This window comes from Coregonus clupeaformis, chromosome 36 (genome assembly GCF_020615455.1).
Source record: "Coregonus clupeaformis isolate EN_2021a chromosome 36, ASM2061545v1, whole genome shotgun sequence".
NCBI lineage: Eukaryota > Metazoa > Chordata > Actinopteri > Salmoniformes > Salmonidae > Coregonus > Coregonus clupeaformis.
Genome location: NC_059227.1, coordinates 21,362,565 through 21,434,653, shown reverse-complemented (window position 1 = coordinate 21,434,653; position 72,089 = coordinate 21,362,565). Strand labels below are relative to the sequence as shown.

Here is a 72,089-nt window from a genome sequence, read left to right as displayed (position 1 = left end):
CAAAAGCAACTTTTTGAGGAGCGAGCGACAGAGAAGGGAGGGAGAGAATGAAAAAAACACTCTGTTTTTATGCTAAACAGCTGTCCAGAGAGAGAGAGTGGTGGACAGCTTGGACAATGACATGATTGGAGCTACATGTGTTAGGATGACTTTCTCTAAAGAGACTCTGATTCTCATGTCTGTCATGGCTCTGTAAGAAAACAAGCAAGCAAGAGTTCTCTTTGACCGGTAGCGAGCTATCCTGACAGTGACTGGATTACTACCTGTTTATTGGAAAGGGATGTTCAGAATGTGATGTAGGATTTTGAGTTAGAGGACAGCATGGGATATGATAGTGTGTAATTGGGGGATAAGGTTGTGTGGAGATGTAGTGTGGAGAGGAAGATCCTAGCATGTGGGGCTCAGGGTGGAGAGGAGAATAGAGTATGTAGGTGGATGAAATCAGCGAGGAAGGAGTGAGAACTTACCAAACCCCTCAAGACGGTAATCATGTAATGACCCACAAGGCCTCCTGCTCATCTGATTATAAATAACTGATTGTGTTCCCTTCACGTCTCTCTTCCCACCTCTCTGTCTTTCTCCATCTTATTTCATTTCTCTTTTCCTTCAAGAGATGCTCTGAATAGTAGTTGTACGTGTGTCTGTGTGTGTGTACGTGAATACTGTGTGTGTTACTGTCTGCCTGCGTTTGTGTGTGTGTGTGTGTGTGTATGGCGGGCCACCTTGGAGCTCAGGCGTTTATAGGTAGAGACAAATAAAAGAGACATTAAGAAGGAGAGATAGAGAGAAGAAAATATTAGCATTCGTTTGTGATGTTACGTGGCAGTGGTGGTTGATGCATCGTCGAGGTGTTATGGCGGAGGGATTATTTACCTGTCAGTTGCGGCACTGCTTGGCGAGGTCGCGGCTAGGTTGATGAAATGACATGTCCCTTTTGTGCACGGGGGATGGAGAGTTTGTCAGGTTGTTATTAAGCCTGATTCAACCAATTGGCTCGGAGTGGGAACCCTGTTCATGTGAGCAGGCACGTTGATAAGAAGTTGACAGCGGAGGGAGAAGAATGGAGTATTTCCGTCCCCTTGCTTTGTGGTGATTGCTAATTATCCCACAGCTCAAGGCCGGTGGCACAAATTCACTAATTTCATAATTTGCTCTGAGCTGTCATTGAATACTGATTTGCCTAGCACAGCGATCGCTTGGATCGTTTGATGATATACTTTCTTATTTTCTTTCTTTTTTTTTTCTGAGAATGGACGAGATGAGGATTATAGTTTGTCACGCTCGCTGACATGTATCCTGTTGACGTTTTATACTGGCTGGGAGAGCTTGAAGAAGTTTAAACTCTGCTGTACCACTTGAATAAATAAAGGACGGCAGATCAGCTAGATAAATACGATGGTTGAAACATGACAAAATGCCTTCTGCAAAACAAGTTACATTTGTGCTTACCTGCCATACTTGTATCAGCAGTAGTTTCCTGTGTCGCCCTTCTGTGTTAATGCTGTTGTCCACCTCTCATTCACTCTCTCACTCTCGCTTACACACATTGATTTTGGTGGCAAGGTTGTTTTGTAGGAATACTGCCAGCCCATGGGCTTAGACTCTGGGGTCGATTAGAGAAGACAGCAGGGAACCTCTACTATCTGTAAGTGTGTGTGTGATTGGGCCTGAGTGTGTGCATGAGTGTGTTTACTACATGTGTGTGTATACATATGTATGCTTGGATGTGTGTGCTTTCATTCACAATGTGAAAGAGGATTTATTACCCCCCTCCGTCACTCTGCACATCCATTGCCCTGTGTTGGGCAGGATGGAGGTCACACACACCCACTCGCACTAAGCCCCAGTGCCCCTCTATGGTGGTGGTTGTGTGTCCCTAACCTCTCCCCCCACGCCACTGGAGGGATCAGTGATGAGTGGAGGCTCCTCACTTTGAACACGAGAGGTTCTCATGGGCTGTCTATCCATGGAGTCACACACACACCTCCCGTTTACACAATCCCTGAGATATAACAAAGTACACAGAGTGATGGCAACTATGGTACTTGAACATCAACCTAACAAAACACACACACACACGACTCTTCTGCCAGTTTGCATGCAATATGAGAGAGGCGACAGAAGACAGAGAAGGGGAGAGACGGAGACAGAGAGAGAGACCGAGAAAGGCAGGGGGAGTTAAGAGAAGGTAAGGACAGACAGTAAGGACACTAACCTACAGTGAGAGAGAAATGGACGGATAAGGGAGTAGAGAAATACAGAATGATTAAGTTTGAGCCCTATTCTTCTCATTGCCTGTACACACACACACACACACACACACACACACACACACACACACACACACACACACACACACACACACACACACACACACACACACACACACAGACACACACACACACAGACACACACACACACACACACACACACACAGACACACATACACACACACACACATACACACACACACACACACACAGACATACACACACACAGACACACACACACACATACAGAGTATGAATAACGTTGCTCATTGCTGATCATGAGATTTGAAGTGCCTTCGTCTTTCAGTGTATGCAAATAAAACACATCGCACCCCTCTTTACCTGAACAAGAGTTAAAACACACACACACAGACTCATTCCGCCTTGCATTCACAGGCTAAGGTTTGTGTTTAGAGCCTAACATCCCATTCTTTGGAGATGGAGTGAAAAGCTAAGCCCCCCCTCCTTCCCCCTCCTCACACCCGTCGTTTGATGTGGCCATTTCAGCCTTATTAAAATTTCATATTTGAATGTCCCCCTCTTTCTCTCTCCTTTCTCTGTGTGTGTGTCTATGTGTCTCTGTGTCTCTGTGTCTGTGTGTCTCTGTGTCTGTGTGTCTCTGTGTCTGTGTGTCTCTGTGCCTGTGTGTCTCTGTGCCTGTGTGTCTCTGTGCCTATGTGTCTCTGTGTCTGTGTGTCTCTGTGTCTGTGTGTGTGTCTGTGTGTCTCTGTGTCTGTGTGTCTCTGTGTCTGTGTGTCTCTGTGTCTGTGTGTCTCTGTGCCTGTGTGTCTCTGTGCCTGTGTGTCTGTGTGTCTGTGTGTCTCTGTGTCTGTGTGTCTCTATGTCTGTGTGTCTCTGTGTCTGTTTGTCTCTGTGCCTGTGTGTCTCTGTGCCAGTGTGTCTCTGTGCCTGTGTGTCTCTGTGTCTGTGTGTCTCTGTGTCTGTGTGTCTCTATGTCTGTGTGTCTCTGTGTCTGTGTGTCTCTGTGCCTGTGTGTCTCTGTGTCTGTGTGTCTCTGTGCCTTTGTGTCTCTGTGTCTGTGTGTCTCTGTGTCTGTGTGTCTCTGTGCCAGTGTGTCTCTGTGCCTGTGTGTCTCTGTGTCTGTGTGTCTCTGTGTCTGTGTGTCTCTATGTCTGTGTGTCTCTGTGTCTGTGTGTCTCTGTGCCTGTGTGTCTCTGTGCCTGTGTGTCTCTGTGTCTGTGTGTCTCTGTGCCTGTGTGTCTCTGTGTCTGTGTGTCTCTGTGTCTGTGTGTCTCTATGTCTGTGTGTCTCTGTGTCTGTGTGTCTCTGTGCCTGTGTGTCTCTGTGTCTATGTGTATCTGTGTCTGTGTGTCTCTGTGCCTGTGTGTCTCTGTGTCTGTGTGTCTCTGTGCCTGCGTGCGTGTGTGTGTGTGTGTGCAGTACCAGAAAGCCTGATGCAGAAGCCTTCATCGATACACTATTTGACGAGCTGGCCCTGACACAAAACAATGGTAGGGTAGTTAATGTACCTGGTGAAAAAGAGAGAGGAGGATGGGGGAGGGGTTGCGGTAAGAGAGTGGGGGATGAGGGAATGAGAAAGCAAGTAAAAGGGTGAACGGGGAATGGAGTGAGTCAGGAGATAGAAAGAGACGAGGATGGACGATAATCTGTACTTGGCCATTTAGAACTTGCATTACTATAGTAAAGGAGGGTGTAGAGTAGGGGCAGTGATATTGAGGCTAAAGTAGTGGCCATTGTTATTTCTGTTTATTAAAAGCTATAACGCTATATGTTGGGTCAATTAATCAATTAAAGTGTGTGTGTGTGTGTGTGTGTGTGTGTGTGTGTGTGTGTTTCCGTAGTAACGGGTCCCAGGGTTCTGATGGTGCAGGGCAGAAAGTTGAGACTGTGGAACCATTGCTGACTGTTCCTTCAAAGAACTGTGTGACAGAGTAAGTTACTTACACAACAATCTGCTCTCTATCTTTCTTACTCTCTCTCACCGCTCTCTCTCTCTCTCTCTTTCTCCCAACTCCATTCTCTCTCCTGCTTGTTGTTGTATCTCTCTCTTTTCTTTTTGTTGACTACTCTCTACTACTTTTTCTCTTTCTAACCAGATCCCTTCATTTTTCCTTATTCTTTCTCTCTTTTTGCCCTCACTTCCCCCTTCTCTCTCTGTCCTCATCTCATCCACTCATTGTACTTTTTCTCTCTTTTTCTACCTCATTCTGTGTCCTTCCGTTTGTGCCTACCTCTTTTTTTCTCTTCCTCATTCTTCTTCCCCCTTCTCTCGTCCATGCTCCCTCCTCCAAACACTCCAATTCTATAATAATTTCTCTGTGCTCTTTTCAATGTCAATGACTACAGGCTATTGTTGACAGTTGTTGTTGAGCAGGGAATAGCATTGGCCTTTAAGTGTTTCTATATACTTGTATGCATGCGCGAGTGGGACCATTAACAACATGAATAGCTGCTCTTTCACCAAGTCATACCACAGTCTAGTGTATGAGTGTACACACATACAAAAATAATTATAATTTGTGACGATTGTGTGTGCACGCGTGTGCGTGTCAGATAGATATAATCCTCCCGTAGCATGACACACACTGGGTAGTAAAATGTATTTGTTAAGGACCGTTCCTGTCACGCCCTGACTCAGGGGACTCTTATATGTTGAGCCAGGGTGTGTATATTCTTTGTTGTGTATGTTCTATGTTGTATTATCTAGTATGTGTATTTCTATGTTGGCCGGTGTGGTTCCCAATCAGAGGCAGCTGTCGCTCGTTGTCTCTGATTGGGGACCATACTTAGGCAGCCTATTGGCACTGTGTAGTTGTGGGATCTTGTTCCGTGTAAGGTATGTTGTGTGTGCGCTACCTTGGACTTCATGTTTAATTTGTTGTTTTGTTGTGGTGTTTATCAGTAAATAAACATGTACGTATATCACGCTGCGCCTTGGTCTGACCCGTCATTAGACGAACGTGACAGTTCCAGGGCCAAGCCATCCTTTCTTGTGCCCCGTTCCCTACTCCACTCAGAGAATTTACTGGGGGGTTGCACCCCATGGTCAGGGTTAAAGCCCAATACTGGCCAAATACAACCTTCACAAAGGTTACATACATATTGTACTATACGTGTGTGAGTGTGTTTAAAGTAAACTCATGCATGCATCTGTGTGTGTTTATGCTTATTATCCCTGTCTCTGTATATTCCAGCCAGTGGGTGCCAGTGACTACCTCGAGATAGCCCAGGCGTTTGACATAGTGTTTATCCGCCACATCCCTGCTCTCCCGCAACCTGAAGCAGCCCCCGCAAGATTTTAGAGTCATAAAGCAACTGAGGAAAAACAAAATTACTACTATGTATAACACTTAAACTCTGTAAAACATCAACTCCGTCAGATTTTTGTCTAACGTCAACGTCAGAGTGCTGAAAGATATGGTAGAATGGTTATGTTTTTATTGGGGATTTTCAAATGAATAATTTTCCATATTTTACAAAAGTTTGTATTGAACTTTTATTTTTAGAGGCAAAATCTGTCTGTTTTCAGTGTCTGTTGTCACCTCCGTCAGTGGCTTGTCAACTCCGTCACTGATTGTCAATATTTGTTGGTCAATATTCTGAACAATATTTTAATCACTGTTCTGCAACATATGCTTAAACAATTGAAGTATTTTCTGTGCTAGACCTAGTGGATCATGTTTGATTTTATAAATATTGTTTTATGTTCTAAATCTAGACTTTGAGTGTTTGGAGGAGGGAGCATGGACGAGAGAAGGGGGAGAAGAATGAGGAAGAGAAAAAAGAGGTGGGCACAAACGGAAGGACACAGAATGAGGTAGAAAAAGAGAGAAAAAGTACAATGAGTGGATGAGATGAGGAGGGCGAAAATAATCGCTATAACACCATAAGCATGCATAAAAACATATTTACATGCAAAATAAATATATATATATATATTTTTTTAAATATTATTATTATTAGAAAACAATAATTTTTATTGTTAAATGTGACTATCAGTTTACACTGTTAGCCAGCTAGCTAGTGGAATGGTATCAAATACATCAAACACATGGTTTCCATGTGTTTGATGCCATTCCATTCGCTCCAATCCAGCCATTATGAGTTGTCCTCCCCTCAGCAGCCTCCTGTGGGGCTGACGTATCACCACACAAGCTACGTTTTCTACTGTGGTTGGTCAACAACGACGGCACCGCTTGAAAAATAGAACAGAATCCTATTTTCTCATCCTCAGCTGAGTGGCTTCCACTGGCTCGAGCACCGCCGACCGCTCCACCTCATAGACTTTTGCTCCCTGCCTAGGCTTCATTGAAAATTAATGGGCCATCCCGTCCACCGCACGCTCTGTCAGCGCCTTAACAGCTGAACACTCCAACTTAAAACCAATGTATGCTTGATCCAGCAATGCGGTCTGGAGGCTCCATATGGCGGGTGTGACACAGTTGCGGAATCTCTGGAGGCTTGCGGAGGCCAAATCAAGCTCCGTACTGCATCGCCGTGTGCCTCCCAAATTGTTTTACAATGAGGAGTGCTCTGTATAGCTCTGCATTGACATGATTGGTTGACGGTAGGTGGCAACGGTACGTCCTGTATAAACACAAACTCACTTCCTTCACAGTAGCTCTGCTCCGCGAAGCGCAAGAAGTATGAATGCCATGACTTCTGCAGAGGCCACATCGTCGTAAATGCTATATGGCCAATGCAGAATCCGGAATGACCATAAATGGTATTTTAAAACCTGTTCAACTCTGAGCGGTTGTACAGGGCCCGAGGAGTTTGGGGGTTACCCAAAGAAATAATCTTCAGAAAATAGAAAGTGACATAATTTGAAAGCTACAGGCCTTGTCTTTTTGGAAATTGAACTCAAATCTTACTGCTGGCAATATCATAAGAATACCCCCCCCATAAAGTCCATAAATCGTGCGATATGGACATATTCATAGAGTATGCAATGTAGGTCAAGTCACCAAAAGCGCGAATATTTAGTATGCACGGAAAGAATACACCCTGATGGTCATTGTAAAGCAATGGATTTCCTTCTCCATATACATTACCTCGTATGCATCCTCCACATGCACCATTTAGCTAGCTCATTGTTTACAATAGGAAAAGTGAATGGGAAAAGTAGTTTGAAGTTTCTTCACCTGTCTGTGTCTTATATATATTTTTTATCCATAACTTGAAAGCCCTGATTGATAAGGTAATTTTAAGATGTCAGGCTTCAAAATCCGTTTGGCCATTTTGGCACAGTGACTATCTACCCAAACCAGATGCAGCTGGTTTCAAGTGGCCAAGAGATGTCATGTGATCTCTTACTGCTGGCTAGTGGACGAACTGGGAACAGACAGAGGATATATTTACATCAATGGATAGGTAGAGACTTCAGCTTTCTCTTCATATGTATATATGATTCATGTAAGACGAAAAATGAAAAATGAATGAAACTTGCACAAGCACTGCACTTTTAAAATGTCTGTGTTCCAATAGGAATTTGCGCATGTTTAGAGCACCACCATTACATAAAATATATATATATATTTTTTGCCATTATATAAAAGAAAAATAATTTTGGAACAGTAATTGGTGACATATTTTATCTCAAACCTAGACTTTCAAATATCTTATTCCTGTCACACCTACTCCTGCTCCCTCCCTCCGGCGCTCGACGTTTCAGGTCTACTAACCACTGGTCCTGGCAACCCACATTGCGCACACCTGGCAACCATCATTGCGCACACCTGCTCCCCATCGTTAAGCACACCTGGACTTCATCACCACCCTGATTACTCTCCCTTCATATAGCCCTTACCAACCTCAGTCATCAGATAGTATTGGTTCTGTTTTCATGTCCAGACGCTTCTCTTGATTTGTAACTCGCCATGTTCGTGATTATTAAACTCGCCATCTGCACCTGCTTCCTGACTCCCTGCGTCTTCATTACAGAATACTGCCTCAGAAATTATGGAAGCTGCAGATGAATACACCATCTTCCAGACGGTCGAGGAACAGGGTCATCTACTCCACCAACACCAAAACCAGCTGGCTCTACTGGGTACGACCATGAAGGAGGTCCTCTGCATTCTCCACCGCCTTGACACCACCAGAGAGGTTCTCCATACCTCTGACGGAGGGCCTCCTACCACAGGTCATCAAAGTGAGCCAGTCCCCCAGCCTACCCAGCCGTCCGTTCAGGTCAACGATGCCGACTGTCCCTTCCAGAGAAGTATGACGGTACTCCATCGAAATGCCGTGGCTTCCTACTCCATCTATTTCGCCTATCAGACGGGAGCCCCCACCACGAGAGGTCCAAGGTTGCCACGGTAATTTCCCTGCTGCGGTTCATGGCTCTGTTCAGGGCGGTCTTCGACCACCCTCCAGAGGGCAGAGAGGGAGATGAGCGACTTTATAAACTCCAGCAGGGTGCCTGGACTGCTGCGGGGTACGCTCTCACCTTTCGGACTGTGGCAGCCTCCAGCGCATGGAATGAGCCGGCGCTCCGCACTCTATTCCGCAGTGGACTGCGTGAAGAGGTCCAGATGGAGTTGGCATGTCGGGATGACAACATATCCTTGGACGCACTCATTGTGATGGCCATCCGTCTGGATAACCTTCTTCGGGAGCATCGGTGTCCACCTCGCCACTCGCCTCCCTCCTTTGGCTGTCCTGAGGCAGAGCCTGAACCCATGGAGGTAGGGCCCACACCTCTCCGCGGCATCGCCAGACACAGCTGGGGCTCTGTCCCTATTGCGGCCAGGAGGGGCACCAGCTTCAGTGGTGTCCGGTGCGTCCTAAACCAGGGTCCACTAGAGCAGAGGGGCGGCCCTGTGACCTTCCGTCTCCCAGGGTAGGCGTGAGTATGCCATTATCAGCATTTTCCGCCAAACCCTTTCTGGTTCCCATTTCGTTGGCTGTCCCTCAAGTGTTGTCCCTACAGCTCTAGTGGACTCCGGTGCCGTGGGGAACTTTATCAACCAGGCCCTCTCCTCCTCCCTGAATTTAACATCATACCCGCTCTCATCTCCTCTTCCTGTCCAAGCCCTGGATATGCAACCATTGGGATCCGGCACAATTTGTCACGTCACAGCACCACTCACCCTCACCATGGGACCGCACCCGTACACACTCATCCTCTGCCTCCAACTCCATGACCCCACCATCTCCTGGTCAAAGATGAGAATCACCGCCTGGGGACCAGGATGCCGGAGGACCTGCTTTCCCACACCCTGTGGTTCCACATCGGTGGAGGGTCCTGTGAGTGTCTTCCAGCCCATCAAGCGGTCCTCCCGTATCGTTGGCCCCGTGTTTTAGGATGTAGATGTGGATATGCAACAGGCTCTGGACATAGTTTCCGACCGTGGTCCCCAATTCACGTTGCTGGTCTGGAAAGCCTTTATGGAGAAGCTGGGGGCTGGGGCGGTTCCTAAGGAGTCACTGCCAGGACCGGCAGGGGGATTGGACCCAGTTCCCTGGGTGGAATACACCCAGAACTCCGTCACTCCTCCACCGGGCTGACTCCCTTCCAGTGCATCCTGGGATATCAGCCAGCCCTGGCTCCGTGGACGCCAGACCGAGGCCCCTGCAGTTGACGACTGGTTCCGGCACGCAGAGGAGGTGTGGAACGGCGCCCACATGAGGCTCCAGTGTGCCGTCCGCCGTCAGAGGGATCCAGCGGACCGCCACCGCAGTGAGGCTCCCGTGTTCCATCCTGGTGATCGCGTCTGGCTCTCCACCAGGAACCTCCCGCTGCGCCTGCCCTGCTGGAAGCTGAGCCCCGGTTTGTGTAGCCCTTCAAGGTCCTCAGGAGGGTCAATGAGGTAAAACCTATCGTTTAGAACTCCCCACCAACTACCGGATCGCACCCTCCTTTCATGTTTCCCTCAGGCAACCCACGTTGCGCACACCTGGCAACAATCATTGCGCACACCTGCTCCCCATCGTTAACTGCACCTGGACTTCATCACCACCCTGATTACTCTCCCTTCATATAGCCCTCACCAACATCAGTCGTCAGGCAGTATTGGTTCTGTTTTCATGTTTTTTTTTTGTAACTCTCCATGTTTGTTATTAAACTCATCATCTGCACCTGCTTCCTGACTCCCTGCGTCTTCATTACAGAATACTGCCTCAGAAATCAGGGTCCGTCATGGTCTGGGGAGGTGTGTCACAGCATCATCAGACTGAGCTTGTTGTCATTGCAGGCAATCTTAACGCTGTGCGTTACAGGGAAGACATCCTCCTCCATCATATGGTACCCTTCCTGCTGTCACGACTTCGGCCGAGGCTGCCTCCCCTCCTTGTTCGGGCAGGCTTCGGCGTTCGTCGTCACTGGAGTACTAACCACTGCCGCCCCAATCATCATCACAATTGTCTTGTCAATCACACACACCTGGTTCTATTCTCCAAATTAGTCAGTGTATAAGTGTTCCCTCTGCCCCCTTGTCCTTGTGGGTGATTGTTTATTGTGGAGGTTAGTGAAGCTCGGTGGAGCTTGTTTATTTTGTATCGACGGGAGTATTTTCCCGTGTGCCTTGTATTTTCCAGTGCACCTGTTTTGTGCCCTGGAGTGTGTTTGACGCATTTCTGCATAAACCTGTATTTTGCGGATTAAAGCCTGTTATTCTGTGATTTACCCTCCTGCGCCTGACTCCTTCAACACATTTACATTTTTGTCATTTAGCAGATGCTCCTATCCAGAGCGACTTACAAATTGGTGCATTCACCTTATTGATAGCCAGTGGGACAACCACTTTACAATATATACCTTTTTTTTGGGGGGGGGTAGAAGGATTACTTTTATCCTATCCCAGGTATTCCTTAAAGAGGTGGAGTTTCAAGTGTCTCCGGAAGGTGGTGAGTGACTCCGCTGTCCTGGCGTCGTGAGGGAGCTTGTTCCACCATTGGGGTGCCAGAGTAGCGAAGAGTTTTGACTGGGCTGAGCGAGAACTGTGATTCCACAGAGGTAGGGGGGCCAGCAGGCCAAAGGTGGATGAACGCAATGCCCTCGTTTGGGTGTAGGGACTGATCAGAGCCTGAAGGTACGGAGGTGCCGTTCCCCTCACAGCTCTGTAGGCAAGCACCATGGTCTTGTAGCAGATGCGGGCTTCAACTGGAAGCCAGTGGAGTGTGCGGAGGAGCGGGGTGACGTGAGAGAACTTGGAAAGGTTGAACACCAGACGGGCTGCAGCGTTCTGGATGAGTTGTAGGGGTTTAATGGCACAGGCAGGGAGCCCAGCCAACAGCGAGTTGCAGTAATCCAGACAGGAGATGACAAGTGCCTGGAACACCACCTCATCACACCTGCAGGCTCATCCTGACATGACCCTCCAGCATGACAATGCCACCTGTGCGTTCTGTACGTGATTTCCTGCAAGACAGGAATGTCAGTGTTCTGCCATGGCCAGCGAAGAGCCCGGATCTCAATCACATTTAGCACGTCTGGGACCTGTTGGATCAGAGGGTGAGGGCTAGGGCATTTCCCCCCAGAAATGTCCGGGAACTTGCAGGTGCCTTGGTGGAAGAGTGGGGTAACATCTCACAGCAAGAACTGGCAAATCTGGTGCAGTCCATGAGGAGGAGATGCACTGCAGTACTTAATGCAGATGGGGACACCAGATACTGACTGTTACTTTTTATTTTGACCCCCCCCACACACACATTATTCAATTTCTGTTAGTCACATGTCTGTGGAACTTGTTCAGTTTATGTCTCAGTTGTTGAATCTTGTTATGTTCATACAAATATTTACACATGTTAAGTTTGCTGAAAATAAACACAGTTGACAGTGAGAGGATGTTTCTTTTTTTGCTGAGTTTAGTTTTGAAACCTACATTTACTTTGAGGGTAGTATACAATATTATGCGTCATTTAGAAAATGCCACCAGAGGGGGTCAGTTTAACAGATTTTAAAAGCCGATTTATGCTTGATCCGGAAATGCGGTCCGGGTGTGACACAATTGAGGAGCCTCCGGAGGCTTGGAGCTGCGAAATCAAGGTCCGTACTGCATTGCCATGCGCCTCCCAACTTTTGTAACAAAGCTCAACATGACATGATTGGTTGACGGTAGGCGTGGGCGGTACGTCCTATATAAACACAAACTCACTTCCTTGACAATTTCCTTCACAACAGCTCTGCTCCGCGAAGCGCAAGAAATATGGACGCCATGACTTCTGCAGAGGCTGCATCACAGTAAATGCTGTACGGCAAAGCAGACTCCGGAATGACCATAAATCGGCTTTTATTACTGACACCTCACCCTTACATACCTAAAAAGGAACTGAAAGGGAAACAAGAGAAACTCATTCAAGCCCAATATTAGTCTTCCTAAAACATGCATGGAGAACAGAGGGAGGTATACTTAGCTGAGCTTAGCAGGATAAGGGACAACCCACATGCTGAAGGGATGGAGAACTGAATAAGTGTCCTTAGTGGATAACTACCACCCCCTTGTGGTTGGTATTGAATTGTGCCACTGGAAAATAAACGTTGATGTACTTACTGTTGGACTTTATAGAGGTTATATCATTCGGTATACTATACCAGATCTATTTGTTGGCATGTGCAATGTGTGTGCTGATACTTTATGTAATCAGCCATCTGCCCTGTAAAAATGCTAAATGTAATTTATTTGTGCATACTGTTTAATAAACCATACAGTAGAAACTAACGGTGAAAAGAAAGGGGTCTTGTGCCTTTTCAGGGATGAAACTGCAAAGGCAAAACATATGGTATTACTTAACTCAGGGCGTAGGAATGCCCTGCCAGGCCCACCCAATCAGATTGAGCAAAAACAAAAATACATGTTATATTACTACCTCTTCAAACAGTATCTTAAATAATCCTCCTCCTCACCTCGACCCCCCACACACACACACACACACAAATACCTGAACTTGACCCCCCCCTTCTAGCTCTGACTCTACTGATAACTACTTAATTGAGAAACATTTTACTTTCTATGCCTGTGATATATGGTTGTCCCACCTAGCTATTTTAAGATGAATGCACTAACTGTAAGTCGCTCTGGATAAGAGCGTCTGCTAAATGACTAAAATGTAAAATGCAAATGTGGTTTAAAAAAAAATACATCCACATTTCTGCAGGCCCACCCACCAACACATTTCTGGCTATGCTCCTGACTAAACTTTTTATCTTAATAAGATTTGTTGGATGCCTCTGGGTTGGCTTGAACGCTGAGCTGAAGAGAGAAAACCACTGAAATGCTGGGCTGACTTTAGACGTTTCTACCACAAGATGGCAGCAAACGATGGGTAAGTGATGACAAAGATTCGTTATTATTGCTTCTAATGACGTCATCCTTTTAGTGCACCATAGCCTGTCCAGCATGGGCCAACCTACCCTGTCTTAGTGAAGCAGTATCAGTGAAGTGCCCACTGCACCTACAGAAACACTCGCCATTTTGGCTTCCTGCCCTGAAGACTTGTGGCTTCCTGCCCTGAAGACTTTTGGCTTCCTGCCCTGAAGACACGCATAAAAACGTGTGCAATCAATGTCACGGTATTAATGCAGTATAGTACATCCAGTTTTACAGTGTGTGTACTGTGTAGTGTTGGGTATGTTATGATCATATGATCATCGTATTTGTGTCAAGTATGACACATAGATTAGATATACTATCTCTTATCAGCTCCCTGGTACATACAGTGCATTTGGAAATTATTCAGACCCCTTGACTTTTTCCCCATTTTGTTACGTTACAGCCTTATTCTAAAATGGATTAAATTACTTTTTTTCCTCATCAATCTACACACAATACCCCATCATGACAAAGCAAAAACAGGGTTTTAGACATTTTTGCAAATGTATAAAAATATATAAAAAATAAACCTTATTTACATAAGTATTTAGACCCTTTGCTATGAGACTCGAAATTGAGCTCAGGTGCATCCTGTTTCCATTGATCATCCTTGAGATGTTTCTACAACTTGATTGGAGTCCACCTGTGGTATATTCAATTGATTGGACATGATTTGGAAAGGAACACACCTGTCTATATAAGGTCCCACAGTTGACAGTACTCCTTGAAGTTTGCGGGTGTCTAAAAAACACTATTTTGCTTAAAACGTATTTTGTTTTACCCTTAAGTGTGTGTACATTACTGTATTTATACTTGGGATATTGTTTTTCAACAGGAAAGATTCAAATATAGCTGGAGTGTGTCTTTAACCATCCACTGCAGCAGCTAACTGCAGGCACCAAACTGCTGTATCAGCGATTCCTCTTTATATACATAGCTGGGACAGGAGGAACAAAGAGGAGCATGATGGTGTGTTTATATGTGTGTGTACTGAACAAAAATATAAATGCAACATGCAACAATTTCAAAGATTTTACTGAGTTACAGTTCATAGAAGGAAGTCAGTCAATTGAAATAAAGTCAGTATATATACATGTGTATCTATTTCCTTTGTTATCATAATAAATGAAATAGTGCTGATGTTTTTCATGTAAAATTCAATGCCATAACACAACCAAAGCCTTGCAGGATGTGTGTGTTTTCTCTGATTTAGTATATAGGATTGTTATCCATTCCTAATCAATACCATCTGTTCCAAGAATTCATTGATGAATACTGCGCACAGGTGGAATGCGCGCATTCCTGTACAGAAATCGAGAGCGCGTGTCCCTGCAAGGTACGCGCACCTTACACAACATCTTCTCTGGAACAAAGACGTATGTAGGCTTGCTAATGCTGGTGTTTTGGTACAGTCTTGGAGGCGGGAGGTGGTAGGGGAGGGGCAACCACTCCGAAGCATCACATACAGGATAGATAACCGTAGGATTTATTCCCCTATCTCTTGATTATAAATGGAATGACGTAATGTGTTTGAAGAGGTCGATTTGGCATGTTCTGCGCGCGCTGTCGAGATTGATTGACACCCATGCTCACGGATTAAAGGGACAAGCGATCTAAACTTTTAAAGATACTGTCATTAAAATAAAATGACTCAACTTGACTTAAATACTTTATTATTTTATTATAATATTTGGTAGAATGCATGTCATGAAGGTTATGAATGAAGTATAGGCTAATACCCAACACAGTGCACCACAGCGGAAGTGGAAACAATGATACATATGTCAACCATACCTTATCAATTATTGTCATAATGTAGCCTTTGTCATTAACCTATGAATTATATTTCCAAAAGGAGCAATATAATTATTTGGAATTAACTGTAAATGTCCTCTATCCACCGTTGAATTTTCTTTGTGTTCTTATCATTGTAAAATAATATTTTGATGATCTGTCTGTCTATTTCTGGATCCCTCAACATGCCAAGACATGTCCCTTCCACACACTGCTTGCCTAGATATGCCTGTGCGCACATAGGCTACTGTACCTTGGAGGGTGTCTCTTTAAAAGGCGATCCCGTCCACGGGATCCAAGGGGTGGCCTTTTCAATGGGGGTGGTAACGTTAGTCTATCTAGCCACCACTATCGCTGCTGTTGCTGTATAACTTTGAGCTTGTTGAGGGCTGTCACAAGACGGAATGTGCTAAGTAGATAGATTTGTGTGTATGTGTGCAGCAGAAGAGATCGGGCCTACTGTAACCTAGAGTGTGATGTGGCGTTTCGTTTTCCATACCAACTGAGCTGCGTTCGTCAGTAAAGGCGACTTTGGAGTCAGTAAAGGCGACTTTGGAGAAACGGAGATATCATTCTCATTTCCGTTCCTTTTCGTTTTTCTATCCACACTGACAACAATACGCAGCTTTCATGTATCCAGTCTAATATTAAAAAGGACTTGAGAGTGAAAGTGAATTTGGCAAGATGACAGCAATGACAGGAGGGATAGGACTATGCAGGAATTAATCGCAGCCATCACCATAGCGCGCAGTGACTGTACGCTTTTATACGTGTAAGACAGCTTCAGTGTGATGACGTTTGACCAGTTTCTCCGTGGCTATTGACGAGGAGCTTCAAATTGGTGTATTCAGTTACCTTTCATCAGTGCGGGTTTTGATCTTGAACGCGCAAGGAAGGAATGTGTAATCCGCTCATTGATGAACGAACTCGTGCTACACAGTAGATTACTCTTGAACGAACTGTAGTCACTGTACTGTTATTACTACCATTGCTCCAGACGAGGAGAAATACCACGAATATGCAGGCGAGGAGAAATACGACGAATATGCAGCAACCCGTTTTGAACTGTTGCGATTGTCAAATGTAAAGTCGCTGTGGCTTGCTTATGGAGCCAGGGAGAATAGTACTCGTTTATTAGTTATGGTGCTAAGACATTTATAATAGTCCACAAGTAATACGTTTAAAATTGATCCTGATCAGCATAGCGGTGCTCTTTTTGCTACTAGAGGATTTTCTCAATTCGCGCGGAGTTGATAGTGACCCTTGAGGACTGCTGGTCTGGAAAAGCAACAAAGGCGGGGGCGCGCATTCATGGAATGCGACTTTGACAGCTCTCCACTACTTAGCTCTCCACTACTTATCTACTGACCCTATCAGCGGGCAGCAGGGACGTGCGAGTGATTGAAGGTGAGATGGCCGAGGTTCCAGCCCCCAGCCTTCTCCCTGAGTTGGACGTGGCCATAGACCCAGACTTCGAGCCACAAAAACGGCCACGATCGTGCACCTGGCCGTTGCCGCGACCCGAGTCCAATGCTGGGAAACCAGAGAGCAACGAAACTGACATTATACCCGAGGAAGAGGATGACGAAGAGGAACAACATGCCACTTCCATGGCCATCAATGTTAATGGCACCAGCTCCAGCCTGGGAGCAGACGACCAGAACAGTAACAGCCCTACGGCCGAAGGACTGCTGTCCGAACAGGAGAACGGAGGCTCCCCGCTCCCCTCCCACTCCCCCACGGCCACCTCTGGCGCACTCAGCACCAGCAGCCCGGGGGCGCAGACCGCACGGAAGTCCTCGTCGCGCAGGAACGCGTGGGGGAATCTCTCATATGCTGACCTGATAACCAAAGCCATAGGCAGCACGCCAGACAAGAGATTGACTCTGTCTCAGATTTATGAGTGGATGGTGAGATGTGTGCCGTACTTCAAAGACAAAGGCGACAGCAACAGCTCGGCTGGGTGGAAGGTAAGCGACAAACGCTCTCCTCATCTCCTCATTCATTCCCCCCTCCTCCCTCCCCCTGTCATCAAAACAACAACATGTCTCGAGAGTTTGTGCTTTTGGATGTTCCCTGGCTTTGTTTATAAACATACACACACCACACACTCTCTCTCTCTGTCGCTCTTTCCCTATTGAGCGTGACTCAACTTCGAGTGAACTGTCACAAATATGTAACTTTGTATCAGCAAGCCAGTCTGGACTGTGTCTGTAGCCTATTTAGAGAGACTTGAATCAAATTCGTTTATGACGCACAGAGATTGATACAATTACATTTTAGTCATTTAGCAGACGCTCTTATCCAGAGCGACTTACAGGAGCAATTAGGGTTAAGTGCCTTGCTCTTGGGCTCATCGGCAGATTTTTCACCTAGTCGGCTCGGGGATTAGAACCAGCGACCTTTCGGTTACTGGCACAACGCTCTTAACCACTAAGCTACATAAATCATTAGACTGTACAGTCCTACAATTAATCCCAATTTCATAGTAAAGAACAAAACATTGCTGGTCGCCAAAAGTGGTTCAACTGTCAGTTCAGAATGATAGTTATATATTTGTTACGTAAATCTTAGGCTAATGCCTGCGATCTTCTGGGTCAGGTAGGCTACTGTAGGCCTACTGCCAAGGTTGTTAAAACTGCCATTGGGCAATTACATGACGACTTGGAATGCTGCAAGCTCGGGTGAACAGCCTGGGGTAAGACTACCTTCAATGGGGACGCTATGGTCACAAAGTGCCGAGGGATGGGACACATGGTGTCATGGATCGAAACTCACTGTGTCAGGGCCCCGTGAAACTTGTCTCGTTGGCCGAAATTGCCATACATTCTCAGGAGGGGATGAGTTACCTGTGCTCAGGGGGAAAAGGGGGCAGCTGGAGTAGGCCTATGTGCCGCTCATGGAATTTTGGGCATGGAGGGTCTGGCGGGTAGGGTGCTCATGTTTCAGTGGACATTAAAAAAACTGGAAGATGCAGGAACATAGATGTCATTACTACATGATCCCCTTTTGTAGTTCTGTCATTTTGCGTTTCGATCACACAGATTAATCAGCCGGCCAGGCCAATGCAGTTCAATTTAAAACAACCAACGACACCAGCTTTAAGGTATCAACACGGAATGGCTACTGGCATTAGGAAAACATCCAGTGAAACTAAAGACCACCTTTAGCAGGTGTTCACGCCAACCATGGTGTTTTCACCTGCTTTCAGTTTGTGATTTCACTCTCAGACTATTGGGGTTCAGGTCAGAGCGGTTAGTTTGTCAGCTTAGGTTTCATAAAGGTGAGGTGGGAGAGCTGGCTTTGCTGAGTAGATTTGCTCAGCAAATCCTAATAATCCCTGTTGGTTTCTCTCCTCTCACTGAATGACATACATCACTCAGCAGACTCTGGGTCATGTCTTATGATGAAGGATATAAATTATACATTTTTCCCATTCAATGCTCTTGACACATGCATAGGCCTATAGAGTACCAAAAAACATACTTGCATTATGTAGATCAGGGGTCTCCAACATTTTCTACCATGAGAGCTACTTAAAAATAAAAATAAAGTCACAAGCTACTAATTTTTTTTCTAGCACATTCTTCTCTTCTCCTCTCCCCTGCAACTCTTCCCCGGGTCCTTAGTGTACAATAGAAAGTAGTGCACTATGTTTTCTGTTAATATACATGGTAAAAATAATGGTTAATAAACAACTCTAAAGGGGGCCCATATCAAATCTGTGATTTCTTCCTGGTTTTAGAATTCTTTAAATATATATTTTTCACTCTAAAAATTACAATTGTTCATAGAGAAACAACGAAATAGGATGTTCTGAGTCCATGTCAATGGTTAAATCACATCAGAAGACAAATTTTTTTAGGTCTGGAAGAAAACGAACACATTTATTTTTCAGTGTAATTCACCTTTAATTATGCATCTGGCCCTTTAATTGCGTGTCTAGGGAGTGAGGAATGTGCTGGTCTAGAGATGGTTCTGTACTGCTGCTGCTCATTTCATGGCAAAGTTTGCAAATAACATATACAAATGAGATACAGTGGCTTGCGAAAGTATTCACACCCCTTTACATTTTTCCTATTTTGTTGCCTTACAACCTGGAATTAAAATTGATTTTTTGGGGGTTTGTATCATTTGATTTTCACACCATGCCTACCACTTTGAAGATGAAAAATATGTTTTATTGTGAAACAAACAAGAAATAAGTTTTTAAAAAAACAGAAAACTTGAGCGTGCATAACTATTTTGGGTATGTCTCTATAAGCTTGGCACATCTAGCCACTGGGATTTTTGCCCATTCTTCAAGGTAAAACTGCTCCAGCTCCTTCAAGTTGGATGGGTTCCGCTGGTGTACAGCAATCTTTAAGTCATACCACAAATTCTCCAGCTCAGTGCTTTCTGTGGTGGAGGGGCAGCCATCGGAAGATACAGAGCGTAGGGGTTGGTAATCTTCTCTAGTTGCGCTGTGATTGGCTTAGTGTTCTGTCAATCATGGGGACACTAAGCCGCAAAGGCTACAGGAAGAGCTTGAAAGTTCAAGCCCCCTTGGGTGCTGCCATAGATTTACATTAGAAGTGCCCATCGAAGAAGACTCAAGGTCATTGGCCACAAAATGACGTCAATTCACGTTATACCTACCGTAGCTTTGATTGGACTGATCATGTCTACATCATACTTTCAAAATCTTAGTTAGCAAGCTAGACAAGCAGTCATCATCACGTTGACAATCTACTGGCAAATCCTTTTCAATCCTTGTCATATGAAGAGTAATTCTAGATAAAACGTATCGGTGCTCATCAGCCATTGGACATAAACATTACACAACAAGTTGGAAATCGCAAATTCAACAATGAGTGGTTTGGAAGGAATCAGTGGCTAACTGCAAGCGTTGCAAAGCAATCCCTATTTTGCTTCCCCTGCTATTCAGTGGAGAGGCTGTGTGGTCCAAGTCTGGGTTTAAGGGTCTCTTTTCCAAGCTTAAAAGGATAAACATTCACACGCAACTAGGGCTGTAGCGGTCACGAAATTTCATCAGCTGGTGATTGTCAAGCAAATAGCTGTCGGTCTCACGGTAATTGACCATGAATTAACATAAACACATTTAGCATCTCCAGGGTCTCCACACATAGCCTACAAGCCATTTTTAAAAGTATAATAAATCCATGTAATATAGCCTACACCTTCACAATAAAGCCATTATTTATTTTAGACAGGTCTAAAGAAGTATGATATGAATAAAATGTAGTCTATTTCAGAAGAAAATAATAGCATAGTCTGAGTTGTCCTTATGTGGCTGTGCCAAATGGCTGTGGGCTACACTAGTTCATTTAGCAGACAAGAGTTGCTTATAATTCTGCGGCATTATTTTATATTATTTTATAGTATGAGGAATACAATTGAACAAAGTTGAATAAAATATAAATATTTTCTCCAAACGATTTGAGGGAGTGCGCACATGCGGCTATTCTGTGTTGAGCGGTTAACAAAGAAATAGGTACTCCTATATGCTTAATTTAGAGTTATTCATCTAACTTTAGTTATTCTACAAACGTTGGGCTATATGTTTAGATTTTTAATACATTGTAAGGCTGCATGATGAGACTCTAATGATGATTTGAAAAAAGTCGCATGAAAGGCATGAGCTCTGCTTTGTTTTTTTTTGTGCAGGCTGTACACAGTCCAATAGTCTCTCATTCACAATTTGACAAGCACTTGATAATGCCTCAAATTTCACGGCTGCATCCCCTTTGTGGCCGTAATGCACCCTAAAAAAATCCATGCCTTTTGCGGCCCGGAGTGCAGCGTTGTGCCCTTCTCCCTGAGTGTGCTGTGCAATCCAAAGCGTCTCTAACTCACATGGCTCTCCGACACATGATCGGGTCTTTTTCACAGGTTACAAGTTAAGACAGACACATCGGGGACGCAACTTCGTGAGTCCTTATCCAATTCCGAGGTGCATATTGAAGATTTTGAAAGAACTGTCCACATTTACTTTTTGTCAGCCAACAAGATGAGTAGGCCTAACGAACAGCAAAAGCTCTATCCTATGTCAATCTACTATCCCCCATAGTACAAAAGTTGACCTATTCTGTGCGAAAAAATTACTTTTCCAAACATAGTCTGCGACAGTTGTGGGATGCGATAGATTCCAAATTAATACAACCACTAGCATCAACATTTTTTTTAAATGCAATGTGGCTGATGCAACAGATCAGAACGTTTAGCTTAAAATGTTGATAAACTTTAGGCTATTTCTTTACATTACAGTGCCTTGCAAAAGTATTCCTCCCCCTTGGTGTATATCCTATTTGGTTGCATTACAACCTGTAATTTAAATGAAAACAGAACTTGAGCGTGCAAAACTATTCACCCCCCCAAAGTCAATACTTTTTAGAGCCACCTCTTGCAGCAATTACAGCTGCAAGTCTCTTGGGGTATGTCTCTATACGCTTGGCACATCTAGCCACTGGGATTTTTGCCCATTCTTCAAGGCAAAACTGCTCCAGCTCCTTCAAGTTGGATGGGTTCCGCTGGTGTACAGCAATCTTTAAGTCATACCACAGATTCTCAATTGGATTGAGATCTGGGCTTTGACTAGGCCATTCCAAGACATTTAAATGTTTCCCCTTAAACCACTCGGGTGTCACTTTAGCAGGATGTTTAGGGTCATTGTCCTGCTGGAAGGTGAACCTCCGTCCCAGTCTCAAATCTCTGGAAGACTGAAACAGGTTTCCCTCAAGAATTTCCCTGTATTTAGTGCCATCCATCATTCCTTCAATTCTGACCAGTTTCCCAATCCCTGCCGAGGAAAAACATCCCCACAGCATGATGCTGCCACCACCATGCTTCACTGTGGGGATGGTGTTCTCGGGGTGATGAGAGGTGTTGGGGTTGTGCCAGACATATCATTTTCCTTGATGGCCAAAAAGCTGATATGTTTGGGGAGTCTCCCACATGCCTTTTGGCGAACACCAAACGTGTTTGCTTATTTTTTTCTTTAAGCAATGTTTTTTTTCTGGCCACTCTTCCGTAAAGCCCAGCTCTGTGGAGTGTACGACTTAAAGTGGTCCTATGGACAGATACTCCAATCTCCACTGTGGAGCTTTGCAGCTCCTTCAGGGTTATCTTTGGTCTCTTTGTTGCCTCTCTGATTAATGCCCTCCTTGCCTGGTCCGTGAGATTTGGTGGGCGGCCCTCTCTTGGCAGGTTTGTTGTGGTAACATATTCTTTCCATTTTTTAATAATGGATTTAATGGTGCTCCGTGGGATGTTCAAAGTTTCAGATATTTTTTTATAACCCAACCCTGATCTGTACTTCTCCACAACTTTGTCCCTGACCTGTTTGGAGAGCTCCTTGGTCTTCATGGTGCTGCTTGCTTGGTGGTGCCCCTTGCTTAGTGGTGTTGCAGACTCTGGGGCCTTTCAGAACAGGTGTATATATACTGAGATCATGTGACACTTAGATTGCACACAGGTGGACTTTATTTAACTAATTATGTGACTTATGAAGGTAATTGGTTGTACCAGATCTTATTTAGGGGCTTCAGTATATATATTAGGGGCAGTTTTCTGTGGGAATGAGCTAGTTCGGACACTCATCGGTACAACACAAGACACACAAGACATGACCAGGTGAAAACTCACGTGACTTCCGTCTCGCTTCCGCATTGTCTCCGTGCTGCTGTGCTGTTTTTTGCTACTTGGCTACCTGCCAAACTATTCACGTTTTACTTTTAATAAACGTTTAATCAATCTCTGTGTTCAACAAATTTACCAACTTTTTAGTTTTGTCCTCACTCATCTTTTTTCGTTAAACTTTTTCACCCCGGACGTTTATCCTGAGACAGAAGAGTCATTTTCCTGTACGTTTTAGCTGCCAACTTTACGTTATTTTCCTTTTTTCCATCGCAACTTTTTTCCCTTATTCAACTTTTTCACTCCGGACGCTTTATCTGGACATGGTTCATCAACATCTTCAACAGCCGAAGCTAAGTAGTAACATTAACATGATCTCTTCTAATTGCAGTCGCTGTACTCATAATATACAGGAGAACGATCGCCTTACGGCGAGAATAGCTGTGCTACAAGCCCAGCTTCAGACGCAATCGTTAGGCAAGGGTAATTTCAGTGTAGGAAAGGAAGAAACAGCGTCTGTGCCACCAGTAAGTACAGACAGTAACGTTAGTATAAATCCCCCGCACAGTCCCCGCAGCCGGACAACTTTCTCATGGCTTCTGGAGGGAAATACTGTTGGAATGCTCAACCGGTGTCGCTCATTCAGCCGACAGAAACCTTCAACCGGTTTTCCCCATTATGTAGCGAGTCGGAGTCTGAGTCTGAGTCTTCTCTAGTCTCTACTCCTCCCGTTACGGGGTCTGAGACGCCGAAGGCTCCCACCATTAGCTCTGACAAATTGAAAACCCTAGTCATTGGCGACTCCATTACCCGCAGTATTAGACTTAAAACGAATCACCCAGCGATCATACACTGTTTACCAGGGGCAGGGCTACCGACGTTAAGGCTAATCTAAAGATGGTGCTGGCTAAAGCTAAAACTGGCGAGTGTAGAGAGTATAGAGATATTGTTATCCACGTCGGCACCAACGATGTTAGGATGAAACAGTCAGAGGTCACCAAGTGCAACATAGCTTCAGCGTGTAAATCAGCTAGAAAGATGTGTTGGCATCGAGTAATTGTCTCTGGCCCCCTCCCAGTTAGGGGAAGTGACGAGCTCTACAGCAGAGTCTCAGCACTTAATCGCTGGTTGAAAACTGTTTTCTGCCCCTCCCAAAAGATAACATTTGTGGATAATTGGCCCTCTTTCTGGGACTCACCCACAAACAGGACCAAGCCTGACCTGCTGAGGAGTGACGGACTCCATCCTAGCTGGAGGGGTGCTCTCCTCTTATCTACCAACATAGATAGGGCTCTAACTCCTCTAGCCCCACAGTGAAATAGGGTGCAGGCCAGGCAGCAGGCTGTTAGCCAACCTGCCAGCTTAGTGGAGTCTGCCAATAGCACAGTCAGTGTAGTCAGCTCAGCCATACCCATTGAGACTGTGTCTGTGCCTCGACCTAGGTTGGGCAAAACTAAACATGGCGGTGTTCACCCTAGCAATCTTATTAGGATAAAGACCTCCTCCATTCCTGCCATTATTGAAAGAGATCGTGATACCTCACATCTCAAAATAGGGTTACTTAATGTTAGATCCCTCACTTCAAAGGCAGTCATAGTCAATGAACTAATCACTGATCATAATCTTGATGTGATTGGCCTGACTGAAACATGGCTTAAGCCTGATGAATTTGCTGTGTTAAATGAGGCCTCACCTCCTGGTTACACTAGTGACCATATTCCCGTGCATCCCGCAAAGGCGGAGGTGTTGCTAACATTTACGATAGCAAATTTCAATTTACAAAAAAAAATGGCGTTTTCATCTTTTGAGCTTCTAGTCATGAAATCTATGCAGCCTACTCAATCACTTTTTATAGCTACTGTTTACAGGCCTCCTGGGCCATATACAGCGTTCCTCTCTGAGTTTCCTGAATTCCTATCAGACCTTGTAGTCATAGCAGATCATATTCTAATTTTTGGTGATTTTAATATTCACATGGAGAAGTCCACAGACCCACTCCAAAAGTATTTCGGAGCCATTATCTACTCAGTGGGTTTTGTCCAACATGTCTCTGGACCTACTCACTGCCACAGTCATACTCTGGACCTAGTTTTGTCCCATGGAATAAATGTTGTAGATCTTAATGTTTTTCCACAAAATCCTGGACTATCGGACCACCATTTTATTACGTTTGCAATCGCAACAAATAATCTGCTCAGACCCCAACCAAGGAGCATCAAAAGTCGTGCTATAAATTCTCAGACAACACAAAAATTCATTGATGCCCTTCCAGACTCCTTCTGCCTACCCAAGGACGTCAGAGGACAAAAATCAGTTAACCACTTAACTGAGGAACTCAATTTAACCTTGCGCAATACCCTAGATGCAGTTGCACCCCTAAAAACGAAAAACATTTGTCATAAGAAACTAGCTCCCTGGTATACAGAAAATACCCGAGCTTTGAAGCAAGCTTCCAGGAAATTGGAACGGAAATGGCGCCACACCAAACTGGAAGTCTTCCGACTAGCTTGGAAAGACAGTACCGTGCAGTACCGAAGAGCCCTCACTGCTGCTCGATCATCCTACTTTTCCAACTTAATCGAGGAAAATAAGAACAATCCAAAATTTCTTTTTGATACTGTTGCAAAGCTAACTAAAAAGCAGCATTCCCCAAGAGAGGATGGCTTTCACTTCAGCAGTGATAAATTCATGAACTTCTTTGAGGAAAAGATCATGACCATTAGAAAGCAAATTACGGACTCCTCTTTGAATCTGCGTATTCCTCCAGGGCTTAGCTGTCATGGATCTGCACAGCTCTGCGAGGGCCTGGGATCGGGAGAGACACTTAAGTGTTTTAGTACTATATCTCTTGACACAATGATGAAAATAATCATGGCCTCTAAACCTTCAAGCTGCATACTGGATCCTATTCCTACTAAACTGCTGAAGGAGCTGCTTCCTGTGCTTGGCCCTCCTATGTTGAACATAATAAACAGCTCTCTATCCACCGGATGTGTACCAAACTCACTAAAAGTGGCAGTGATAAAGCCTCTCTTGAAAAAGCCAAACCTTGACCCGGAAAATATAAAAAACTATCGGCCTATATCGAATCTTCCATTCCTCTCAAAAATTTTAGAAAAAGCTGTTGCGCAGCAACTCACTGCCTTTCTGAAGACAAACAATGTATACGAAATGCTTCAGTCTGGTTTTAGACCCCATCATAGCACTGAGACTGCACTTGTGAAGGTGGTAAATGACCTTTTAATGGCGTCAGACCGAGGCTCTGCATCTGTCCTCGTGCTACTAGACCTTAGTGCTGCCTTTGACACCATCGATCACCACATTCTTTTGGAGAGACTGGAAACCCAAATTGGTCTACACGGACAAGTTCTGGCCTGGTTTAGATCCTACCTGTCGGAAAGATATCAGTTTGTCTCTGTGAATGGTCTGTCCTCCGACAAATCAACTGTACATTTCGGTGTTCCTCAAGGTTCCGTTTTAGGACCACTATTGTTTTCACTATATATTTTACCTCTTGGGGATGTTATTCGAAAACATAATGTTAACTTTCACTGCTATGCGGATGACACACAGCTGTACATTTCAATGAAACATGGTGAAGCCCCAAAATTGCCCTCGCTAGAAGCCTGTGTTTCAGACATAAGGAAGTGGATGGCTGAAAACTTTTTACTTTTAAACTCGGACAAAACAGAGATGCTTGTTCTAGGTCCCAAGAAACAAAGAGATCTTCTGTTAAATCTGACAATTCATCTTGATGGTTGTAAAGTCGTCTCAAATAAAACTGTGAAGGACCTCGGCGTTACTCTTGACCCTGATCTCTCTTTTGACGAACATATCAAGACTGTTTCAAGGACAGCTTTTTTCCATCTACGTAACATTGCAAAAATCAGAAATTTTCTGTCCAAAAATGATGCAGAAAAATTAATCCATGCATTTGTTACTTCTAGGTTAGACTACTGCAATGCTCTATTTTCCGGCTACCCGGATAAAGCACTAAATAAACTTCAGTTAGTGCTAAATACGGCTGCTAGAATCCTGACTAGAACCAAGAAATTTGATCATATTACTCCCAGTGCTAGCTTCCCTACACTGGCTTCCTGTTAAGGCAAGGGCTGATTTCAAGGTTTTACTGTTAACCTATAAAGCGTTACATGGGCTTGCTCCTACCTATCTTTCCGAGTTGGTCCTGCCGTACATACCAATACGTACGCTACGGTCACAAGACGCAGGCCTCCTAATTGTCCCTAGAATTTCTAAGCAAACAGCGGGAGGCAGGGCTTTCTCCTATAGATCTCCATTTTTATGGAACAGTCTGCCTACCCATGTGAGAGACGCAGACTCGGTCTCAACCTTTAAGTCTTTACTGAAGACTTATCTCTTCAGTAGGTCATATGATTGAGTGTAGTCTGGCCCAGGAGTGTGAAGGTGAACGGAAAGGCTGGAGCAACGAACAGCCCTTGCTGTCTCTGCCAGGCCGGTTCCCCTCTCCACTGGGGTTCTCTGCCTCTAACCCTGTTGCAGGGGCTGAGTCACTGGCTTGCTGGTGCTCTTTCATGCCGTCCCTGGGAGGGGTGCGTCACTTGAGTGGGTTGAGTTACTGACGTGATCTTCCTGTCTGGGTTGGCGCCCCCCCTTGGTTTGTGCTGTGGTGGAGACCTCTGTGGGCTATACTCGGCCTTGTCTCAGGATTGTAAGTTGGTGGTTGGGGATATCCCTCTAGTGGTGCGGGGGCTGTGCTTTGGCGGAGTGGGTGGGGTTATATCCTTCCTGTTTGGCCCTGTCCGGGGTTTCTTCGGATGGGGCCACAGTGTCTCCGGACCGCTCCTGTCTCAGCCTCCAGTATTTATGCTGCAGTAGTTTATGTGTCGGGGGCTGGGGTTAGTTGGTTATACCTGGAGTACTTCTCCTGTCTTATCCAGTGTCCTGTGTGAATTTAAGTATGCTCTCTCTAATTCTCTCGTTCTCTCTTTCTCTCTGAGAACCTGAGCCCTAGGACCATACGTCAGGACTACCGGGCATGATGACACCTTGCTGTCCCCAGTCCGCCTGGCCTTGCTGCTATTCCAGTTTCAACTGTTCTGCCTGCGGCTACGAAACCCCTACCTGTCCCAGACCTGCTGTTTTCAACTCTTAATGATCGGCTATGAAAAGCCAACTGAGAGACCTGAGCCCTAGGACCATACGTCGGGACTACCGGCCGTGGTGACTCCTTGCTGTCCCCAGTCCGCCTGGCCTTGCTGCTATTCCAGTTTCAACTGTTCTGCCTGCGGTTATGGAACCCCTACCTGTCCCAGACCTGCTGTTTTCAACTCTTAATGATCGGCTATGAAAAGCCAACTGAGATTTATTCCTGATTATTATTTGACAATGCTTGTCACTTAAGAACATTTTTGAACATCTTGGCATGGTTCTGTTATAATCTCCACCCGGCACAGCCAGAAGAGGACTGGCCACCCCTCATAGCCTGGTTCCTCTCTAGGTTTCTTCCTAGGTTTTCGCCTTTCTAGGGAGTTTTTCCTAGCCACCGTGCTTCTACACCTGCATTACTAGCTGTTTGGGGTTTTAGGCTGGGTTTCTGTACAGCACTTCGAGATATTAGCTGATGTAAGAAGGGCTATATAAAATAAAATTGATTGATTGATTGATTGATCATAGCAAAGGGAGTGAATACATATGCACGCACCACTTTTTGGGATATTTCCTCTTGTGATTGTCACCTGGGGAAAAAAATACACTACCAGTCAGAAGTTTGGACACACCTACTCATTCAAGGGTTTTTCTTTATTTTTACTATGTTTTACATTGTAGAATAATAGTGAAGACATCAAAACTATGAAATAACACATGGAATCATGTAGTAACCAAAAACGTGTTAAACAAATCAAAATATATTTTATATTTGAGATTCTTCAAATAGCCACCCTTTGCCTTGATGACAGCTTTTACAGTGGCTTGTTTTCTCCTGCAATTGCATAGCTTATAGAAATGTTCCGCAACATGAGCTCATGGGCTCTCATGAAGTGTTTGATTAGATTTTCAAATACATTTGCATTGATGTCAGAGTGATTAGAGGGACAATAGAGTGCTGAGTACCAGGTAGTTAGCAAGTTTGGTAGGTTACTAATGACCAGCAGCAGCATCAGAGCTTGGAGAAGCCTAATTTCCGTGACTAAACAGTCATGTGGAATTTGACTGCCTTCATGACTCGTGACCGCCGGTGTGGCGGTAATACGGTCACCGCAACAGCCCTACACGCAATACCATGGGCCAGAAAAGGTTGAATACATTGGCCATGCTGTCAAGCCAGCGTGACTTCTGCCGCGTTCAAAACAACTGGGAACTCGGAACTGGGAATTCTCAGACTTCAGTGAGTTCAAGACCACTGGGAACTCGGGGAAAAACGAGCTCAGACTGGGAAAATACGTTTTGAACGGTCATCCAACTCGGAATTCCAAGTCGGGAACTCGGGTCTCTTTCTAGAGCTCCTACCTGAAGATCACTGACGTCATGGTTCAACCTTGTTTTTTTCTGAGTTCCCAGTTGTCTTGAAAGCCCCATAAATCCAGAGAATGCCAGTCTTTGATGACGAAGTTTCATGACAAAATTTGCCCACACAAAGGACCGCCACGCCACTTTCCTGTTCAAGTGAGTACAGCACAACTGTGAGTCCAAAAATGTATTGTATGCTGCTGCATAAATTATGTAATACTAAGTGTATGTTGTGTAGTAAGCTGTTAGTAGCCCATGTGCCTCACCCTAATAATTGGGTCCCTTTCCCCCTCATAATTTAGCCTACTGTTCTGACTTACATTTACATTTTTGTCATTTAGCAGATGCTCTTATCCAGAGCGACTTACAGTTAGTGAGTGCATACACTTTCATACTGGCCCCCCGTGGGAAACGAACCCACAACCCTGGCGTTGCAAGCGCCATGCTCTACCAACTGAGCTACAGGGGACTTGGTGGTGCACATGTAGCCTATAGCCTGTTTTAGAGAAATGTCATCATTTAATATTGTAAGAGCTTTCATTGTCTGCTTATATGCCCCCTTTATTTATCGTACGGTTCTGACTTGGTGTACAGGGAGAATACTGTAAGAATGACCCATGTTCTGAATTCTGTCGCTGTACATTTCAAAAGTGCTGAACAAATAGTTATATTGACTATGTCCATCTTAGCTCACTCATTAATGTCTTAATCGAAATTAAGGATTGCCTCTTATCCGCTCATCATTCCCTTATGCCATAGTTTGTACATCTCAATTGTCAGTAGAAATAACATTTGTTTAAGCAAGTCAGCCAGATCAGCTATGTCAGTAAATGAGGCTGAATGAACTGTTTCGCTGCCAGGCAAGGCTCTACTGATAGCCAGGTGTAGCGGTGGTAAGGATTCACTCCATGGTGCCGAAAAGAAAGCTCTGCCGTTGGGACAGCTTTATGTAGGCCCTAACAGTTTGTGGGCACCGTTTGGCACCATTTTAGTGCAATTAATGTATTGTTTAGTGTTGTGTTGTGTAGTGGCTTTGCTGGCATGCATCCCACAAATATTTTGTTTTGTTTGCCCCACCAAGATTTACATGCTAAAATCACCACTGGAAGTCAGTCTTTCTTGCAACAAATTCCATGGTAGACTCTAGTTGCTCCACAGGGAATGTAACAGCTTGACTCCTGTCTGGAGGGAGAGGTCTAGTTTGGAGTTGCCAAATACCTCAACTCCTCCATGGAGTTCAGCGCAGACTAGAGTTTTTGAAATGAACCTCTGACTCCTTCAAGTCGCTATGTTGAAATCCATACTTTTGAATAAAACGTTAATCAAATACAACCACTGACTGTTTCCTCATTGTTGTTGCTCTAAGATGGCAACTCAGCACGAATGTGCACGTGCCAATTGAATCTCAACAAGGAAACAGTTGGTGGTTGTATTTGATAAAGTCTGGATCTCAGCAAACAAAGAAAGGCACGCAACAACAGAGGACAAAGATAGGTACACAGTAAGGGTTTATGAATGTACATTTTTGATGTATCGATGCATAGCGAGTCGGAGTTTCATTTCAAAAGCTCTAGTCTCCGTTCAACTCCACGGAGGAGTTGAGGTACTTCACAAAGTTTGGAGCTGCTGTTGAAGTGTGTGCCAAGGGTAGCTATGGCAGAAGAAAGGGAGAGCGAGAGACCAAAATAGGGCCTGTAAACATGCCTGTAGTGCAGTTAAGTGTGTGTGTGTGTGTGTGTGTGTGTGTGTGTGTGTGTGTGTGTGTGTGTGTGTGTGTGTGTGTGTGTGTGTGTGTGTGTGTTTGCGTTTGTCTGTGTGTGTGCGCTTGTCTGTGTGTGTGTGTTCCTGGCGCTGCCCCAGTGAACTTTGGGCCCCTGTGTTACTTAAGCCTGATGCAACAGGCAGCTCAGAGTCCAGCCCCCCTCAACAGCTGCAGAGCAGAGGGCCAGTCTCAGGCTCAGTTATGTCACTGATGTGGAGCAGGGCTATAAATACACACACATACACACACACACACACATACACGCACACACACATATACATACACATCCACTGTTACTAAATAAACACACGTATACAAACTCACAGATACACACAAATGTAAATAAGGAAATCCACCCAATGTTCCAGTTCTCACGCGTACTGTGTAGTACATTCCAGCACACACAGACATGCACAGACACATGTTCATTATCTTGAAAACACCTCACACACACACTCACCTAGTTTCCACTTTCAAGGATAATTTTGTGTGTGTGTATGCTGTATTAAGCTGGAGGGAACATCGTTCTTGAAGTACAACCTCCATTTGGTCAGGGGGCATACAGTATATGAAAACGTACCCCTATAAACCAGCAGAGATAGATGGTGATTATCATTTTAATGGACTTCCCTTCCCTCTCCATGCTGTATGTGTAGATTCTCCAGCCCCATAATGATTAGTGCTCCTATCAAGACAGGGAGGAGGATGCCACTGGGGAGGGAGGGATCGAGGGAGGGAGAAAAATGAAAGAAGGGGATGAACAAAAGCCATTAGGCCTTTATCGGATGTCTCTCTGTGAAGACGGGACGGGAGTATGGTTTGGAGGTTGTTATGGTGCTGACAGCACCCCTCTGCTGTCAGTGTCTGTGTACAAAAGACAGGCTGATGGCTTTCAGTCTGGAGTCATAGAGACAGCCATTAACAATTAACGTCTATTCTATAGAAAGGCATTGAAATGCAATGCCACTGTGGTGATTTAGCAATGTGACAGGTTGATAGCATATTGTCATGGCTTCTGTAAGACCAGCAGCATAGAACCACCAATGATATGGGAGGCTAGTATAGGTATAATGAGATTGTAAGGAAAATGTAACCAACCACTAGTTTGGAACAATTATGATTTGCATGTGCATGCAACCTGGCTGTGGGAGCACCATCCACGAGACTCCTTAAAGACTTTACACTGCCAATCTGGAGGAATTGAAGCAAAATAAATAAAGGGGGAGGGAGAAGAGAGGGGTTGGCGCAGAGAGAGTAAATGAACAAGCTTTGCTCCAAATTGCTGTATTACAGCTGCCCTTTGGCAGTGACCCCCAATACAAGGGACTCTGGGTGTTTTGAGGGGGGTAGGGGCGCTAGGTTATGGGAACCAATTGCTCCAGGGCTTCTTTCTCCTTCTCCTCTGAATAGTGTCACACTCTCTGAACAGTGCACCTGCATCTATATTACAGTCCCACTTTCTATTTCACATTCTAATCAATGGTGCTGTTTAATTGGCTGCCCCAGGGACAAGCTGCATGTTACATTAGCATTTGACAGTTTACATCTATGTTAATTACTTTTGTTTCTGTAGCAGAGTAGGCCTATAATGTCATTGTGTTGTCGTGATGGTGTATGGCTGAAGAGGTGCGGGGACAATGATCTTACTGATGATGAGGTCATATTGACAGGTCAGGTAGTGAGAGGGCTTGACATTTACAGAGCTGACCGTTTGATGCCTCTCTCTCTCTTTCTTGCTCGGTCGCTCTCTGGGTACAGTGCATGTGAGTGTCCCCCCATTTGTTGCAATTTGAACTGACTGACAAGGGTGCATTAAAAAGGATGATTTTTACTGTTCAGTGCAGTAATGTTCCCCTTGCCTGGCAACCCAGACTCCTTTCTCCAGCCAAACGCCATGCCCTTGGACGTTAGTTTCTTCTTCGCAATGAGTCTGGATCTGAGTACCTCCCCGACCCTTCAACGAATGCGAACACATTTGGGGCCATCTGATTGGTCAAGAAACTGATGGGTTGGGCCAGAACATAAATGGGTAAAGCGGTGGTTTGAAATGTCATCATTGGCTTTGATACTTTGATTGGTTAGAGACGATCCAATCGCTGATTACTTTGTTTTGTACAACACCCCTCGTGCCCCTCGTCACCACAATGATGGCTTTAGTCTCAGACTAAAGTATGTAGCAAACGACAGAACAGCGGAAGAATTTAGTGCGAGTTGTCAGGGCAATGTTCCCCATCCTCTCTATTCTAACCCATGTCACACTGATCTGCTCTGTTCAAAGCTACTTCTCAATTATTCAATGCTCTCTGGATTAATTCAGATCACTGTATACATTTTTAAGAACGTGTTCTTGGCTGAAGGGAAGGCCTACCCTCTCACACTGTATTCTCTCTCTCTCTTTCTCTCTCTCTCTCTCTCTCTCTCTCTCTCTCTCTCTCTCTCTCTCTCTCTCTCTCTCTCTCTCTCTCTCTCTCTCTCTCTCCCCTTTTCTCATTCGCTCTTGCTCTTTCTTTCTCTCTCTCTCTCTCTCTCTCTCTCACACTCACACACTCACACACACACACACACACACACACACTGCCAGCCCCCTAATTTGGCTGGATGCAAAATGGTGAAGTGAGCAAAAACAAGTTGTCCCCCATAGCATTTCTGCTCACCACAAGCAGAACCCTTGAAGTCTACTGTAGCCTCTAATGAATGAAGATACACCTCCTACAGCTCTCTGTCTCTGCACTACTCTCCCATTGTTAGTCTCCATGACTCGATTCCATATTTTTGTTGTTGTTGCCATCAACCAAAATGAAGATTCATTCCAAAATGGATGGCAAAGGTGTGTGTGTGTTCCCTCTGTGTGCTCTGTGGAAGAGCCAAGCCTCAGATAGGATCTCACTAACAATCACTCTCATCATGTCTCACACACTGATTACACTAAAGACAGGGTTGTGGTTAGACTGATTACACTAAAGACAGGGTTGTGGTTAGACTGATTACACTAAAGACAGGGTTGTGGTTAGACTGATTACACTAAAGACAGGGTTGTGGTTAGACTGATTACACTAAAGACAGGGTTGTGGTTAGACTGATTACACTAAAGACAGGGTTGTGGTTAGACTGATTACACTAAAGACAGGGTTGTGGTTAGACTGATTACACTAAAGACAGGGTTGTGGTTAGACTGATTACACTAAAGACAGGGTTGTGGTTAGACTGATTACACTAAAGACAGGGTTGTGGTTAGACTGATTACACTAAAGACAGGGTTGTGGTTAGACTGATTACACTACAGACAGGGTTGTGGTTAGACTGATTACACTACAGACAGGGTTGTGGTTAGACTGATTACACTACAGACAGGGTTGTGGTTAGACTGATTACACTACAGACAGGGTTGTGGTTAGACTGATTACACTACAGACAGGGTTGTGGTTAGACTGATTACACTACAGACAGGGTTGTGGTTAGACTGATTACACTAAAGACAGGGTTGTGGTTAGACTGGCACGCACAGGTGGAAAACCTTACTCTGTGTGTGTGTGCCCGGTTTCTGTCACACAGAATAAGGTTTTCCACCTGTAGTGTAAACAGTGTGTGAGACAATTGTTGATGGGAGCGAATGTTAGTGAGATCCTATCTGAGGCTTGGCTCTTCCACAGAGCACACATGGGGAACACACTCACACTTTTGCCATCCATTTTGGAATGAATCTTCATTTTGTCGATGGCAACAACAACAAAAATATGGAATCGAGTCATGGAGACTAACAATGGGAGAGTAGTGCAGAGACAGAGAGCTGTAGGAGGTGTATCTTCATTCATTAGAGGCTACAGCAGACTTCAAGGGTTCTGCTTGTGGTGAGCAAAAGTGTTATGGGGGACAACTTGTTTTTGCTCACTTCACCATTTTGCATCCAGCCAAATGAGGGGGCTGGTGATGGGTGTGTCTCTTGTTGCACTCCCTCTACGCATGGCACATGGTCTTACAGTATGTCCAATCTATTCTAATTAATTAAATCATAATAACAAGCATGCTTTAACAAGCAGAGACGTTTCACTGTGCTGCCGTATTTAGGCCTATTGTAATAATGGTGCATCTCAAACAGTAGTGGCTACGAGTCCCAATTCACCCGTTTTACATATGTCTTGGAGACTATACAGTCCACCCCTCCTAGTTATAGCTGGTTTGTTTATATGAAACAGGAAATGAGCAGTGCTTAACAGGAAGTGTTGCTGGGCAGGAGCAGGATCGAGACCATGGCCAACCGTGAGAAGAAGCACAGGCTCCTTTAATGACCCTCAAGTTACTACCTTCCCCTCTGAACCTGTCACTGTGTGTGTGTGTTTGCATGCACGCTCTGGCTATGATCTCTCTCTCTCTCTCTCTCTCTCTCTCTCTCTCTCTCTCTCTCTCTCTCTCTCTCTCTCTCCCAGTCCTCTCTCCCAGTCCTCTCTCCCAGTCCTCTCTCCCAGTCCTCCCTCCCAGTCCTCCCTCCCAGTCCTCTATGTAGCGTCTGTGCACTGTGAGTCTGTGGCGCCATGGTGATGGTCTGAATAATGTGTCATTTTAAATCCCTGGTCTGGGGTGATGTAACGCTCTGCAGGGTGATGTGCACAAGTCACGCAATGCTGAGGTCGCCTCTGCTCCACTCCTCTACTTGCCTGGTAAATTCCTGTGGTGCTCCCCCTCACCCCAGTGCTTCACTTAGACATTCTCATATTTGATTAATTACACACAGACTGGTGGGTGCTGGGGTTAAAAGGGGGGTTGGGGGAGGGGGTATGGGGGTATGGGGGGTAGAATGAATGGTATGGCATGGGTATAGGGCATTGTTCATTTTGGAATTCTTTTTTTTTTAGATTTAGTCTTAGTCATTTTTACTAAAATATCATTAAGTCTTCATTTGAATAATGATTTAGTCTAGTTATTGTCAAACTAAATGCCCTTATATTTTTGTCACATCACTATTTTTAAAATAACTATACTGTATATGGAAGAAATGTTGTAGTAGTTTTTACCCTCATTTTCTCCCCAATTTCGTGATTACGATCTTGTCTCATCGCTGAAACTCCCCAATAGGCTCGGGAGAGGCGAAGGTCATGCGTCCTCTGAAACATGACCCGCCAAGCCACGCTTCTTAACATCCGCTCGCTTAACCCGAAAGCCAGCTGCACCAATGTGTCGGAGGAAACACTGTTCAACTGACAACCGAAGTCAGCCTGCAGGTGCGATGAGCCAAGTAAAGCCCCCCTGGCCAAACCCTCCCCTAACCCGGACGACACTGGGCCAATTGTGTGCCGCCCTATGGGACTCCCGGTCATGGCCGGTTGTGACACAGCCTGGGATCAAACCCCAGGCTGTAGTGATGCCGCAACACTGCGATGCAGTGCCTTAGACTGCTGTGCCACTCGGGAGGCCCTTCACATCACATAGTAAACAGAAATCATTGACTTCCATGTGCACATGTCCTACCAACATATTTTTCTGCATAACATCCTATTGCATGTTTCTCTTCCCAACAGCCAAGTTGGCTGAAGAACACATTACTCTGCAGCAGATCAAAAACCACTCCCCTTGACATACTGTAGCTATACTGTAATCAAAGTTATGTCATAAGTAGTGGTATGGTAGGTTGCAGCAAACTAACTAGCTAGCATTATCAATCTGTTATTACCTGAGCGTATAGAGTGCATTCGGAAAGTATTCAGACCCCTTGACTTTTTCCACATTTAGTGGAGTTACAGCCTTATTCTAAAATTGATTAAATTGTTTTTTTCCCCTCATCAATCTACACACAATACTCCATAATGACAAAGCAAAAACTGGTTTTTAGAAAGGTTTGCAAATTTATAAAAGAAAAAAAAACTGAAAATCACATTTACATAAGTATTCAGACCCTTTGCTATGAGACTCGAAATTGAGCTCAGGTGCATCCTGTTTCCATTGATCATCCTTGAGATGTTTCTACAACTTGATTGAAGTCCACCTGTGGTAAATTCAATTGATTGGGCATGATTTGGAAAGGCACACACCTGTGTATATAAAAAGGTCCCACAGTTGACAGTGCATGTCAGAGCAAAAACAAAGCCATGAGGTCGAAGGAATTGTCCGTAGCGCTTCGAGACAGGATTGTGTTGAGGCACCGATCTGGGGAAGGGTACCAAAACATTTCTGCAGCGTTGAAGGTCCCCAAGAACACCATTAAGACTCTTCCTAGAGCTGGCCGCCCGGCCAAACTGAGCTATCGGGGGAGAAGGGCCTGGGTCAGGGAGGTGACCAAGAACCCAATGGTCACTCTGACAGAGTTCCAGAGTTCCTCTGTAGAGATGGGAGAACCTTCCAGAAGGACAACCATCTCTGCAGCACTCCACCAATCAGGCCTTTATGGTAGAGTGGCCAGACTGAAGCCACTCCTCAGTAAAAGGCACATGACAGCCCGCTTCGAGTTTGCCAAAAGGCACCTAAAGGACTCTCAGACCATGAGAAACAAGATTCTCTGGTCTGATGAAACCAAGATTGAACTCTTTGGCCTGAATGCCAAGCGTCACGTCTAGAGGAAACCTGGCACCATCCCTACAGTGAAGCATGGTGGTGGCAGCATCATGCAGTGGGGATGTTTTTCAGCGGCAGGGACTGGGAGACTAGTCAGGATCGAGGGAAATTTGAACGGAGCAAAGTACAGAGAGATCCTTGATGAAAACCTGCTCCAGAGTGCTCAGGACCTCAGACTGGAGCGAATGTTCACCTTCCAACAGGACAATGACCCTAAGCACACAGCCAAGACAACACAGGAGTGGCGTCGGGACAAGTCTCTGAATGTCCTTGAGTGGCCCAGCCAGAGCCCGGACTTGAACCCGATCGAACATTTCCGGAGAGACCTGAAAATAGCTGTGCAGCGACGCTCCCCATCCAACCTGACAGAGCTTGAGAGGATCTGCAGAGAAGAATGGGAGAAACTCCCCAAATACAGGTGTGCCAAGCTTGTAGTGTCATACCCAAGAAGACTTGAGGCTGTAATCACTGCCAAAAGTGCTTCTACAAAGGACTGACTAAAGGATCTGAATACTTATGTAAATGTGATATTTACGTTTTATATTTTCAATACATGTGCAAAAATGTCTAAAAAAATGTTTTTGCTTTGTCATTGTGGGGTATTGTGTGTAGGTTAATGAAAACAAACAAACAATTGAATCCATTTTAGAATAAGGCTGTAACGTAGCAAAATGTGGAAAAAGTCAAGGGTTCTGAATACTTTCCGAATGCAATATATATTGGGATGATGTGCTTTCAGATGTCTCTTGAGGTTGGTAGTATTTTTCCCCGTCAACTTGTGGGTTCAAACACTGTCTTCTCCTGTGGAAATTTGCATTCGGTCTTGTTTGAATCGACACATTAAGTAAAGTGGCTCCAAACGTCACGTAGGCCCTTTTTCTACCTGGAGTTTGTACCACCGGAAGAGTAGCCGTGGTGTGTGCCTTTATTTGCATCAATGATTTGTTGCCGGCAGATTGGAGAATGGTTGCAGGGAAGAGAGGTGACTCGTGAGTGAATGACCTGGGCATGGTATTTATTTTCCACCAATACCAGCATTGCAACATTGCAATGAGAAAGCCTTACAATTCTGCTAATGTCATGCATGCTTTTGATTGGACCAAACAAATAACACTGAAAATCTCTCCAAAAATCTTGTCCAGTCCACTTACTAGTCAGATTTTAGTCACAGAGATAATTTTGTCTCGTGTCGTTTCTGTCAACCAATTTTTTTATTTTTTTTCTGGGTCTATTTAATCAGTTATCTCTTCAATTGCCAATGAAACATAGGTGTTTGATGAATAGTTTCATAACTTTTTTTGTTGGCAAAATTAACACTGGTATAGGGTGGGCTTAATATCTGGTGGGTAACCCAATAGTGGCACTTACCGTGTGGGCCCCAAATAGCCGCCTGGTACACACACACACACACACACACACACACACACACACACACACACACACACACACACACACACACACACACACACACACACACACACACACACACACAGAGAGACACATACTCACACTCCCACATTCCAGCAATCCCTAGTCTTTGAGTAAATTAAAGTTATCATTTGAGGCTGGGTTTTTAAACGTTTATTTGTTTTCTTCTGAGCCTGTCTCTCCATATTACACCACTCCACCTAGCTGCCATTACCCAGCTGAGGGAGAGAAAGGGAAGGGAGGGGGAGCTAAATTGTTTCATTGAAATTACAATAAAGCTAGCTTTCTGTATCAGAGTGTGTGAGAGAGAGACAGAGAGCGAGGGAAAAATATACTTTAATGAAAGGAGACATGGCTTTGTGCTGCCATTTAATCACAGAGGGAGAAAAAAAGTGATTGTTCAGAAAATAATTGCTTTGTCTCACTCCCTCACTCCCACCCTCCTCTCTCTCTGACAGCAGCATAGGGTTACAGTGCTGTGTGTGATCTGATGGGGGTATCTGTTGTTCCCCAATGCTGCCGTGATTCATGTGGGTCAGGAGACAAGGGTGGTGGAATGATATTGTTGCCACCTGTAACTTTGAATGCAAGGGAAGCCAGTGACTATTTGGTCTCCCTTGATACAATAATAGACAATCAGCGTTGAGCTAAACTGAGTGAGCTCAACTGTAAATGGTCCTGGCATACCAAAAAAAAGTGTCAAGGCAAGCCTGTTTGGATTTGGCTTCACACCAATCACATCACATCAAGCCAAACATCATTGACAGAAAGAAACTTGAATTGTTGCATCTCGTTGTGTTGTTGTCCTCCGGTGGCTAGCTAGCTAGCTAAAAATGGCCCTTTCCTAAATTAGACAAGTAGGGTGAGTCAACATGATTTTTTCTACTTACACACACACACACAAATCAGTACCATGGACAGCCACATAATATTTAACTTACGTTGATTGGACTAAATCGTTTTTGGAATCTTTTAGTTGTCACTATATTAGACTAAGCATAGGTGATTTAATGATGCTGACATGTTGAAATGGTGCTGGAATAGTGGAGGCAGCTGTTTTCTTTGCGACTTGCGGTTACTCTCTGGTGCTCTAAATCAATAGTTGTTTAGTAGCCGAAAATGTTGGAAACATTAACTTGGTTGAACATGCTGTAGGTCATGTAACTGTTTGTTACATGCAATATGCTTTGTGTGTCACAACTTCCGCCGAGGCTGCCTCCCCTCCTTGTTCGGGCAGGCTTCGGCGTTCGTCGTCACCGGCTTACTAACCACTGCCGCCCCAATTATCATCATCACATTTGTCTTGTCTTGTCAATCACACACACCTGGTTCTTATCCCCTCATTAGTCCGTGTATACGTGTTCCCTCTGCCCCCTTGTCCTTGGGGGTGATTGTTTGAATGTGAGAGTAGTGTAGCTTGGTGGAGCTACTCGTACTATTTTGTTGCCAGGGTAGATATTTCCCCTGTGCCTATGGATTGTATGGAGATACCGTTACAGTGTATTGCCAGGGTAGATAGTTTCCCCTGTGCCTGTTTTGTTTGTCGCTATTCCAGCGTATTTTGTGTAACGAAGGAATAAACTCTGTATTCGGTGATTACCCTCCTGCACCTGACTCCTTCCATCACACTCATCACATTGTGGACTCCACCGGACAGATGTTGCTCTCTGGTTTTGTGATGAAACAAAGGTGTGGTTGAATTTATTCTGCCACTGTGTCTTCTTATTGTCTCGGCCTTAGGCCTATATATCACGGTGGCAAGGCATATGAACTAACAGGTTACAGAGCAAACTACGCAATTATCACAACACACAGGTTATAATATGTTTTGTTTTTACTAGCTTGGCTTCCACAATGATTTTACCCATGCACTGCTACTGCATAAACCATGCTGTGTGCAGTTCTAAAACACTCGCACGTCGACGTCGTTAACCATTTGTTTACTCTTTGTTCAGTCATGTTACCTCATTGACTAGCTAGCTAACAACCTGGTAACTTTACCAGTATATGCAAACATTTGGTCGCACAGAAAGAAAGGAAACAGGATAGCTTCTTCAGGAGATCAATGATCATAGAAATGAATGAATGACAGATATCTTGCATGTTCCCATCACAAACCTGACGTTTTTTAAAGAGAGTTTCTAGGGCACAACATGTGCTTCAAAAGTAGATAGAATTCATATAGGCCCAATATAGGCTGTATCTCAATCAATTAAAACAATTATTTCTGGTGCTCCTAAATTTCATGTGGTGCTCCTAACTTTTTGAAGTTGTGAGCACTAGTGCTACCAACGATTTATTTATTTATTTAGAGCCCTGCCAGGGAGAAAGGAGAGATCTGTGTGTGGTTCATTGCTTATGGGGGCATGAAATCGCTCCAGAGCCCCAAGGCACATTGGACGTTGTTCTACCCAGACACAGAGCCTGTTGTTAGGCCAGGTTGTCTACTGTCCCGGTAATACCAAGGCTTCTCTAATGGACTCAGATGTGACCAGCTGATGCCATCTATCTATCTATCTATCTAGACTGGAACAAACTGTTTTATAGTAGTGATGTGTTTTTTATCATGATACAGAAGATGGCACTTGCAAAATGGCACTTCTACAGTAGTAGTGCAGTACAGTTGCAGAGGATTGCCCTCTTTCCCTCTCCCTCCCTCTCTCCCCTCTCTCCCTCCCTCCCTCCCTCTCTCCCTCCTCTCCCTCTCCCTCCCTCTCTCCCTCTCTCCCTCCCTCTCTCTTCTCCCTCTCTCTTCTCCCTCTCTCTTCTCCCTCTCTCCCTCCCTCTCTCCCCTCCCTCCCTTTCTCCCTCTCCCTCCCTCTCTCCCCTCCATCCCTCTCTCCCTCTCCCTCCCTCTCTCTCTCCCTCCCTCCCTCTCTCCCTCTCTCCCTCTCTCCCGCTCCCTCCCTCTCTCCCTCCCTCCCTCCCTCCCTCCCTCCGTCTCTCCTTCCCTCTCTCCCCTCCCTCCCGCTCTCTCTCTCCCTCCCTCTCTCCCCCCTCCCTCCCTCGCTCCCTCTCCCTCCTCGCTCCCCTCCCTCCCTCTCCCTCCCTCTCCCTCCCTCTCTCTCCCTCTCCCTCTCTCACCCCCACTCCCTCCCCTTCCTTCTGTTTGTTTTTCTTTCCCTTTTCTTATCCGACTTTTGTGCCTTTTTTTGCAGCCGCAGCAGAAAGATGCCTGGTTTTTCTTTGTAAATAGAAAGGGGCACAGAACAAAAATAGCGTGCCACAGGAGCCCCTGCCATGCCTAGCCAGATTAAACCTCTCCTATTCAACTAGCAGCACACTGGCTTCATCAACAAACTGTTGGTCCTGTCCGTCACTCTTTATCATTGTGACGGTTCTCTTTATTTATCTGCAATCTCATTCAGCTTCAATTACAGGATGCCTCTGCTTAAAGGGAGGTTGGTTTTAGTGTCATTAACGATTGTAATACATTAGAATGAAATATTTTGTTTGGGAAAGAGATGGAGAGTGCAAGAGAGAAACATTTGTACAATGGCAGAAAGAGGGATGGCATGGCGAAGGAAAGAGGGAAATAGCCTAGACAAAGAGAGACAGACTGAATGAAGTGATGTTATTAGGTGATAGTGCCACCACTGCCACCTCTGATGGGCCCCAGTGTGACTTTTCAGTACCGTCCATACCAGTCTGTCTTGTGGTGGTTTCACAATATTGAGGAGTGTGTGTGTGGGTACTGGGTAGAGCCAGGCCAGCATGCTGTTTGACGTGCGCTCTATGCTGACTGAGCTGTGTACAGTGTCTGTCTGCGACTCTCTCTCTATGTATGCACAGTGAAATGAGTCAGTTGTTTCTGTTGTCAGTCTCAGCTTTAGTTTGAACACCAAACACAGACAGCCATGTCATGTAACAAGCTGGCTGCATACAGTCTGCATGCACACACCCTAACCTGTTTACTGTACCCATGGACTGTACACAGACATATACAAACACTCACACACACAGTCGGTAAGGTCTAGATGCCAGGAATAGATGCGGAGAAACCAATGGATGGTATGTGTACGGACACTCATGTTGAATAGAGATTGGAACCTACCAAACCACTTTGTCATCATAGTGTAAGTCCCTAAGGCCCATGAACCCATTTAGACTAACTTGTTTTCATGAGAGCCCAAACTATTCTTGGCTCACTCTTTTAATAGTTGATATTTTTGGTCTTAAAGGCCCATGTGAAAGCTCTAAGACCCAGGGAGGGCAGGGCACAGACTGTGCTAGGCCAGAAAATGCTAACCTTAGCTTAGCCTGTGGGCAGGGAAAGGAACAGGGACAGATATAGGGTGGTAATCCACTCTTTAGCATTAGCTAGAATCATCCCTCATCTGTCTGTCTGCAGCCAGTCGCACTACTGCCGTATATCCATTTATATTTGTCTGTCTGGGTCACATTGAGCTTCCCCAATCTTTTTCTGTCTCTTTTTTTCCCTCTCTGTCCACCTCTCTCTCTCCCTCCCCTCACTCCCTTTGTTTTTCCTGCCTCTTTCATCTGTAGAGCTCTCCCTCGCACTCTCTCGCTCTCTTTCTCCGTGTGTGATTACTGAAAACTGTAAAGACTGCGGAGCTCCGGGCGGCCCACGCAATTGGCTGGCTGGCACTCCATCCCTGCCCATGATTGGCCGGAGGCCTCAGCGTAAGACTCAATCAGCTGGGTGGAAACGTATGTAGGTCAGTGTGTAGCTATGTAAGCTCTGCTGCTCTCTCGTTCCCTCTCTCTCTCCCCCTCCTCCACTCCTCTGCACAGCTCTGTGAACTGGCCTGTTGGGTTAATTGGCTGCGTTCCAGCTTCGCCGTTTTTTAAACCGAGGTAAGAGAGACTGAGGCAAAAGGAGGAAAGGGGGAAAGAAGAAGGGGTTTTAACAGAAGAGAGGAAGGAGGAGGAGAGTGAAGGAAGGGAAGGTGGGGGAGGGGAATGCCACAATGTGCTGTGCCCTGCTGTACTGCTGGGTGCAATAGGACAGAGTGTCAGTCAGTCTCAGTCACACACACAGCAATCTGAACATCACTGGAGAAAACTATAGACTGTCTACCACTATAAGAACTGCAGTGGACGTTCTCTGTCTGTCAGAGTGGGAGAGAGGTAGAGAAGGGCAGTCCTTGAAAGGGGAAAGCAGAGGGGCATAGAATGAGATACCTTTGAGAATGGAGAGAGCAGAAGGCGAGAGCACAGAGAGGGAGAGCAGCTTGTTATTTTTCCTTGAAAACCATACATCCATTCTCCCACATTCCGTACACAGGGATCTGTTTTGCCTCCTCCAATCAGCAACATCCTGATGGCCCTCATGGCGTTCTTACTCCCTGTCCCCCTTATGGCACAGCCCCTTCCTCTTGTGAAGTGCCTGAGGAGGAGTTGGTAGACTGACTGTTCATGGCTGCTGCCTTCTGTACTGCTAAGCTTTGGGAGCTGAATTATTCACACTATCCCAAATTCTCCTTCCTACCTCTACCCCTTCTACCCCAGGCACACACACACTTGCCCCCCTCAGCCCCGGTCACTAGGCAGTACCCATGGTAGTCTAACCCAGACACCCAGACAGGAAAAAGCAAACAAAATAAAGTTGAGTATACCCTTCACTTTACTAGGCCATCTGCACCCGCGCTGCCTGTCTGCATACTTTACATTAAAAGTCCCCCACAGTCATGTGCTCCACTCTTCAAGTCTGCAAATGTACACTCCCCTCACTATTTCAAATTAAAAGACCCTCATTTAGCCTAGTACATTACACTCACTTCATATTAAATGCCTCCCCCTTCCCAATGTAATACAGTACATTCCTGCCTGTCTAAGTAATTCACACACACACAAACACACACACACACACACACACACACACACACACACACACAGAGAGACACACAGAGACAGACCCCTCCCCTGGTGTGGCTGGCGTTGTATTTTTCAGTAGGCTGGCAGACACACACACACACTTAGCGCCTGTTAACTTTAACCTGACTTTACCCACTCAGTGTGTTAGTCAGCCAGAGAGGGACCCAATTTACTGTAAAATACAACAGGGCCAGACGGCAGCCTTTTACTCTGGGGCTCTATCTGTCTGACTGTAGGAAAACAAAGCAAAATAGAAAAAAAGAGATACTCCAGTCTGGACAACCAAAAGCTTACTACCATGTTGATTTAGAACTCTTCTGGTCCAGCAACAAAGTCTATGTTGAAAGGGAAAGGGGGATACCTAGTCAGTTGTACAACTGAATGCATTCAACTAAAATGTGTCTTCCGCATTTAACCCAACCCCTCTGAATCAGAGAGGTGCGGGGGGCTGCCTTAATCGACATCCACGTCATCGGCGCCCGGGGAACAGTGGGTTAACTGCCTTGCTCAGGGGCAGAACGACAGATTTTTACCTTGTCAGCTCGGGGATTCGATCCAGCAACCTTTCGGTTACTGGCTCAATGCTCCTACCTGCCAGAAGCGCTGAGGATGATGCAACGTGTTGGGCGATCTACTTCAGACAATGCAAACACACGTGTGGTGACTCACACACATAACATACAGTCAACATACATACAGTAAACAAGGAATGTCAACATCTCAACGGTAACAAACCCAGGCCATCAACTTTGCCTTGAAACTCTGTCTCTTAATTACACACACACACACACACACACACACACACACACACACACACACACACACACACACACACACACACTCCCTTCCACCTCACACAGACCCCAGGCCAGTCCTGGAGGTGGTCCTTGATGTTCTGTGAGTCCTGTGACATCTAATCAGCTCTTTCTTTCACATCTCTGCTATTTCTTTTTTTTTAAATCAGCATAGCAAATCCAGACCTCTAATCACAACCCGTTTTCTGTAAAGATGCAAACGTAAGCCAATCTTTAATAAAACATGTATTTTATTTATTTAACAGAAAATAAAAGTTGCACACCCGCAATACTCCTGCCTGCCTTGTTTGTTATGGACGATGGATGTGATGGGTGAAGATTGGGTCGTCTGCAGCAGTCCCTAGCAGTCTAGACCCAAGGGGGTGGTCTGTGATCCACTCCAAACTGTCAATGCGTAAATCATGAATTAAAATTGTGTCGATATTGCAAGAAAATATTGTCATTTCACATAACCATACCACAAGGTAGCTACTCTACCGGTTTCATTCATGACGAGAAAATTTACTGGAACAAGCTAGCTAGCCAAGTTGCTAGTTAGCTAGATAGCTAAGTGAGTTAGCTAGCTAGTTTATATTAACCAGTAATAAAAAGATAAATAAAACACAGATATGCGATGTATACAGTCAGTATTTGCCAACATAAAGAAAGGAAATAGGATGTCACATATCTCAGGATATTGAATGAGTCCATATCCGGCCATAGGAAATGTCCATGTGTGATATTCAGAGTAATCCCTCTCTCCCCCCAAAATAAAAAGAGGCCCTCTCAGTCAAAAAGCTTGTCAGCGCTTTCTTTCTGTCTTTTTTTCACTCTTTCTTTTCAGTCTTTCTTTCTTTTTTCACTCTCCGGTTTACGAGGCCTTCACATACACACTGAGGGATTACCAGACACACCTCTTTGAGACTCACTGGGCCTCAAAGCTTTTCAGCGTCACCTCTGTGTGTGTGTGTATGAGAGAGAATACGAGGGAGGCAGAGTGAGTGATTGTTCTCCACTGAGAAAAGAGGTAGAAAGAGGGGACAGAGAGCAGAGAACTTGGCCTTCTGCCAGCCAGTGCCACCAGACTGCTTTTATTATCAGAGAGAGAGAGAGAGAGCGAGAGGCACATAGAACAGAGGGAATGGGGTGATGTTGGGGGATGTCACTATGTCAGGGGCAGGTAACTCTGGGTAATTCTATCAGGCATAGCCCGGGTTAGCTGCTGAGCTGCTGTTGTGAGTCTCTTTGTCTCCAGTAAGGATCACACACACTGATACACATAGACACATCTCTCTCTCACACACACGCAGGCCACTCTTTAATAACACATATATTTTATTTCATAGAAAATAAAAGTTGCACACCCTCAATACCCCTGCCTGCCCTGTTTGTTATGGACGATGGATGTGATGGGTGCAGATTGGAGAAGCGGAAAGGAGGGGTAGTAGGGAAGCTGCCAGTGACAGTGCCTCCTTACAGTCTATTAATAGAGGGGAAATATAAAGGCAAAGACAAAGTGCTGTGTGTGGGGAAAATACCTCTACTGGAGGGAGGGGACAGCAGTGTGTGCGTGTGTGTGGGGGCCTGTGTGTTCAGGAACACAGGTGTAGCCATATGCGGTGTGTGTATGTATGGGCCGGGGTTTCTTAATAACCGTGAACAGTAAGGAGTGTGTGTGTGTTGTGTGTGTGTCTGCATCTGCATGTGTGTTTTGTCTTGTATGACGCAGAGTGTCACTAAGCTGTGAGTGCCTGAGAGAGCAGGGACAAAGAGAGGGAGGGAGGAGAGGGCCTCCCGTGTCCCCAGTTAAGCCTCTCAATCCTGGGGAACAGAGAGCCAGAATACCCCCTCATTTAGCCCTCTCTACCAGGGGGTTATTAAGTTCAGTGTGTGGGTGAAGAGGGAAAAATACAGTTCCTTTGGGATACACACACACACACACACTAACGCACACACACCCTTTCTCTCAAACAAACAAACACACACACATCAAGTTCAAGTTTGTTTATTTGTCATATACACATGATATACATGGAGTACACAGTGCAATGAAATGCAATGAAATAACAATAGAAGCTTGATGAATAAAAATAGTATATTTATATGTGCCGGGGGATTGTGCAATAGATAGTGCAACAATAAATAGACATTGTGCAGTAACAATAAATAGACATTGTGCAGTAACAATAAATAGGCAGTCCAGTAGCATCTGTATGGGCTGGAGCGGTAGAGTGATATAACAAGAGAGAGTACAGGAGAGCGGGATAGATGGATGAAGGGAGGGACGTGCAGATATAAGCTGACTTGCAGAGTGTCGCGACAACAGGAACACATGGCTTTCTCTGCCGTCATGTTGCAGTGATTAATTCGCTTAGCTAAGACTCTCACACACATACAAACACAGACATATGCTCACATGCACATGGATCCTTATAGCCTACACACATACGCATACGCACACACACACACACACATACACACCGTAGTGGGTCATGCAGTCATGGAACAATAGCTTTACTTCTAAGACTGGGCCTCAGAGAGAGAATCTTGTCTTTCATCTCCTACTGACTCAGTCACATAGCCACAGGAGAGAGGGAAGGAGGATAAGAGAGGATTTAGGATGAAGGGGAGTGAATGAATCGAACAGAGGGTGAAGGAAGAGAGTGATAGGAAGATAGGTGGGAGAGAGGAGAAAAGAGAGAGGTAGGATGGAGAGAGATGGACAAAAAGGGGGTGAGGAATTGGGAAAATAATAGAGTATCAACAGTCACCGCACCTCGCTGCACTCGGTCACAGTAGAACAGGAAATCATGTGACCCTCCCCAGAAGGGTGTAGCCTAGGAACTAAGGAAAAGGCCCACTGTTGCTGGGACAGCAACGGGATGTGTGTGTGTGTGTGTGTGTGTGTGTGTGTGTGTGTGTGTGTGTGTGTGTGTGTGTGTGTGTGTGTGTGTGTGTGTGTGCAATGCTGTGTGTGTGTGTGTGCAATGCTGTGTGTGTGCGTGGGTGTTGCTGATAAAGGCTCGCTGTTGCACATTTTTCCATCTCCCCCGCAGCTGCTCAGCTTGTGTGGGGGAGGAATGGAACTGACAGGCTTGAAAGTGCTGAGCTCAGCACACATTGAGCCTATGCAGACACACACACACACACACACACACACTCACTCCCTTCTACCTCACACAGACCCCAGGCCAGTCCTGGAGGTGGTCTTTGATGTTCTGTGAGTCCTGTGACATCGCGTGAGGCTAAGTTACCTCAGCTCTTTCTTTCACAGCACTCATGACCCAAGCCACCGACTGACTGACTGCAACTACCTGTCTGTGAATAAATACATGACCACTTCCCTTTTGCTGTGGGTATTTCAGCTGCTGGCTGTGTGTGAGGCTGGTGGTTGCTGGCTGCACGTGCTATGTACTGGCTTGGCCTAGCTAGTGGCTGGCTGGGCCTGGTTGACCTGCCTAATGGAAATAGGAATGCATGAGGTCACACTGAGGCCAATAGGCATCTGTCTGAGGATGTGAGACCACACACTGGGCAAACAGGGTCAATATCAGGGGATATCTATATCTATATATTTTATTAGATATAAGGAGTAGACATGCTCCAGATACGCATGTCCTTAATTTCATTTACGGAGCTAGGGAGTCCAGGGAGATATCTGTGGTGAGGTACATTCAAGACACGCACCTGATGCGCCTGCATCCGCTTACATATTTGTAGAACATTCTAACTCTGGAAAGGGTATGTGTCAACATGCTGACTAATCTAAGCCGTTATACTTAGGCATGAACGAATCCACATATTTTCAGAAATGTATCATATCTGTAGTCATTACCTGATCCGTATCGGTGTATATATATATATCAATATATATATATATATATATATATATATACAGTGAGGGAAAAAAGTATTTGATCCCCTGCTGATTTTGTAAGTTTGCCCACTGACAAAGAAATGATCAGTCTATAATTTTAATGGTAGGTTTATTTGAACACTGAGAGACAGAATAACAACAAAAAAATCCAGAAAAACGCATGTCAAAAATGTTATAAATAGATTTGCATTTTAATGAGGAAAATAAGTATTTGACCCCTCTGCAAAACATGACTTAGTACTTGGTGGCAAAACCCTTGTTGACAATCACAGAAGTCAGACGTTTCTTGTAGTTGGCCATCAGGTTTGCACACATCTACAGTAAACAAGGAATGTCAACATCTCAACGGTAACAAACCCAGGCCATCAACTTTGCCTTGAAACTCTGTCTCTCAATTACACGCACGCACACACACGCGCGCGCACGCACGCACGCACGCACGCACGCACGCACGCACGCACGCACGCACGCACGCACGCACGCACGCACGCACGCACGCACGCACGCACACACACACACACACACACACACACACACACACACACACACACACACACACACACACACACACACACACACACACACACACACACACACACACACACACACACACACACACACACACACACACACACACACACACTCCCTTCCACCTCACACAGACCCCAGGCCAGTCCTGGAGGTGGTCTTTGATGTTCTGTGAGTCCTGTGACATCTAATGAGGCCGAGCTACCTCAGCTCTTTCTTTCACATCTCTGCTATTTCTGTTTTAAAAAATCAGCATAGCAAATCCAGAGCTCTAATCACAACACGTTTTCTATAAAGATGCAAATGTAGGACAATCTTTAATAAAACATTTATTTTATTTATTTGACACCCTCAATACTCCTGCCTGCCCTGTTTGTTATGGACGATGGATGTGATGGGTGAAGATTGGGTCGTCAGCAGCACACACACACACACACACACACACACACACACACACACACACACACACACTGAAACGGAGCAGAAAGTTATTGTGCAGGGGGTGAATGTAGGTCAGGGTCAGGCATGTTTGAGATAAACTGAACCAGAGTCAGCCATTTTTTAAAATGTTTTTTTGTTTTATTATTTTTTTATTTTTTTAACCAGGTAGGCCAGTTGAGAACAAGTTCTCATTGACAACTGCGACCTGGCCAAGATAAAGCAAAGCAGTGCGATAAAAACAACAACACAGAGTTACATATGGGATAAACAAAAACATACAGTCAATAAAACAATATAAAATATATATACAGTGTGTGCAAATGTAGTAAGTTATGGAGGTAAGGCAATAAATAGGCCATAGTGCAAAATAATTACAATTTAGTATTAACACTGGAGTGATAGATGTGCAGAAGATGATGTGCAAATAGAGATACTGGGGTGCAAATGAGCAAAATAAATAACAATATGGGGATGAGGTAGTTGGGTGGGCTAATTACAGATGGGCTGTGTACAGGTGCAGTGATCGGTAAGCTGCTCTGGCAACTGATGCTTAAAGTTAGTGAGGGAGATAAGAGTCTCCAGCTTCAGAGATTTTTGCAGTTCGTTCCAGTCATTAGCAGCAGAGAACTGGAAGGAGTGGCGGCCAAAGGAGGTGTTGGCTTTGGGGATGACCAGTGAGATATACCTGCTGGAGCGCAGACTACGGGTGGGTGTTGCTATGGTGACCAATGAGCTAAGATAAGGTGGGGATTTGCCTAGCAGTGATTTATAGATGACCTGGAGCCAGTGGGTTTGGCGACGAATATGTAGTGAGGGCCAGCCAACGAGAGTATACAGGTCACAATGGTGGGTAGTATATGGGGCTTTGGTGACAAAACGGATGGCACTGTGATAGACTACATCCAATTTGCTGAGTAGAGTGTTGGAGGCTATTTTGTAAATGACATCGCCGAAGTCAAGGATCGGTAGGATAGTCAGTTTTACGAGGGCATGTTTGGCAGCATTAGTGAAGGAGGCTTTGTTGCGAAATAGGAAACTGATTCTAGATTTAACTTTGGATTGGAGATGCTTAATGTGAGTCTGGAAGGAGTGTTTACGGTCTAACCAGACACCTAGGTATTTGTAGTTGTCCACCAATTCTAAGTCAGACCCGCCGAGAGTAGTGATTCTAGTCGGGCGGGCGGGTGCAAGCAGCGTTCGATTGAAGAGCATGCGTTTAGTTTTACTAGTGTTTAAGAGCAGTTGGAGGCTACGGAAGGAGTGTTGTATGGCATTGAAGCTTGTTTGGAGGTTTGTTAACACAGTGTCCAATGAAGGGCCAGATGTATACAAAATGGTGTTGTTTGCGTAGAGGTGGATCTGAGAGTCACCAGAAGCAAGAGCGACATCATTGATATACATAGAGAATAGAGTCGGCCTGAGAATTGAACCCTGTGGCACCCCCATAGAGACTGCCAGATGTCCAGACAACAGGCCCTCAGTGACCCTTACTGACACTTAAAGGGATTTTTTCGGGGTTTTGGCAATATCTTTGTTTGACTCTTCCCCGGAGTCAGATGAACTCGTGGATACCATTTATATGTCTCTGTGTCCAGTATGAAGGAAGTTAGAGGCCGTTTCATGAGCTAATGCTAACTAGCATTAGCGCAATGATTGGAAGTCTATGGGTATCTGCTAGCAGTATCCCTTTAACATTACAGCTCTGACATTTCACATATACAGTGGGGGAAAAAAGTATTTAGTCAGCCACCAATTGTGCAAGTTCTCCCACTTAAAAAGATGAGAGAGGCCTGTAATTTTCATCATAGGTACACGTCAACTATGACAGACAAAATGAGAGAAAAAAAAATCCAGAAAATCACATTGTAGGATTTTTAATGAATTTATTTGCAAATTATGGTGGAAAATAAGTATTTGGTCAATAACAAAAGTTTCTCAATACTTTGTTATATACCCTTTGTTGGCAATGACACAGGTCAAACGTTTTCTGTAAGTCTTCACAAGGTTTTCACACACTGTTGCTGGTATTTTGGCCCATTCCTCCATGCAGATCTCCTCTAGAGCAGTGATGTTTTGGGGCTGTCGCTGGGCAACACGGACTTTCAACTCCCTCCAAAGATTTTCTATGGGGTTGAGATCTGGAGACTGGCTAGGCCACTCCAGGACCTTGAAATGCTTCTTACGAAGCCACTCCTTCGTTGCCCGGGCGGTGTGTTTGGGATTTGAGTTTTTACCAAAAAGTTATATTTTGGTTTCATCTGACCATATGACATTCTCCCAATCCTCTTCTGGATCATCCAAATGCACTCTAGCAAACTTCCTACGGGCCTGGACATGTACTGGCTTAAGCAGGGGGACACGTCTGTCACTGCAGGATTTGAGTCCCTGGCGGCGTAGTGTGTTACTGATGGTAGGCTTTGTTACTTTGGTCCCAGCTCTCTGCAGGTCATTCACTAGGTCCCCCCGTGTGGTTCTGGGATTTTTGCTCACCGTTCTTGTGATCATTTTGACCCCACGGGGTGAGATCTTGCGTGGAGCCCCAGATCGAGGGAGATTATCAGTGGTCTTCCATTTCCTAATAATTGCTCCCACAGTTGATTTCTTCAAACCAAGCTGCTTACCTATTGCAGATTCAGTCTTCCCAGCCTGGTGCAGGTCTACAATTTTGTTTCTGGTGTCCTTTGACAGCTCTTTGGTCTTGGCCATAGTGGAGTTTGGAGTGTGACTGTTTGAGGTTGTGGATAGGTGTCTTTTATACTGATAACAAGTTCAAACAGGTGCCATTAATACAGGTAACGAGTGGAGGACAGAGGAGCCTCTTAAAGAAGAAGTTACAGGTCTGTGAGAGCCAGAAATCTTGCTTGTTTGTAGGTGACCAAATACTTATTTTCCACCATAATTTGCAAATAAATTCATTAAAAATCCTACAATTTGATTTTCTGGATTTTTTTTCCTCAATTTGTCTTTCATAGTTGATGTGTACCTATGATGAAAATTACAGGCCTCTCTCATCTTTTTAAGTGGGAGAACTTGCACAGTTGGTGGCTGACTAAATACTTGTTTTCCCCACTGTACAGAGAAAGCCTCAGACCAGTCAAACTTGAGTCTGCATCAAACAAACCCTCTTTCAAAGAGATATGATGAAACTCATTCACAGAGATAATTATTATATGAGCCATTAGGTGTGGGCAAGAATGAAAACTACCAGATAACAAGGACAGCACTTGTTTAGTTATGGTAACCTCTCATTCATATAATGTCTTTACCATGTTCCTGAACAAGCTGTGTGTATCTCTCAGTTTGTGTGTGTGTTGCTGTAGTTAGCGTACTCTGTACGTCCAGGCTGTTTATAGACTGAACCAGACCCAGTAACAGTAGACCGGAGCCCCAGGAGGATAGCTAGCTAGGGGCCCCTGGACTAATCTCTAGCCTCCAGCTCCTCTAGAGCACCAGAGGAACGCACCCCCAGGCCCCTAAACACACACACTACACCGCTCCCAGTCAAACGCATACAGTACATGTCATGTCAAAGATTGCATCCTCCTACACACTGGAGCTACACTTACCACCAGTCAAATATATACTGGTGTACATAGATTTATTCATGTTTTAACCTTTTCACACGTACCAACAAACGGGTGTGATCATTCTACAGTGGTCCCTGCAGCGTATGCTCAAACCGGTGTGATTAGAATTATTATTTAGAACGTCCAGTTTGATTGACGTAACAATCAGCATTTGAGTTTTTTCACAGAAACATTTTGCACAAACACAGTCCTTACAAAGTTATGTCCTGAATGTGACCAGTTAATTTTTTGGATGCAATGTTCAGACATTCACAGAATTAGCAACAGCATACACAATCATCCAAACCGGAAAATGTAGGCTACATTAGACCTAACGCTAACTGAGGAAAGATTGACGTAACACAAGGGGTCATATTTAGATAACTCTCAGCTGTCCGAAACAACAATATGAATTAGCTAATAGCAAATACTATTTATAATTCATCACATCACGGGTGAGCTCACCATTGATCAAAATAATTGAGTTAAACACTTTCTAGAAATCGAAAGTAATCCGGCGATGGGTAGTTTGTGCACGCCGCCATGTTTTTTGTTGTTGCGTCAACCAAAGATAATAAAAGGAGACAAGATGAGTTTGGTCTGTTTGCAGTATGCATGTTGAAGGGGGTGTGTCTTCTACCATCATTCACTTCCCTTCATTCACTTCCGGAAGTTTACCCTTCACCTCATTATAACATAATTGGTCTGACAGACGTTTACGTGACACCCAGAATGCATTGTATAATGTCAACAAACATGGCGCCACACATAGCTGGCAAATAGCTTAAGCTCATTATAATCAGTAGAACCTTCAAAAAAGTATTTTACACACATCATAGGTGTCCATTACAATCTATGCAAGAATCGGAATGCATGATTTGTCACCAGTACTTGAAAACATGTGAATAAAACTGTAAATACATTATGCTCCATACATACAAAACATACATACACTACCGTTTGGGGTCACTTAGAATTTCCTTCTTTTCATAAGAAAAGCGATTTTTTTGTCCATTAAAATAACATCAAATTGATCAGAAATACAGTGTATACATTGTTAATGTTGTAAATGTCTATTGTAGCTGGAAACGGCTAATTTCTAATGGAATATCTACATAGGCCCATTTATCAGCAACCATCAGTCCTGTGTTCCAATGGCACGTTGTGTTTGCTAATCCAAGTTTATCATTTTAAAAGGCTAATTGATCATTAGAAAACCCTTTTGCAATTATGTTAGCACAAAAACGGTTGTGCTGATTAAAGAAGCAATAAAACTGGCCTTCTTGACTAGTTGAGTATCTGGAGCATCAGCAATTGTGACCTGTGAGGCGTCTGTTTCTCAAACTAGACACTCTAATGTATTTGTCCTCTTGCTCAGTTGTGCACCGGGGCCTCCCACTCCTCTTTCTATTCTGGTTAGAGCCAGTTTGCGCTGTTCTGTGAAGGGAGTAGTACACAGCATTCTATGAGTTCTTCAGTTTCTTGGCAATTTCTCGCATGGAATAGCCTTAATTTCTCTGAACAAGAATAGACTGACGAGTTTCAGAAGAAAGTTATTTGTTTCTGGCCATTTTGATCCTGTAATCGACCCCACAATTGCTGATGCTCCAGATACTCAACTAGTCTCAAGAAGGCCAGTTTTATTGATTCTTTAATCAGCACAACAGTTTCCAGCTGTGCTAACATAATTGCAAAAGGGTTTTCTAATGATCAATTAGCCTTTTAAAATTATAAACTTGGATTAGCAAACACAACGTGCCATTGGAACACAGGACTAATGGTTGCTGATAATGGGCCTCTGTACGCCTATGTAGATATTCCATAAAAAATCTGCCATTTCCAGCTACAATAGCCATTTACAACATTAACAATGTCTACACTGTATTTCTGATCAATTTGATGTTATTTTAATGGACAAAAAAATTGCTTTTCTTTCGAAAACAAGGAAATGTCTAAGTGACCCCAAACTTTTGAACGGTAGTGTACATACTGTATGCTACAGTAAATGACAACACGATATACAGAAAAGAAGGCACTTACTTTGTTTGATAGGAACGCACACATGTCCAAAGTTATTATTTGTAAGGAAAACAACAAGGCAATGCGAGCGCCAGACAGAACATTTTCCAATTCGTGCAAAACTGCGCAAATTTCTGCATACTTGATCTGTGGAAACATTGGTGAAGACGTGCTTGGGATCTCCTCGAAGAGAGAAGTTTGTCCGGCTCAGTAAAGCCTCAAACATAAATTGTCCGCAACACTGAAATGGGCTACTTCTATGTGAATCAATTCAAACTGTTGTTCAAAAATAAAACTTGTTAGAAAATAATTTGAAATTGAAGCATAGCCTATAGATAATTAGCAGGCAGCGCGTGTTAACTTTCCTGTTGCGTAACAATCACATTTTGGAACAGTGAGTGCATTCTGACATCACGTGCATAAAACAACTCACGCTGGGGTGGTCGTTAGAGATATTTGGAACTCACATGTGAAAACGTTCGATACTGAGACAACTAAACTGAGGAGTTCTGGCCTACTGCCTCCAGTCTCTAGTACTAGCTAGCTGGAGGTTATATAGGTCATTGAATTGAACTGAACCAAACATCAACATACCTTACTTCAGCTGTTGCTACCCTTCCATCTGACCTAGACAAAGAAAGCACTGGATGGGTGTAGGTGACAGGAGAGTGTGTTATGGAAACACAGGATCAAAGAGTCCGAACGCCTCAATGTCACACACACACTTGTTTTTCTATCCTCGTGGGGACCTACAAAAAAATAATCATATTTTGCCTTACCCCTAACCCTAAACCTAACCCTAACCTTAACCCCTAAACCTAACTCTAATGCCTAACCCTAAACCCTAATTGTAACCAGAACCCTAATTGTAACCCTAACCCTAAACTTAACCCTAAGATTAAAATAGCCTTTTTGCCCTCGGGGGGATGTGGGAAATGTCCCCACGAGAGAGAATTTTCCTTGTTTTACTATCTTTGTGGGGACTTTTGGGGATTTCAGGTCCCCACAAGGCTAGAAGAACAAGACCACAAACACACACAGGGAGGGATAAATCAGGGAGGGTGACATAATGACGATGGACGGTGAGGACGTGCTGAAACGCAGAGAGAGGGTCAGAGAATGGCACTGTTGCTGAACAATGTGTGTGTGTGTGTGCGTGTGTGTGTGACTGAGGCTGTATATTTTAACTGTGTCTGTGGCTGTGTATGTTTTAGTGTGTGTGTGGGTGGGGGAGATGGAATTAACAAGGCCTAATATCCGGGAATGGTTGAAAAAATGAGAAGACACATAGGGGGGTGGAATGGTGTCGTTTTCGGGAAGCGGTTAGGAAATCAGAAGCATTGCAGGGGGTACGGGGAAAGGAGGGAGGTCGGTATTTAGGGAGGGGGCGCACACACACGTGTGAAACAACCAGGGCAGGGCAATGTTTACAGTGGTAGTAAACCTCAGCCAACCACTCACCCCGTCTAAACATAAAAACACACACCCTTCTTCCTTCCCTCCCACAGACTTCTCTGACATTTGCATTCCCTACCTCATAGTAATTAATCATGTAGGCATCATGCTTCTCTGAATCTCCAGAGCACCCACATACACACACACACACACACTCCACAGATCTCATTAATCAATTATCCATGTGGAAAAGTGTGTGTGTGTGTGTGGTTACAGTGCGACGCTCCCGAGACAGCGTGCCTCTGATGGACCGCCCTATTGTTTTTGTTAACGCATTTATTCAGTTAGTTTATAATTCTCTCTCTAGACCAGTATGTTCTCTGTCTCAGTCTGTGCGTGTGTGTGTTCTTAGTTCACTCATAGGCCAGGGCCATCACATGATTATCCAGGCTGACTTGCACTCTGATCGAGCTCTCTATTTTTAGATGTGAAATGTTGAAATAGATGGTGTGTTAGTTAGTAAACAGGACAGGCTGTATACTCACACCACGAGCTCACGTCATGGTGCTAGGTCTGGAGATGGCAAACCAAAATACACCCTGCACACATCAGAAGTTAGCAGACTTTAAATACCGCTCTCGATATTGAGTTATTTAAACACTATGGGAGTTGTGGATGGCCACTGAGTAGATCTTTCTAAGGGGAGAGAACTGTTGGATGAGCCTCATAATAGAGACATACTGTTCCAGAGACAGAATAAATATATCTTTGTTAGAGTCTTTCTACATCTGAAGCAAGCCATTTGTTTGTTTTGGTGCGCTTGTCTGTTGGTCTGTCTATCGGTCTCGTCTTTCTCGCTCTCTCTCTCTCTCTCTTTCTCTCTCTCTCTCGCTCTCTGTCTCTTTATGTCTCTCTCTCTATATCTGCAAGGCCGTGGCATCCCCAAGCCAACTGTAACATCCCGTAGTGAACCATACTGAACGGTTCACTAATGAACGCACAGGGTATTGTACGTGATGTTCTTTACTGCTGAGAGGAGCTGGCTCTCTCAGCTTTGGGTAGATTTGAGACTCTGTGTTGTTCAGTGGGGAGCTACAGTAAGGGAGCTAAGCTGTGTGTGTGCGTGTGCGCGCGTGCGGTTGTGTATGTGCGCGCACACTTTTTGTTTCAAACGGTCTGTGTGTATGTTTAATGTGCTGTGTATGTTGTGAACACATTCGCACACTGTAGAAATGTATGTACACTACCAGTCAAACGTTTGGACACACCTACTCATTCAAGGGTTTTTCTATTTTTTTACTATTTTCTACATTGTAGAATAATAGTGGAGACATCAAAACTATGAAATAACACATATGGAATCATGTAGTAACCAAAAAAATGTTAAACAAATCGAAATATATTTTATATTTGAGATTCTTCAAATAGCCACCCTTTGCCTTGATGACAGCTTTGCACACTCTTGGCATTCTCTCAACCAGCTTCACCTGGAATGCTTTTCCAACAGTCTTGAAGGAGTTCCCACATATGCTGAGGAGTTGTTGGCTGCTTTTCCTTCACTCTGCCGTCCGACTCATTCCAAACTATCCCAGTTGGGTTGAGGTCGGGGGATTGTGGAGGCCAGGTCATCTGATGCAGCACTCCATCACTCTCCTTCTTGGTAAAATAGCCCTTACACAACCTGGGGGTGTGTTGGGTCATTGTCCTGTTGAAAAACAAATGATAGTCCCACTAAGCCCAAACAAGATTGGATGGCGTATCGCTGCAGAATGCTGTGGTAGCCATGCTGGTTAAGTGTGCCTTGAATTCTAAATAAATCACAGGCAGTGTCACCAGCAAAGCACCCCCACACCATAACACCTTCTCCTCCATGCTTTACGGTGGGAACTACACATGCGGAGATCATCTGTTCACCCACACCACGTCTCACTAAGACACGGCGGTTGGAACCAAAAATCTCCAATTTGGACTCCAGACCAAAGGACACATTTCCACCGTTCTAATGTCCATTGCTCTTGTTTCTTGGCACAAGCAAGTCTCTTCTTCTTATTGGTGTCCTTTCGTAGTGGTTTCTTTGCAGCAATTCGACCATGAAGGCCTGATTCACACAGTCCCCTCTGAACAGTTGATGTTGAGATGTGTCTGTGACTTGAATTCTGTGAAGCATTTATTTCGGCTACAATTTCTGAGGCTGGTAACTCTAATGAACTTATCCTCTGCAGTAGAGGTAACTCTGGGTGTTCCATTCCTGTGGCGGTGCTCATGAGAGCCAGTTTCATCATAGCGTGTGATGGTTTTTGCGACTGCACTTGAAGAAACTTTAAAAGTTCTTGACATTTTCCATATTGACTGACCTTCATGTCTTAATGTAATGATGGACTGTCATTTCTCTTTGCTTATTTGAGCTGATCTTGACATAATATGGACCAAATAGGGCTATCTTCTGTATACCCCACCACCTTGTCACAACACAACTGATTGGCTCAAACGCATTAAGAAGGAAATAAATTCCACAAATTAACTTTTAAGAAGGCACACCTGTTAATTGAAATGCATTCCAGGGGACTACCTCATGAAGCTGGTTGAGAGAATGCCAAGCGTGTGCAAAGATGGCATCAAGGCAAAGGGTGGCTATTTGAAGAATCTCAAATATAAACTATATTTTGATTTGTTTAACACTTTTTTGTTTACTACATGATTCCATATGTGTTATTTAATAGTTTTGATGTCTCCACTATTATTCTACAATGTAAAAATAAAGAAAAACCCTTGAATGAGTAGGTGTGTCCAAACTTTTGACTGGTAGTGTATATGGATGTGTGGGTGTGTGGGTGTGTGCAGTAACTCACCACAGCATAAGTGAAGCACGTTTTCAGCAACGAGGTGACTGCCCTCATGAAACACACTGACCTACAGGAGAGCCACCAGGACAATGTGACAGAACATGCCTGTTTCTTAGGGCTCTGATTGGTTAGATAGGGTGGGCTTGGTCAGCCAACACCCCCCCTCAGGGCAGTCCTGATTGGAGGAAACAGAGGGTAAACTGAGCTCAGGACAGGATGTATGGAGGGAGAGTGGATGTGTGTGTGTGCCTGTGTGTGACCCACACATTAGCCAGGCCTCTTAGTGGCAGGAGAATGTTCCATGATTCTTAAAGGATCATGTCCTCTGGACTGTGAAAAGAGAAAGGGACCCAAACAGAAACAGACCTATGGACAATTTTAGAGTTTCCTGTGCATGTGTGCAATATTTTGTGTGGACTTATTTGTGGGTTGGGCTATTGTTGTGTGAATGTAGTATATCAGTAAAAACGTAAATGTAAAAATGCAATGTGCAGAGACAGAGATAGAAAAAGAGCGAGAGGGAGAGAGAGAAAATGAGGAGAAAGTCAGAATAGAGCAGTGTGATCACTTTCACAATCCTGACTTGATCCCTGTCCAGTTTACACACACACACACACACACAACCTAAACACACACACAAATAAGCGGCGAGACGCTCAGCCCTGGCCGGAAAGAGCACATTTGGTTGAACAGAATGGAATGTTCTCTTCACTCTCCAGAACTCAGGGCAGCTGGAATTGGGAGGAGTGTGTGTATTGTGTGTGTGTGTATGTATGTATGCGTGTGTGCGTGCATGGAGGGTTACAATATAAATAACTTTGTTCTAACTCTCCTGTCCTCTGTATCTGCGCTGGGTCTGGAGTTTATTTATAAAACATACAGTTAGCCCTCTCTCCCTCTTTCTGTCTCTCTCGCACCTTCTCTCTGTGTTATTATAATTTACCTTTAATTTGACAGGGAGTCCCATTGAGACCAAGGTCTCATTTGCAAGGGAGCCCTGCATCTTACAATTACACAAATTACTCATAGGAAATACACCAGATATGTGTAATACAAAGAGAATACCAAAAATTAAATAAAACATGAAAAGCATGTCTCTCTCTCTCTCTCTCTCTCTCTCTCTCTCTCTCTCTCTCTCTCTCTCTCTCTCTCTCTCTCTCTCTCTCTCTCTCTCTCTCTCTCTCTCTCTCTCTCTCTCTCTCTCTCTCTCTCTCTCTCTCTCTCTCTCTCTCTCTCTCTCTCTCTCTCTCTCTCTCTCTCTCTCTCTAAAGTGACACAGGGGAGGTAAAGTACAACCAGAGGTATGAGGCTCAGGTCACTGAACCCAAGCAATCAGAGCTGACAGAGCAGGTCTGGAGGCGAAGTAAGGGTGTAAGAGGAGTGACCAACGACCTCAGTGCACTCTAACCTTTGACCCCCCCAGCCTGATGTTCACCTCACGACCTGGACACTTCCTGTTATACAGTGTGTGAAGAGCTCTCAGTCTGTGTGTGTGTGCATGTGTTGCATAACCCCGGAGGGTAGGGCTGGTCTTTTAGGAGAGAGATAGCATGGCATGGTTCAGGCTTGGCTTGAACCAGTAAGGCAGGGGAGGAGAAGGGAAAGGGGGTTAGAGGGGAGGGGTTAGAGGGGAGGGGTTAGAGGCGAGGGGTAGAGAGCTCTTGGGGTAGAGAAAGATTGGAGTAGTAGATAGGAGGGGAGGGGTAGAGAGATTGGAGGCAGGCAGAGAGATTGGAGGCGGGCAGAGAGATTTAGGACAGGACAGACCGCTCATCCCTTTCTTCCAGGCCACAGACTTGGCCAGAATGACCCAGCCTATCCTGTCAGAACACAGTGAAATGAGGCTTAAGTGGGTGATGAAACCCACTAAAACAATTCCTAGTGGTAGATAGAGCTCATTATTACTAGAATATTACTATCTTATACAAGCACATACAAATGCAAATTGTGAACTCCCACCTACACAACCCTCATAAAAATGGAGAGCTCCTGTGTGTGTGTGTGTGTGTGTGTGTGTGTGTAGATTCCTAGCGTGGTTGCTGACAGTGATGAATAGTTCCCACATGTTGCTGACGGACAAAAAGTCCTCTGTGCTCCAGAGCTCTGGCTGCAGCTGGTGTCCACACACACACACACACACACACACACACACACACACACATACATACATACATAAGAATTTTTCAGTTAAACATTAGCTACGGAGCAGGCGTGGAAGGAGAGGAATAACAGTGTAGCTATCCCTGGGAAGAGATGACAACTGAGGAGATGTTGTAGAGAGCTGTGTGTGTGTGTTCAAGGCCATGAACGTTTGTTAGCATTGTGTATACAGTGGGGGGAAAAAGTATTTAGTCAGCCACCAATTGTGCAAGTTCTCCCACTTAAAAAGATGAGAGAGGCCTGTAATTTTCATCATAGGTACACGTCAACTATGACAGACAAAATGAGAGAAAAAAAATCCAGAAAATCACATTGTGTAGTCATACATTGTAGTTATGCGTCGTGTCAGTAGTAGGGAGAAAAGGTGTATTTGTGTACTTAGTTTAGGTGTGTGTGTTCGTATGTGTGTGTGTATTAGAGATAATGAGAAAGAGAGAGAGAGAGACAAAAAGAGCGAGAGAGAGAGAGAGAGAGATATGAATCCAAGCTACTGTCTCAGTGAACTGCTTTTCTTAATGGGCTTTGGGAATAACCCAGAGGAGCAAGTGTAGTAAGTATACTGTACTCTCACTGCTGTGTCGCAAGCACACACAGACACACACACACAAAACCACACACTTACATACACACATTACACTCTCTCTTAACAATTGCTTTTTAGTGGCACGGAAAAGAGAGGGGGAAAATAGAGGAAATATGAAAGAGTTCCAGTGTTGGCAGAGAGCGGGAGGAGGGGAGAAAGCGATGGAAGAAGGGAGAGAAGGAGGGAGAATGTATTAAGTGTCAGGAACTGGCAGGTTTATGTTTACAGGGGGAGAGAACCTCAGAGATTCCATTCACTCTATTCCTTCTTTTTTTTCTCCCTCCCTTGCTCACTCTCCCTCTCGCTCCCTCTCCCTCCCTCCATAGATGTTACACCCCCGCCCCATCCCCCCACCCTCTTTATAATTTGATGTATCCAGTTCTTTCACGATTTCTTTAAGCGTTCTTCCTCCCTTCATTTAGCGCGTAGCAGCTGTAAAGACTTAGTGTGTGAGTGTGTATGTTCTGGTGCTGTAATAAAGAAGCTTTACGTCATACCGAGGCGAGATGCTGCCTGGCTAGCTGTAAACACTGGTCTCCTTGGTATCTCTCCTCATCTTACTTCATAGGACAGACCTACACGCACATACACATATACACAGCGTGCCTGAAATCTGTCTTGCCTGCTACTTACTGAAACAACACACTGTGTACAACTACTACATACTATTTAGAATGTACTGTTTAGTAAAAATGTATGCAGTAAGCGACAAATGTCAACATACTGCTCATCCATACTGAGAAGGTGTCATCTAATTATTTGTCAAAAACACGTGGGTGTGAAAAGACGATTCTCTTCCTCAATAGTGTGCAATGAATTCTACTAGATGAAAAGCCGAAATGAATATGAATGAATCTGACATCCTGGCATTGAAAGCATACTCAGTACCACTATTGCCCTCACACACAAACTCTCTAAGGCAACGTTACACCCTCCTATTTTTCCAAACAGAATAACAATCCAATCCACGTCGTCAGTGTAGTGTAACAGAGGAAGGGTTAGAGGAGATTGGTTGGGAAAAACAATATTTGGATTCCGACAAAAACCCAAACGACTTTGGCTCTCTGATTCAAACCCAATAATCTGTTCTGTTTTGGGGCAGAGAAAAAACATACAAATAAATAACATGAAAAAATGGTATGTTTTGGATGGTGGTTGGGTTTATATCTATGGATATATCAAAACCCCAGTCTCTCTCAGGGCTCAAAGAGAACCATATGTTTGGAAAGCAACTGGAACAAGGAAAGAGGGATAGATGTAAATCCATTGCAGTACCTCAACGTGTTCAGTTCTTTTGGGTTGCCTCCCTATTTATAATCAGTAAAATGACCTAGATTTCTGTGTGTTGAAACATGTTTGGTATAAAACTTACTGTTTGTGGAGTAACCATGCACAGCCAACACTCTATGTGTAGGCCACACATAACACACATCATTAAGTAGTTATGTCCATTCATCCTGTGTGCAGAGGATGTAACCAATAGACCAGTAGAGTCCGGAGCTTTGTTCTTGCACAGTCTTCCCTTGTCCGGTGATGATATGTGAGGTTAGAGAGTGTGTGTTCATTACTCCATCATGAATGGGCCATGGGACTGTAGATGAAAGCATGCCAGCTGATGATCAGTGGGCCCCACCCCGGTCGGTAATTCGACCATGCTTACTTCAAGTTTAGATAGCTGGCCGCTAGTCTAACTTACCAATCTAAAACATGTTTGCTGATATGGGCTAATTAAGTGACTGCTGACGCACAACCAAAATTCTATTATTCTAACTCTCAACAGTAAGTTGAAACACTGACAATGTTTTTTATTTGTATTATTATTTTATTTTTTATATATTGGTCCACAGGCCGCCAGTTGCCCATCCCGGATTTAGGCTTATCGCTGCTATGAAAACAAACTGTTTGATTATTTGATGATGAATAAGCACTACCTGCTGTGTGTCTCCCAGCACTGCTCTGAACATGAAGGAGCTCATCTCAGATCAATACACACCAGCGATGACTCACAATCCCCCTGCCATGCACACACACACACACACACACTTCAAAACCCGGCTGTTACGCGGGGGACCCTTTGTGTGTGTATGTGTGTGATTAATGATAGAGCACACTAAATCACACACGCATACACACACACACACTACAATGGGAACAATAGGAACATCAACTCTAATGGTTGCTGCATGTTATTCATGTGTTGCTATCTGGGGCCTTCCATTCAGCAGTGAATGAACAGTCAAAGCAATGGGTTTGGTGCTTTATTCTAGCAGCACTAGTCCCAAAGAACATTGAGTACAAACTCAATGGGTGGTTTATAAATCAATGTTTCTGGACTTAATGAACATGATTCATACAATCAGTGATTGGAGAATGAAAAAGAATATGAAGACTCAATACTGAGTACATGCATTGTTTGCTGAATTACTTTTCAATGATTTTGAGCACTGTAGTGGACGCTCTAACTCTCTCTCTCTCTTTCTTCTCTGTCTCTCTGACAGAACTCCATCCGGCACAACCTCTCCCTCCACAGTCGTTTCATCCGTGTCCAGAACGAGGGAACGGGAAAGAGTTCCTGGTGGATGATAAACCCGGAGGGAGGAAAAGGCGGGAAGGCCCCCCGGCGCCGTGCTGTCTCCATGGACAACAGCAACAAGTACACCAAGTCTGCCCGTGGCCGCGCAGCCAAGAAGAAGGCGGCCCTCCAGGCAGCGGCGGCCGGCGAGGGGGGCGGAGACAGCCCCTCAGGGCTTTCCAAGTGGCCAGGCAGCCCCACATCACGGAGCAGTGAGGACCTGGATGCCTGGACAGACTTCCGCTCACGCACCAACTCCAACGCCAGCACGCTGAGCGGGCGCCTCTCGCCCATCCTGGCCAACCCAGAGCTGGACGAGGTGCCGGACGATGAACCGCAGCTGTCACCCATGCTCTACTCCAGCCCTGGCGGGGCGCTGTCGCCCGGGAACACCCCCACGCCCAATGGGAAGGCAGTGCCCGCAGAGCTGCCCCGCCTGGCAGACCTGGCAGGAACCATGAACCTGAACGACGGGCTGACGGATGACTTGATGGATGAGCTGCTGGATAACATTACTCTGGCCCCCAACCCAACCGGACCGACCACCCAGAGAGGATCCACCGGATTCAGTTTTGGCTCCAAGCCTGCCGGGCTGGGCTCCCCCTCCTCAGCCACCCCGCTCTCCGCTGCATCCCCTTCTAATGGTGCAAGCAGCGGTGGCTACAATAATACAATCTTCGGGCCCCTCGCAGCGGGCTCCTCCCTGCGGCCCGCCCCCATGCAGACCATCCAGGAGAACAAGCAGACGTCCTTCTCCTGCATCTCCCGCTTCGGCAGCCAGACCTTGCAGGACCTGCTCAACTCAGAGGGCCACAGCCACAGTGACGTCATGATGACCCAGTCCGACCCGCTGATGTCACAGGCCAGCGCCGCCGCCGTCATCTCCCAGAACTCCCGGCGAGGCCTCATGCTCCGCAGCGACCCCATGATGACCTTTGGGATCACGGCGGCTGGCCAGGGAGGGCAGGGGGGGCTCTTGCACCCCCACAACCACATCCAGGGCTCCCTGAGGACCCTGAACGGGGGTCTGAGCCTGAACAACGAGGCCAACGCCAAGCAGCAGCTCCTGCACTCTCCACTGGGACTTGGATCCAACGGATCCTCCATGATGCAGATTGACTCGTCTCTCTTCCTGAACGGGAGCGCTGGTGGCAGCGGTGGGATCTGCTCGCTAGGCCCCGACCGCTTTCCCACCGACCTGGACCTGGACATGTTTAACGGGAGCCTGGAGTGTGACATGGAGTCCATCATCAGAAACGAGCTGATGGACGCAGATGGCCTGGACTTTAACTTTGACTCTCTGGCCAACCTGAACGGAACCAACCTGGGCAGCTTCACCAGCACCAAGCAGGGACCCCAGAACTGGGTCCCTGGCTGAGAGGGAGGCCACACTCTGGAGGTGGTGGAGCAGGTCAGAGTCCATGTCACTGTCTGTGTACATCTGGGACTGCCATTGGTGCCAGAGAGAGCGAGAGAGACGGAATGTGTGATTTTCTGTCTGTTTCTAGCTGTCTAGCAGAGTGTGAATGTGTGATTTTCTGTCTGTTTCTAGCTGTCTAGCGGAGAATAGGGAAAGCATGTTAATCGATTTGTCATGTTCCTTGAAAGTAATTTTGGACTGTCACTTGGATTACTGTTAGTCAGCTACGACCCAGCTAAAATCACCCCATTGGCCCAGGGTATTCGGTGGGCAAGGTGGGAACAGGCTAGCCCACACCAGCGCCCCGCCAGGGCTGGAGTAGAGCATGGGTGACAGCTGCGGTTCAACCAAACCCAACATGGGTTAGCCCACACCAGCCCTAAACGGGCTAGCCTACACCAGCCCAACACAGGCTAGCCCACACAAGTGGCTAGCCCACACAATTATTAAATTGTAATAAATAAATAATAATTCAATACATTTCTATTAAATAGAAAAAGTGCATCGGCAGCCTACATGGGGCCAATATTTTTGCCTGCATTGGGCCCACATTGTGCCAATGTAGGCATGTTTTCTGGGAACAGATGGGCTTATTTCAGGCAGTGAGGGCTGCCTTCACAAGATATGGGCTGCCCACACTAGGCCACACTGGGCAAATGCCTTGGGGGCCAACATGGAGCCAATGAGCAAAGGCGCATTAGCCCAATGTGGGAAGTCTTGCGTAATTGGTCAGATGCTCAATTAAGTTCTGGGTCCATACGTGTTAAGATAAGAGATAGAACGAGGATCGGAACCGGCCCACATAGTGCCAATGTGGACATTTTTGCTGGGTAATAATCTGATATTGAACTATGATTATAAGTTCATCCCATTCACTCAGATCTGATGTCATTTCCCGTATCTCCCTCTCTTCAGGTCCCAACTGTAAAGCATGAGAAGATCAGACACAAAACGTCATTTTTGCCAAACCTGACATCAGCACACCGTGGAATAAAATCCCTCTGTTAACACAAGACCTCCTCTAGAGAAATGTACCTTTGCTCCCACTCTGACCATGAACATTTCAATGACACAGACTCACAAGACGCTACTGTCAGTTACTCAAAGCCTCCTGCAAAACAAACAAACAAATAAATAAACAATGTGAAATCTTCACAACAAGCTCATCTCAGAATTATGCAATCTTCCTTTGAGAAAACACCAGTCGGGACAAAATCCATTGTAAAGATTTCAGAGAGAGAGAGAGAGACTGTGTTTTGTTTATTTGAAAGGGTTTTGGGCTGGGAAACCAGGAAATGTGGCAAGCAAGGTTGTAGTGTACAGTCAAGTAATTCCTGTTAGAAGAAATGACAAAAGATAAACAAAAGTGATGTGAAATCTAATATAGTGGTTTCTGGGGTGAGTTACCTTGAAAATCTTCCCTCTGTTTTCACTCAGTGATTTTAAATGTTTAATGTTTGTTTTGAATTCCTGTTTTGTCATCATCCCTGTGTCTGCACCTGTTTGTGTAAAAAAAAGTATTGATGAATTGAGAGGAAGGAGACAATATCTGCATTTAAAATAGTGACAACACACACACGTTACACACACACCTCCCAAAATGACAAGACTCCATAACCCCTTAGGAGCGATGATGACATAGGTTTAGTTGTTTTCATTTTACATGAGTTTGATTGATTAGTCCCAGTTTTAAAATGACTTCTAATAAAAATAATAATGATATACAATTATCCTTAGCCAAATACTATAGAGAGAGATTGTATCTAACTGTAAAAAATAGAAGAAAAAACAACAAGAAATCTGTGTAAAGTACACTGCAGTGGAAGCTTCAAGTTAAAGGAAGAGCCGAGGAGGAGGGGGAGATTAGATATTCTTTCTTAGCTAATTGGAGGGTTGCATCGAGGATGTGTAATACAGCATATGTAGCCAAAATGAATACCTATGTCCTAGCGTTGTGTACATTTCCACACCATAACGGGTGCTATGATGTAAACAGTGTTTGAGTCCAGGCCCTAGTAAGCCGTGCGTTTTACCTACGTGGCCTGCTGAGCCGTAGCCGTAGAAGTAGCAACGGCAGGGTGGCGCTGAGAGGCTAGGAGGTTGTACAGTCAGGCTCCTCCCCCTCTGGCAGCCATTTTGTTTTTCTTGAGAAAACCATAAGCTATCTGTATATATTGCCAAATTACTTGAAACATGTACATGTAGGTGACGCTGGCAGCCAAACACCACAACACAATAAGAGCAAAGTATATATGTTTCAGCTCTGCTTGTTGTTTCGTTGTGGGCTTGAGGGGCATGTTATTATATGCATATACCATCACTCAGGGGGAAGAGGGAGCTAGCCTATACCTAACATTACACCAGGTCCCATCTCCATGGTAGAACACACAACAACAAGTCCTTTGTTGGCAAAAAAGTAATGCTTGTGTCGTGAACTTGTAACCTGTGAACTATGACCTTTCAAGAGGTAGAGGAAAATATTCACTCGTTCCTGTCGTTCTGTTTTTTTTTGGAGTCATAGTTTTTTCTCCTCATGTGGGATTCGTGACGCGCGCACACCCACACCCTCACAGACACACCTGGTGCTCCTACAGGTCTCTCCTGTATCTCCTGAGTGCGTGTTCGTGTGTGTGTGACTGTGGACTTTTATCTCATTTATTGATTTTATCTCACAAGGATATGTTATCCTTCGTTATCCTTCATGGCGCATACAGCACCCCCTCTGTATGCATGTACTGTATTTATGCATTATGAATTGTGTGAAATGCATATATATATATATACTCACTCTATGTCCTTTATATACTCATGTAGTACTGGTTTTTTGTGATGCCTCGGAAGGTAGGGTTGAAGAAATAACTTTACATTACCTGCCCGTTTGGAAGGGAAAATGCTACGCTAGTATTAGCAATGCTATTGTTGTTGAACCAGATAGAGAACCAGGACACCATTATTGTAGCAGCATCTGGGCCGCTGGTACCCCTTCTGTGTCTGGGGTAGTTACCCAGAGGGTTGCCCTGGCCTGTCTGTCCTGTATAATAGTGTACAAACAAACAAACGTGTGTATGTATGTCCGTCACCCAGAGGCCGAGGCAGAGGAGTGTTTGTGCATGGCTGGGTAGGTGATCTACTGTAGCAGTGCTACCTGAAATGTAGTGCATGACCCCCACCCCTTCACTGAAGTTCTAGACCAGTGGTGCACTCAGCTCTCTCAGTATGGGGAGAATCTCTATGAGTCCCAGTACACACAGACAGGAGAGTAGATCCCCTAAACTTGAAATCTTCTAACCCCATCGTTTTCTGGAACCTGTGACTTCCAACAAACCTAGAGCCTTCTATGACTCTTCACTGCACCTTACCTCTTATAGAAATGTCCCTGTATTATAGTGTACAAACAGACCGAGAAGGGGAGAAAGAACCCAGTCAGCCCAGAACAGATGTTCCACAGATGCATTCTTTGCTACTGCGTTTAGAGGAAACAGGAAGGCTCCTTTGGCCCCATAATGATGGCACACACACACAGTACTACCCCCATGTCCAGAATAGAAAGTCAGAAGTACCACTAGTTACTCTTTTAGTCACGACATCAGCCCCCTGTTCTTCAAAGCTCTTCTTGATCCTAGAACCTTCTGCCCATCGTTAGCCCCGCCCCTCACCTGCCTTGCTGTCACCTATGACCTCTGCTCTTTGACCCCTGTAGTAAACTCGCTTCTTCTTGACGATGTTGATGTAAGTGGGTATTTTTCCTGTGTATTCCATTTTGAATTGTAATCTAGTTTGTACAAGAAATGGTGCGCATGTAAATAAACCTTGGTGAAACTCCACACTCTCTCCTGGTTCCAGATGTGCTCATGTTTTGTGTTTACTGAAAATGCACAAAGGATTACAGAATTTATTCAGAAAATGTACAACTATACGTGAATGTGCCATCTGAAAAGCAGAACGAATAGGTAATATATTAGTTATTAATAATTACTATTAATAAAACCTGAAGTACACTTGGACATCTGAGACTTGGGATGGGTACTTTTCCATAACTATTGCGACACAGGGAGAAGAGGATGTACAGAACATAGTTGGTGTAGTAGTGTTGCTCGTAAACCCTTCGTCAGCCCAAATCTCCCCCACGCAGCCCCTCAACCACCCCTCACACATTGCCTGTCACCATATCGGTCAGATAGAAACTTTTATCTCTATGGTGTCAAGGTCCCAGCTGTCTAACTAAAAAAGGCCAGTATTTCAGCAATGAGGCCAGAGATGGGTTAGTTTAGTTAAATAGAAATGCCCTGAAGCAATGTTCCCTCTAATTGTTTTCATCACTGAGCAAATTTCAGGTCTGCTGAGCGCAAACTTGAACGTTGTGAAAATTCAGTGCAACTTCCGGCGCACGTTTACTGTGAACACTGAGGCTGTACCCGCTTTAAGTTACAGTTTTAACAGTGGTCATGTAGGCTACTGTGGCTATTTGATCATAATGTAGGCCTACCAGAGTGGCCTACCATCAAAAACAATGGAGAAAATGCAGCCAATAACATTTTAACATGGAAATAGCTGTTCTATCGTTCAGCCTACAGTAGCAGCCAATGTGTGGTGTTCAACGTAGCCCTACATTCCAAAAACATGCAGGGCTTGACATTAACCTGTTTATCCACTTGTCCTTCAGACAAGGAGGTGACTGAAAATGTTGTTGTGTTGTTTGATTCAAGAAACCACTTTACAAAATAATATGCATTATTATTCCTATACCATTATTACAGAGAATCAGACAAAGTATACTACCCTCTGCCTATTGGCTACTTTGCTTATTCAAGCCTGTCTCAAAATACAACACTGCC

The 72,089-nt window shown here is 44.9% G+C and overlaps 1 protein-coding gene across 1 annotated transcript; it reads left to right on the top strand.

Moving 5' to 3' along the window:
* The first annotated feature begins 15,637 nt into the window (after positions 1 to 15,637).
* LOC121552566 (forkhead box protein O3) lies at positions 15,638 to 71,085 on the top strand. Its single transcript, XM_041865520.2, has 3 exons — positions 15,638 to 17,331; positions 65,761 to 67,245; positions 68,170 to 71,085. The coding sequence occupies exons 1-2, from the start codon at positions 16,774 to 16,776 to the stop codon at positions 67,210 to 67,212; spliced, it is 2,010 nt and encodes a 669-aa protein (XP_041721454.1). The 5' UTR covers positions 15,638 to 16,773; the 3' UTR covers positions 67,213 to 67,245; positions 68,170 to 71,085.
* The last annotated feature ends 1,004 nt before the right edge of the window (positions 71,086 to 72,089 follow it).

Coding starts and splice junctions, on each gene's coding strand:
- LOC121552566 (XM_041865520.2), top strand. CDS start 16,774: ATGGCCGAGGTTCCAGCCCCCAGCCTTCTCCCTGAGTTGGACGTGGCC. Junction 17,332..65,760: donor ACAGCTCGGCTGGGTGGAAG/GTAAGCGACAAA, acceptor TCTCTCTGACAG/AACTCCATCCGGCACAACCT.